The 58,514-nt window shown below is 35.2% G+C and overlaps 3 protein-coding genes across 4 annotated transcripts; 2 read left to right on the top strand and 1 right to left on the bottom strand.

Moving 5' to 3' along the window:
• Positions 1-24,303: 24,303 nt before the first annotated feature.
• On the top strand, positions 24,304-29,963 carry LOC141717625 (uncharacterized). Of its 2 annotated transcripts, none has more exons than XM_074519777.1 (11): positions 24,304-24,488; positions 24,888-25,110; positions 25,952-26,044; positions 26,125-26,226; positions 26,339-26,506; positions 26,601-26,689; positions 27,390-27,487; positions 27,742-27,923; positions 28,184-28,468; positions 29,093-29,240; positions 29,409-29,963. In XM_074519777.1, exons 1-11 carry the CDS (start codon positions 24,325-24,327, stop codon positions 29,750-29,752), a joined length of 1,896 nt encoding a protein of 631 aa, XP_074375878.1. In that variant the 5' UTR covers positions 24,304-24,324; the 3' UTR covers positions 29,753-29,963. The 2 variants fall into 2 exon arrangements, with proteins under 2 accessions (XP_074375878.1, XP_074375877.1); XM_074519776.1 differs by having other exon boundaries at positions 27,390-27,511.
• A 404-nt stretch (positions 29,964-30,367) lies between these two features.
• LOC141717624 (CBBY-like protein) lies at positions 30,368-33,773 on the bottom strand. Its single transcript, XM_074519775.1, has 8 exons — positions 33,297-33,773; positions 32,971-33,041; positions 32,695-32,853; positions 32,462-32,528; positions 31,984-32,079; positions 31,635-31,681; positions 31,268-31,348; positions 30,368-30,658 (listed from the first exon to the last, which is right to left on the bottom strand). The coding sequence occupies exons 1-8, from the start codon at positions 33,615-33,617 to the stop codon at positions 30,535-30,537; spliced, it is 966 nt and encodes a 321-aa protein (XP_074375876.1). The 5' UTR covers positions 33,618-33,773; the 3' UTR covers positions 30,368-30,534.
• Positions 33,774-35,754: 1,981 nt separating this feature from the next.
• Positions 35,755-43,312, top strand: LOC141717623 (lysine-specific demethylase REF6). The gene is made up of 7 exons (XM_074519774.1): positions 35,755-37,015; positions 37,522-37,600; positions 37,910-37,977; positions 38,051-38,201; positions 38,715-39,397; positions 40,017-40,703; positions 41,234-43,312. The coding sequence occupies exons 1-7, from the start codon at positions 36,139-36,141 to the stop codon at positions 43,027-43,029; spliced, it is 4,341 nt and encodes a 1,446-aa protein (XP_074375875.1). The 5' UTR covers positions 35,755-36,138; the 3' UTR covers positions 43,030-43,312.
• The last annotated feature ends 15,202 nt before the right edge of the window (positions 43,313-58,514 follow it).

Genomic DNA, 58,514 nt, shown 5'->3' with positions numbered 1-58,514 from the left:
CCAATATATTGATACTAGCATGGATGCCCGTTTTGCGTGGCGTTGGTTTTTTAATAAATTAAGAGGACAATCAAGTGATTACACAGAACTGCTTTTTTCAGAATTAGGAGTTTGGATGCGTAATGTTATTTTTTTTATGACGATGGCCAGGAAATGGAAGAAGGTTAAATGAATGAGATTACATTATTGTGAAAACCGTTTAAAAAGGATTGAGTGCGACGAATTTGTATTTATTGTTTTTTTTGCCGGAGTACTCCCTCTTCTTTGTTATTTTGGGTCCGTAATGGAACTTGAGAATGAAATAAGGTGAAGATTTTAACATAACGTTGACGGTTACTTAGCAATAGGAACCTTACGTTTAAGAGTGATAAAGTAGTAGTGCTAAACATAAAGTGGTATGTGTAGTATATGGTTAATGTCGTAACACAACTTTCATGGGAATCAATTACCAACGTAAAACTGTATTTCGTTATACTTGAAAATCATAAAATTCATTACATAATAGTTTAACCTCCTCACTTTGGAGGTTGGAGGGAAAAGTAGAAGCACGGGGACATATAGTTTCACATTGTACGGGATGCAAAATTCAAGCAAAATAGATTATGGAAATCATTAGAATATGATTCTTTGTCCTCTACTGGTTTCATGGATTGGGTTTCTGTTTTGTCGGTGGAGACCGAAAGGTAAGATTTGATATCATGTCCAGGTGGTAGCTGCTGGTTGATCCCTGTAAAAGGCAGTCAAGTGAAGAACGATATTCAGAATAAGCTTCTGTTTAATATTGACAGAGGAAGGTTGGGGTGCAATGCCATACCGTTGGTGTCTGTTGCTGCATAGAGGCTGTGTTTTAGATGTTGGTTTGGATCGATGAAGGTTGTGCAAATGTTTGTTGCGAAGTATGTTTGGCCTTGTGCAGTACATTGAATTCCTTGATGATAAGTTTGATGGTGTATTTCCTGTTAACCAATGCTTTCAACTCTGAAGGGAACGACTTATCTTCTCCCATCTGAAAGTAGACTAAGAAGTTAACGGTCTTTGGAATGAGGCATGAAATCATAGGTAAAAGTATTAGTTGTTACCTGTTTCAGGAGGTGGACATCTCTTATTCCAAGGACAGCTCTTATCTGCCGGTCGTTGAGTATGATGTCAATGCAACCCGTGTTATCTGATGCCTTTATAGTTACCTTGAATCTATGTATATTGAAGAGGCCGAAGAACGTATTAATTTGCTGTCAAATGTAGACATAAAATTCTGCGGGGGAGAAGTTTTTAATCTGTCACTTACATCTTATCGGGGCAAGGCAGGATACGATTGCAATGCATACAGTACCATCTATCTTCCTCAAATTCTATTTCACCAAAGCATTGTGTGCAAATCGTCTTGTACCATGGACCGGTCTCTTCCACCGCAGTGATAATCAGGTGTGCACAAATTTGTCTCTGCAAGTACATAAACTGTAATATTGAACGAAGAAAGAACTGGTACTTGTTTAGGTTTGCACTACCACGATGTATTCCTTCCTCAGGCTTATAATCCTCGCAACATTAAGTATTTCCACCGCTGCATGTTTGTCCATTGCATACAATTCTTGTTGGAAAGCAGGTTGTGTCAATCTAATGATATTTGGAGAATGTTCAAATTGTTAGATGCATGACATTATTGTAAGGATTGTGTCAATCTAAGTTCTTTACTTACTTCTGTCTTAGTTGCATCACACTGTAATGATTGTAGTTGATATAACATTGAGAGTCCCCCCTACACTTGAAATATCAACTTGATCTTGGAAGGGAAACATTTGTTTACACATGCACGGTGTATATAGAGAAGCGTCAAAAAATGTAAACAGGTTATGGATTCATCAATAAACGGAATAACTTACTACTTTTATACCATTCCACAATCCTAATCGGCTACTTGCAATAATCAGTATAATAGGTTTTTCATGAACTTCTTTCATCTGTTCATCAAACATTTCAGCAAATGTATCCCAGAAAGTGACATTGATTGAGGACCTACGCATTATTTCCGGGATATTTGACGATTAAGGATGAAAATAACCTAAAAATATGGAAATGAAACATAGAAGTAAAATGTAACCTTCCATCGGTGAGTATAAGCTTAACTTGCTTCTGAGCATCATTGAATTTGTTAACCAAATGTGTGAGTGGCTGATAAAATTTCACAATTCCAATTACATCTGTGGATACAATTATTTGAAATTGTTAGTTTCAGTTCAATGTTTACATGTTAAAAACATTTATTTATTGATTTTACCTGCCAAGTGAGTTGTTTGTTTTGTAAGCTCCATCAGCTCGCTATGATCATAGAAATCAAAAGCATTACTTTCAATAGTACATGTACTTTCCTCTCAATCTCTTTAATTTGAGTATCTTTTGAGAAAACCAACTGCACATCATTTGCGAGGCATAAGAACTTGTCATCGGGTTTGTATGCCTGAACGACAAACTTCCTAATGATATAGCACTTGCCCACAATGAACTTATCTCTTAGCGCGTCATTTGCGTTTCCAGGGATGAAAGCATGCATCCTGCTATTCTGGGGGATTTGCAGAAAGTGGACATTATATTCTGCAGCTGAATGTATAATAGTAAAAGTTCATAACATACTTTACCTTGTCATATAAGAGAATGATTGTAATAACCCCAAAAATTTTGGACTTTTTGTAACCCTTATGAATAATGAATTTGATGATTAAGGAAATTTTTCATGTCACACTATGTAGGAATTCTTTTATTGATATTCTGAGATCTTATTAGTACTCCATAAAGTATATGAGTGTATGTAAAGATCGTCAGAATCCAAATTCGAACACTTTGATTTTTCCCGAAAATCCACCAGATACCGAAAGAATTGAGTATAAGGTAACATGATTAAAAGGATTTAAATTCAAGGATTATAAGTAAGGATCATTAAAGGACTATAAAATATTAAGAGAGGGTTAGGGAAGCCCAAGTAATAAGATCCCGTATATGATCCCTCAAACGATTAACGAGAACGAGAGTCAAGCGAACCGTAAAACAAATAAACGTCCAAGGGGTAAGCACATGCAAGTAGCATGAGAAGGAAGCTTATAAGATAATCTAAAACATGTGGTTAGAAGCAAGGTGACATCATCACACCACAAGTTTGTTACAAGGCGATCCGGCTCCGTGATGTATTTTTATATTCACAACAAGGTTGTTGTTTTGACAAAAGAGTTTTTGATTACTTACCCAACACCCGGGAAGTAAAATTCTTGGAATAAGTTAATCCATTAACAAGCATCGCCTGGGAAATATCGGTGAGTTTTCCTTTCCAACTAGATACGACTTCTTGGTGGAGCCGTATCAACAAGTTTCTACTTGGGGAAAGGGGGGACGAGCTTTACGTTTCAGAGTCATGGATTTCATCTGAACTAGGAGTGGAGTAAGTGGTTGAGTGGCGCCGGCCCAGCCTTATTATATTGGCCCAATTGGCCCGAAAGTTCCGCTAAAACGGTCCATTCCTTAGGAGTCCAGCGTTCGGTCGACAAGTAAATCCGACTGTTCTCCTCTACATGTAGAAAATGGTGGGGTTGCACTACTGCGACTGATCATCGTGAGTGGTCTTCCTGGCGCGACAAACTCCCGTAATGAGTTCATCATCCAGTTTGGATATTTCTGCAACACTACCCAGAGTACTTCGATAGAAAGGCTACAACTGGGCGACTGTTGAGTGTTGGCAGGGTCGAGTTTTCAATATGATGTCTCCATCAATTGAAGTATCTCGTAACTTCATATTTTATTAATGATCAAAGATTTGAGTTTCCTTGAGCGGATAAAAGCCCTCAAGAGTATTTGCGAAAATGAGTTATATACAAGTCGTACCTTGTAACTTCATCGATATATGATGAACTTTTGAAACTGATTATACCTTGAACGGTGGTAGTTCAAGCAGTATTCGGAAAAGATATAAGTATATTGGAATATCTTGTAACTTCATCTTTTCAACTTATATCTAGTAAATGATTATCTTATGTATGACAAAGATTTTCATAAAAACGTTGAGACAAGGTTAGATATATGAGATCACCTTGCAACGATATTTTTATACAGTTATAAACTGGAACTCCATGTATATTATGCATGGAAGAGGACTTCCAAGATTTTGAAAAGTATATATACATATATACTGAATATTTTGTGACTTGGTCGCGTTAAGTTATCAAACTTGGTTCATTCCTTCTTGACCAAGACTTTCATGAGTATTATGAGAATGCTCATATATTGTTAATTATTATACATATTATTTCGGAAGCTCACCCTTACTTTCTTCTTTCAACACACAACTACAGATAGAAAAGATGAACAGGACCAAGCTCCCAATTCGCAAGCAGTTAGGAAATGTTTCGCGGTTTTCTGGAGGCGTTGATGCCGCTATAGCTGAGGTAGGAATTACCAAAAGGCTAGGCTTTCAACTTTTGATGCACCAGACTTATGTATATTATGAATTGTACTAATGGCAAATAATATGTAAATTTATTCGGAAACCCTTTTGAGGTGTAATGACTTATAATTGTGGAATACAATGACTTGTGTTATTTTGGTATTCATCTCTGAGACTATAACTTGTGGTGTGTGTGTTTATTGTGGGTCACAGTACGCAATAGTTGGTTGTTTATTAAGATTGGGTGTTATTAAGGGAAATGGAACTCGTGACAACCCGAATCCCCGGCCCCGGATTTGGGGGTGTTACAGAAATGGTATCAGAGCCAAGCGTTATAAATCTCAGAGAAGATGCGTCGTTAAATGATAAGTTCACTAAGATAATAAGAACTCTTGCCAAGTTCATAGTCGGACTACCTAACGTAGTACTGACAATTAAAACCCTTACGGGAACCCTTATAAATATCATGATAGGAATATAGATCGTTATCGTATATGGTAGCGGGACTCTGAACCCTGAAGTTCAAAAACAATAGCACGATGATGTTTTACTACATATTGGGGATCAGATTGTGGTTCCAATGGAGCACCCTAACAAGGGACCAGATGATGTTCATATTAAGGATGTAGCGGTTCAGGATGTTATCCCAGAAGGGATTGTTGCTGAAGAGGATTCTGTAGAGGATCCTGACAAGAATGAAGAAAGTACCACTAAGGAATTGATGACCATAGTCAGGGCGACTAACAGAGGTAGGATTGGCTGGTTACTACCATAGGTTCGTTGAAGTTTGCAAAGATCACAACCCCTGTGACACGGCTTACTCGTAAGACCGAGAAGTTCGAATAGACAGAGAAATGCGAGAACAGCTTCCAAGAACCGAAGCAAAGATTGGTGACGGCCCCTATTTTGCGTTGCCGGATGGAAAAGGAGATTTTGTGATTTGAAGTGACGATTCACACAAGGAATTAGGGTGCGTTCTTAGACAGCATGACAAGGTATTCGCGTACGTGTCAATACAATTAAGTGAATATGAAATTTGATATCCCACCCATGATCTTGGGCTCGCGGCAATAGTTTTGCCCTAAAGATTGAAAGCACTACTTGTATGGAGAGAAGTGCGAGATTTACACAAACCATAAGTGCTCTAGTACATTTTCACGCAGAAAGAGCTCAACATGCGCCATAGAAGGTGGTTAGAGCTAATCAAGGATTATGATTGTGAGATTCTTTATCATCCAGGGAAAGCCAATATGGTGGCTGACGCCCTTAGTAGAAAGGAGAGACTCAAGATGATAATGTCTTCAAAAGAGTTGAAAGAGATTTCGAGAAAATGGAAATAGAAGTGAAGGTAACCGGAGCCGGTATTGAAAAAGCTGTTTGAAATTGCAAGGCAGCTCGAATTATTGGAAAAGATCATATTGTTCCACGAAAAAGTGATGAATAGAGGCAGAGAACCAATGACCGGAGAAGAGATTAATACCTAGAAAGATGATGAGGGAATAATGAGGTATCCCTACAGAATTTGGGTTCCAAACGTTCAAGAGCTTAAGGACGGGATCTTAGATGAAAGCCACAGTTCGAGGAAAAAGATTTAGGGCAAACCCTGAATGTGATAGTCAGGGAGGTCGCCATCAAGAAAGAAGGAACCCATAACATAATGAAGTGAAAAATAAGGATTTTAACGTATAAGATAACCCCAATTATGGGAGAAGGATGAAACATTTCATACTAAGAAAATAGAAGTCGAGCAAGGAAGGGAGCACCAAGACGGTACACCTATGAGGCAATTTATGGACATGCCTAAACAGAACTTAGAATGTTATCCCTAGCCCTCACCCTGAGGAAAAAGGCAGTGGGAAATTCTTTTAGGACCTTTAATTCGCTTATAGCTCTCAGAGTTCAAATGATCCAATCGAGGCGATAGCCTGGCTAAAGGAAATGGGGGAATAATTTGAGATTATTAATGATTGGTGAGGTGCAAAAAGACTATTTTTGTTAGTTACCTTCCAATAGGAGAGGCCAACCACTGGTGAAAGGCCAAGAAAGATACGGAGCCAGAGATTAAAATAAACTGATTAAAGTTCAGTCAATTGTTTTCGGGAAAGTAATTCCCAAGGTTATGGAGGTAGTGTAAAAGCTTTAGAGCCAGAACAAAGGCGGATGAGTATGATGAATTATGAATCTAAGTTGTAAAAGCTGTCAAGATTCGTTCTGAGGACAAGAATCCCAGAACGACGTGATGTTTGAAGTCAATGATTAGTGGGTTCATGAAATGATTGTAAGAGAAAGGAAAATAAAAAGAAACTGAAGTGGAAAGGAATATAAAGGCAATAGAGTTTGAGGAATAATAAGGGAGTTGGGTATGAGGAAATCCTAAAGACTCGTAGCAATAGAAATAGAATAGTATGTAATCGTCAGGATGATGGTGATTCACCATGAGTTAAAGTTGATGGTTGAAGGCATAAGAGATACATATATTATATCCCCTTTAAGTTGGGAGGATTCGAGGAAACCTTGAGATAGTTCGAAGGATAAATAATGAGACGCGGATAGACTGAAGAGACAAGAAAGTAAGAAATTAGGAAATTGGATGAAGGAAGTGACCTTCAAGAATGTGAAGTGTAAGTAACGCATGTGAATTGATACCCAAAAAGGGGGACGCCAGGTATAAAAGATATCCCAATATTGAGATGACTGTTGAGATAAATAAAAGAGGTAAATGAGTAGTTAGAACTAAAAAGTTCACGTTGAACACGACCAATATCTTCTAGAACATCCCTGTTATCATTACTAAATCAGGCAAGAAAAGCGGATAACCGTTGTTATCTTTTGGAGGCCATATTGATTGACCTCATTTTGAATACAAATGTTATTGTGAAATTAGGCATATACTATCGAGGTGAGAATGATTGAATAAGATACCCTTATCAGAAAAAATATGACTTGATTTATCCATGTAAGGATGCAAGTACATTTTTAAAGGTGGAATTAAGGATATAACCTCAATAACTTGAGATGAACCATGGGGGATGTATAAAAGTTGGCATTTCACCCTTAATAGGGACATTATGAGTTTGGGTAGTACGAAATGAAGGACTAAGGCAACAACAACCTTTAAAGATCAGTGGAGAAAGTTTTCAGAACTATATAGACAATGATTTTGGTATTAGTAAATGGTATCTTGATATGCCCTGTACCTAGGATGTACCTGATGAAGGATTTAAGGATAACCTTAGAGGTTTTACAAGGAGAAAGGTAGTATTCAAAGTTCTCAAGAATAGAAATTTTGATAAAGGAAATATATATGACGTAATTATAATAATGCCAGGTGGGGCACGTGTTGAACCATAAGAAAGTATAGATCGACCCAATGAGGGTCGAGATTGGTGAAAACAAGAAGGACCCAAGATAAGAGACGTCCTAAGTATGATCGAGAGTCAGTCTCGACAATGTTCACATCTAAAGACTAAGGCAATGACTTATGGAAAAATGGTGATTTTTTTTCTTTCTCACCAGGACTTAAGAAAAGCATTTTTACATAAGCAGTGATTGAAATGAGGTAGAAAATTTAGTTGGAGATCGTTCAAAAGACATTAATTATAAGGAACTATTACTATCAGGAGAGGCCAATGAGGTGGTCGACACTCTAAGTGTAAGAGAGCAATTATAGGCGCTCGTGCCAGAGGATTACAGTGATGATGGTTAAATCCGTGAAGGTTGTATTATGGTGTGGAAGATTGACATTCCTTCTGATGATTATGCGATACTCAACCATAATAGTATTTTGGTAAAGATTTAATTCATGTAATCGCCGTGAGCGGGCTATCTATCTTAGAAGGTCCTATCTTGAGATTACCCAGGACCATGTTACGAAATGACTAAATAAACCTTTGAGCTTCATGTCTCCCAATAAAGACATATGGTTAATAATGGTATTAACCTGCTATTGTTGCTTTTATTGAAACTCTTCTGCAATTTTATCTGCTTCATGTCATATGTACGTCAAGTTCAGGAGTGTTCTTCATGTATCATGAATGGTGATTATGTTACCTCCTTAGAGGAATTCGATACGGTAGGTATGGACTCTGTATGGTTAGATATTAAGATTTCATGGAAAACGAATGACTACAGTAGGTCAGCGGTGGACCATAGTAATGTAGCAATGATTCCGCGAGAAATGAGCCAACGACAACCGTGAGAGTAGTATTGGAATGGATGTTGAGATTGAGTACCACTAATTGGGTCATGGTGATGTATAAGTTATTATTGATAGACCAACTAAGCCGAACATTTACCTATGATATATCTATTCCTTCTTATCGATAAAGAGTAGTATTACTATACGAAGAAGGTTGTGGTATAACAATGGATTCTAGTAACGATGATGTCTAGAATGAAATCCCAGATTCGATTTTCGCTGTCGAGGGAGTTTCAAAGGTGATTATTTATAAGCTCGCGCAAGAGCATGGGTCTATAGAACGATGGACGAAATAGGTAATATTTAGGCATGTGAAATACGATGCGATAATACTTGATGTTGATATATATATACATCTATATGTATTTTGTTCTCCGATGATAAACCTCTATAGTTCAGAGGTAGATTCCAAGCCACATATTTTGTGACCATATATTTTTATATATAATTCTCTTAAATTCGTCCATTTCTCTTCTTTTCATTTTCGTGTAAACTGAGAAGAACAACCCTTCCAGAAGGGGAGGTATTGCCGAATGACTATCTATTTGTGTGATAGAAGCCTAGTAGGATACCACATGTTGTTTAATTTCTTGTCAAGTACTAAAGGCTGGCCACCTTCTGTACTAACTATGCAATAGAACAAGTGTTCATGATCATAGTGATCTCTCAATAAATTCCTTTACTTCTACATGATTGATCAAGCTTCCAAAGATAGAAGCAGCTAGAAAATGAGTACTGTAAGTGCGTTGTCTCCGAAATCGAAACGTGTTCCTGGTACTAAGGTCAACGAAATTAATAGAAGGTTATAGAGCGCTAGAAAGTATCAGTATAGCCAGAATGGTATTATGAAAGGACGATAGTAACGCTTACCGACCGGAAATGAGTGGGTATTGAGAAGCAAAAGCTATAGTGTTAGGAGCTATGATAAGAGTCTGTGTAATATGTAATATCCCATATTTTCAAATATTATTATTATTATTATTTGGAATTGTATATGTGATTTTTATGTGAATTTTGGTGAATTATCTGATAATTGGAATTGATGTTTTGGTGTTTATATGTGATATTATTTGAGTATTTGAATAATTATATGTCTAGAATATAATTTAGATAATTATGATATTTTTCTGGTAATTTTTGGACTGTTATATGATTTTATAATGATTTATAAATTTATTAATTATTTTCTGAGTATTTATAAAATTATTTTATAAAGCCGGGAATCGTCCAACTTCAACTATTTTTGCATTTTTACAACCAGAAACTCTTCCGAAAACTCCTTCCTAACCTAATCTTGTAATTCCGGACATTTTCCGTGTTTTAACTTTTTCGATCCGGATTACGGTTTGACCCGTGCGCGGCCCGGCGCAAGATTTTCAATACGATAACCATTTCAAAAAGTCAACAAAACCCGTATTCTCGAGAGACGATATATTTTTACATTATTTTCTCATTTGGTGTTTTATAAGAAGCTCGGTTTTGATAATTATCCAAATATGGTATTAAATTGTATCCTTTTTATAGTTACTTAGCGGCTAAGTAATCTATTTTCGGATCCGATATGATCCAATGGGATACTGGTTATGTGTTTTAAATGAATCGATCCGTAAATTGGACGTGTGTTTATTAGCATCTTTATCGAGGTATTCGTTTTATCTCGGTTATGCATCTGAATGTATTTTATACGTGTTCGGGTTTTTCTGTTAATTTAAGTATCGTTTTTATTTTTTTTGAAAAATAACGGACCGGGACCCCACCGGGACGTCAACCCCGACAAAATCCATGTTTTTATTTTTATAAAATCATTCATATTTCAAATACCCAGTATTTCTGTATCTTTACATTATTCACAAATTTCGGGAAATTTCGATACAAATTTTATATTTTATCGCTTTTAAAATTATTCCCCGTAATTAGTATTTTTGGGGCCTAATTATTTTAATTAGGGGATAAAAATACCCTTAATTTTTTTTGGGGTATTTATTTTTCAAAAAGTATAAATAGCCTCATTAATTAGTTTATTTCATTTTATTTTTATTAAAAACAAAAACCAAGAACAAAATTGGGGGTAAAATTTCATCAAGAACACAAATCCAATGATTTTGGGAGATTCAGGGATCCTCTGTTGATGCTCTACATACCAAAACAATCCTCTCAACGAGCCCGTTCATTTGATACCATTTTTAGCATCTGAGGTGAAATATCTTGAAAAATCGATTTTGATGTTCTTGAGCTTGAATTTCGTTTTGATCTTTGAATGATTTCTGGTTGTTTTTGTTGATTGATAAAGCTTCCTGATGTTGTTTAGAGTCGAATTATGTATATATACGTATTGTTTGATTACGGGATTGCTTAGCTCGAGTTCTAAGTTTTTAGGATTTTTCAAATCAATTTTTGAGTTTATTTTGATGTTCTTAGTGATTTTTGATGATTTAGATAGTTTTTAATTGAACTGAGCTTTGTTTTGGTACTGGAAGCTTAATTTTTGGGTTCGATTTGATGGAAATCGTGTTTGCCGGTTGTTCACCGGAGTTGGGTTCGAGTTTGTGGCTGGGATTTGTTCCTGTTATTGGTTTGAGATTGTTGTCGTGTTTTCTGGGTTGCAGGCAGTGTGGTGATGGTGTTGGAGGTGAAAACGGGACGAAACTCTGTTCTTTTGACTCTGTATAAGGCCTGCCGGAACTCGACCATAGGTTCGAGGTCACTAGCCGGTTTCTGGGTTTTTCAGATTTCGGCGGTGTTCTTCAGGAACTCCGGCCGTGTTCTTGGACGGCCGTTGTTTGATCTTCAAACCCGAAACAAAACCTACAAAACCTGTTTCTGCCTTTTTCTTTTAAATTTAATTAAAAATCAATTTCTATTTTTAAAAATCATTTTATTTTTATTCCTAAATTCAAAAAAAAATTATTATTTACTTAATTATTTTAAATTCCAAAAATTATTTTGTTTTATTATTTTCAAAAATCTGAAAATTTTATTCATTCAAATTGATTAATTATTTTGATAATTAATCAGTTTATTTAGATAATTTGTATTAATTGTATTTTATTTCCAAAAAAAATTATGGAAAAATCATTTTTTAATTCTATTTTTTCCTAAATAATGATTTAAAAATTAATTTGAGCTTTTAAAAATATAGTTAGATATTTAAAAATCAATTAATATCATTATTAATTGATTTATTCGTATTTTATTCGTAGAAAATAAACCGTTCGTCCGTTTAATACGAAACGAACACGTACAGACTCAGAAAAATATTATGCTTTCATTAAAAATACTTTCGAGACCGAAATCCTTTTATTTCGAAAGGTCGCTTGTTTTACAAGTCATTCTAAGTCAATTATTGATCGATAAATCATATTTTGACCCGATTTCCGTTCTAAGCGTATCGAGTCGACCCTTTTGACAAATCGAGGCATGCGTTATATAAATTATGTGATACGTGAGTTATGTGTTTACATGCTATGTGAATTATGTGCATATGTGAGTCAAGAGTCCTGTGTTTGTCTGTTATAGTTATATATGGGCTATCGTATGGGTAGACGATAAGGTATTGACGTACAGTTCGTCGAGTGATTATCGTTTAGACGATTAAATTTGTATCTTTTAATTATAGATGCGAGTCTTTCAAGACGACAGGACCGGATGAAGTGGATAAAGGCTAAAGTTGAATAATATGGAATATTCGGTTGTAGCACTGCATGAGCAACATACCAAATGATTAGTAGAATAAAGACAATGATGCTTCGAGACAGAATGTCAGAATAGATGCGTTATTGCGAGTGTGACTAACTGCTAAAACCCAAAGGCAAGTACCCCTGACTTCACTTATCGTTCAAGTGACGTTTATTTCGAATCATATTATACAAGTATCCCTATCATCACTTATTGTTCAAGTGATATTTATTTTAAATATTTTCATGCTAGTATTACTTTCCCTATTTTCAGTTTAGAATCGATAAATGTTTTACATATCGCTGAATTAAATAATTCTGTTTATTCAAATACTCATCTGCTATTCTATGTTCAGAATAGGCAAGTGTTTTTACTTATCCAATTATTGGATTTATAAATGTTTTGGATTTTGAGAAAAGTGATTTGGTTGCGAATATTCCTACCCAAGAATTGGGGGAATAAAATTATTTCGGGTGTCGATTATTATGACCCCATTTCAATAAAAGGTTTTAATATTGGATCATAATTGCGTAAGTGACCGGGACGAACGATCCAGCGGAGGGCTATTTTTAAGTGCCATATGGAATATTATGACACAATTTTTGCCACAGGCAGGTATATTGCCTTTTGTTTGAGTACTCATGTTTTTTGGGTCACGATTCTACGAATCCTGACCTTGTGCTATCACACGGGATGATAAGCATGTGATAGTACGTCCGTCGATGATCCTAATCTAAATTATCATATCATTTTTGATATTCATAGAATAAATGATTTATCAACTGTTTCTGTTTTGGAATAAAGGAAAATGTGGTTTTGATTCAGATTCTGATTTATGCTGATACTTACGTTGTTGTTAAATATCAAAGGTGGTATTAGTATAGATGATTGATGTTGACTTCAGTATGGGTGTTGTGAGCATTAAAGTTCGTATTGATATCTAATTTGATATGACAGTAAAATAAGTATTAATTTGAAGAGTTCGGTTTTGAGTAAAGTTTATGATTCAATCCATAATCATTGCTTCTTGTTGTTGTGGTTTACGATATTTCCGTAAACCCTGTTTTACGAATTTTATTCTCGTCAAGATTCAAAGTATTGTTGAAGCATTTCGCTCAAAAATATCAAAATGGTTTTGAATACAATTAAGGAATCAATTATGGGGTTCCTCAACTAAAATTTTATGATTCAGCAATTATGATTTTTAAATGTTCTGCTCTAATGCAGATGTCGGTTTTATATCAAAACGACCCTATATTCGCTATAATGATCTTGTTGAGCATTTCTTTCGCTCATACTTGCCTGTTTTCAAATTTAACCTCCAGTGAGGATTAGCTTGCGCTGTTTAGATGTGAAATTCAAGGAAGCAAAGGAGAAGCTCTTGGAAGGTGGTTGGTCCAGGGTTTGCGGGCTAGTGTAAGTTTTATTGTATAAAGTTGTTTATATTATATTATATTATAGTTGTATATTTTATTTGGGCCTAATATACTTCATTTCGAAGTTATACTAGTGGGTTTAATTTTGAGTTGGAATTTATTGAAAAGAGTTTTAAGAGAAAGTGAAAAAAAAATTATTGATGGAATTTGGAATTCTTGTTTCTAGAACTGTAACCTTAAAAGATCTTGGGTGTAGTTTGGGGTCATTTATGATAAATATCTTCCGCTGGCATTTATTTATTGATTAAACAGGTTAATTTGGATTGAAGTTTTATAGTGACGACCAAATCCTCTGACCCCGGATTTGGGGGCGTTACACAATAGACTTGAAAGAAATCAGAATGATCACTTAACGTGGATTGAGTTTTCTTACGACAATAGATCATATGTCAGTATCGAGATGTCGCCTTATGAGATCCTTGAGGGAAGACAATGTCGATCTCACTTATAAACTACCTATTTGTTTTTTTCAAATGGCAAAAATGAACAATTGTTCTGTCACACTTTTAGTTTTATAGCTTGCAGCCGTAGGTGGACAATTTTGCAAATATTGTATCCTTGTAAGGTGTTTGTAATGTATGGTAATTTCTTTGTAATTACTTGTTGTTTGGCGTCAACAATATGGGCAACTACTTCATTCATATCTTATCATAATTAAATGTATTCAATTACAGCTGATGTTGTTAACAAAATAGATTATGACATAGTCTGAATAGTTACAACTGCAAACATTGGCTTTACGTAGACAAAATTCCCCATGTTAATGAATCTCCTGATTCTCTTCACTTAGCCTTCTTTTTCAGGAGAAAGTTTATTCATAGTCAGACAACAAAATTAGGGATATAATAATATGTTGTCAAATGTCAAATTCAGGTTACATACTTTGTCTAATTTAGGCTCCTTCTTAATCTGACCTTCTTCATCAAATGGCACTGGTGCGTGAAGTTTCCTTGCTCGAACCTTCTTGCTTATAGATTTGGCTGTGTTCAGGGCTTGCATTAATGTATCTTCGTTCAGTGATACCTACATGCAAGAAGGTAGTCATACATTAGACGTTTTTAAAGCTATATTGTACTTTTCATGCTAATCTCTTACATTCATAGATGACATTTCATTTGTCTCAACAGTTTGGTTACAAGACGGAGTTAAGCTCCCACCAGATTCATTTTCGTTACCAATTCCAGTAGCTTCGTACACTTCTGAACCTTTCATGACATTTTCTTCTGTAATGATGACCGTCATATTATATTTTTACTTCTCAAACGTTCTCAAATACGGCAGGAATTGTTGTTCTCCCAGTTCCTACACGTGTAAATGACCTCTTTGTCTGGAGAATACAGATCTTCAACAGTTTTCTGTGAAATTTGAGCAACGGCTGCGTGAGGTAAAACTATTGTCAACGATCCAGTGTCATCCGAGCATTTTGTTTCCAACCGAAAACTGTATTACAAAGAAACTGATTATGCATGCAAAAACTGGTCAATGTTCATAGTACTGTAAATTAATTACTTGTCATATTACCTTCTTCTGGGATGTGGTATGATCCTCTTACAGTTTTGACATTTGAATTTGTCAACTATGAATGGAACTTCAAGGAGACATCTTGTGCATTTTGTTAGGTACCAATTAGCATCCTCATTAACCTTGTCAATCACAACTTCGCACACAACTTCCCTCTGAAGAGGAATATCATAAGTTAGTTCCTCTCCAATGACAATGACAATACCACCTAAATAATTACAGTACCTGAACATGTGTTTCAGTTAACATAGTAATATCTCTCACAGTTAGTGTCTGTTTGGTGTCTTCTTCATCAACATAAGACATTTCAGTCATTTCATCACATCTGAAGGCATTGCAAAGAAGCATAAATAGGATGGTAAATTATATTTTCTAAATTTGCTTAAGTAAAAATTTAACCTGTTTATGAGGTCATCAACACTGTAATGATCGAGATTGATAAAAATCCTTGTTGCAGGGTAGTTTGTAAGGTGTGCTCTGCCTATATCCGTAACGCATATTATTACTCAACATTTTCACTTAATTACGTAATACAAATCATTATGAGGGTGCCATTACCCATACCTTCATACAAACTCATTCTAGCACAGCTGATAATAATAATAGGTTCTTCCTCCTCAAGTTGTTGCAGAGCTTTGTCAATTATAATTCCAAATTCGTCAAACAAAGTGACAAACACGCAACACCTACATAACGAAAAGCTGCTTAAGTAGGTAGCCCAGTATGTAATTACAAAAAACACTAACAAATTGTCGAATTAGAAGACAAACCTCCCATCTACCAAATCAAATTTCAGCCTTTGTTTTTCCTGACTATTTTTAGTCGAAGTTATAATGAAGGGTCTTCGGTTCTTCAAGTAACCAACCATGTCTAAAATTGAAAACATTTTAGTAGTATTAGGCATTATTATCAATTAGAAAAAGAGTATAACATCCATACCTACTAAGAACCTATTGTCTGTTGCAAGTTTCTCAATTTCAGTCATGTGGAAAAGATCAAAAGCATATTTTTCAATTACTAATCCCGGCTCAGTTGCTCTGCTTAATTTTGTGTCCTTGGTGAAGAATATGTGTTTTTTGATCTAACAGGGCGATATGTTTCGTCACCTAAAAAGTCCTTCACTTTAAAGATGTCAACTATGTAAATGCCTCCTTCAACCAAAGGGCAAGTCAACTCCGCACAATATTTTGCATTTACAAAAGCGTGAATTGGATTGTTCTACATATTGTGAATCAACATCATATTAAAAGGTGTTGTGAAAGTGATACATGTAGTCCCCAGTTGTAATTATGATGTGCTACTTACCATATCATCGATGAGGAGCATATTAAAACCCCAAAATTCTTGTATTTCTCTGTTCATTCCTTTTCACAATGCCTGCACTCTTACTCTACATTTCCAGTCATAACTTGAGCTATCCACATCACTTAAATTGTCGTAGTAGTGTAGATCTAGTTGTAGCCAAATTATTGCTTCAGTAGTAGGTACCTGCAGATGCGTTCAATAAATATGTTCAGAGGTCACTGAAGTAAGACAAATGAATGCAGAGTGTAAGTGCCAGATTTAAAGATTCATACCTGATATGGTGCGAACTGTAAGCGGAGCTTCACTAAGTCTTCACCTAACTTCTTAATGGCATGTATATTTCTGGCTTCTTAATGGTAAGTAAAGAAGTATGTACCCGAAAGCTAATCATGCTCTAGTTAGTGGGTAAGTCCGTACAGTAACAAGACATGCTAGTTGGTTCATGACTGGTTGAAGATGTGGCACGTTATGGCATCGTACATGCTCCAACTTGAACTTAACTGATACAGGGAGAGGTTTATACTTAAATTGAATAATATGCTATGACATCATGAAAGTAAAATATGCTAAACACCTACCTTTCAAATTATTCTAATATATTTTCAAAATAACATATATCTCATATAAGTATAATATATTCAAAGTGTTGATAATATTCTAATTCAATTATAGTAATACGTCAATTTCTATGTTTCATAACTTCGGTTGTTGTTTTTATAGTAGTGAACATATATTATTTGATCGAAATTAGATTCTATAAATAATTCTTTCTCACATTATCAAGATAATTTCAAATTTAATTTACGCTATACAAATTTTATTCATTTATTTTAAACCAATGGTCAAATTAATTTATAATGTTTGTACGTTGTTTCATCCAGTTCATTACGTGATTGTGATTTTTTTGAAATCCAAACGCCATAAATTACATAACTAAACCGTGTGTTAATGATGTATATATTGCAAATTGTAATTATAATTTTTTTTTATTTTTAACTTTTTGAAGAACACAATACCAATCTTAAAATTCGAAGCTAAGAAACTATTGTACTATTTGTCATTACAATATTTTTTTAATTGTGTAATAAAATTATTTAGAAATAATATTTCTACTTAAATTTGTTTCATTAAACTTATTAATTACAGACTTGGGATATCTTAATTTAATGAAAGAATCTAAAAGTACAATTTTGCATTAATATTACTTGGACGGGCTCTTTGGAAGATTCAAGGAAGATGAAGATTATTATTACTAACCTATTTGATGCAGGTACTCTATTGAAGAACTCCTTCCTGTAGCACATCTACAGGAAAGGCGGTGTCCGTGGTCAGAGACCTCCAAGGGTATGTCTGGACTGAAGGCCTCCTCCTGTAGTCAATGGGTGTCCTCATTGGGGATGTGGGGTGAAATCTGGTGTGTGCTTTGGGAGCTCTGTCTCTGTAGTCAACGGGTGTCCTCATTGGGAGACTTTAAAGTATCCTGCACTTTGCACCCAAAAGCTTGGAATCACTTGTCCTATAATCTGGTAGGGGCTCCTTATTGGGGGGCAAGGATGCTCCAACATTTGGGGTGAACCACGGCTATACCTACGTCCGCAGACTAGAGAAACAGCTGGTAGCGGAGGGTTATCCTTGGCCAGGGAGATGCCTTATCCGTGAAGTCTCGAAGCCGCGGACGAGCCTTGGGCCTTTGTGGTTGGGCCTCATCGGTGGACATTCCTAAAGCTAGTAGAAGACGGTTTCCAGTGGGTTTCCTACTGGGCCTCGGGATAAGAAATCTAAGCCCATTAGGTTTCTTGTTCCCCAAGAACTACGTGGGCTTGATCCCCTATAAATAGGGGTACGTAGGCAAATTGCAAGGGGTGAGAAGCGAGAGCCTAAGGAGCCACCACTAACCCTAAGCAATCTCAGCCCCCAATAATCTCCACCACCAAACACTGTTCATACTTCCCGACGAACACTGTTCATCGGATCCACCGGGTACTGTTCACGTTTCCGACAAAGAACTACCGTCACAGATCTTGTTTTCGGCTACAAACCTCAAATTTTGTTGCTCCCAAATTCCTCCGTCAACAAAGATTAACATATGATGTAAGTGCTCAAGTTGAAGAGCTAGTCAAAATTCGGAAGGCCAAAGTTAAGACACCTGAAATTACACGCATAACAATTTCTATGGTTACATTTCCTTTTATTTATTATCTTGATGTATTTAAAATAAAAGGGTGGGTTACTAAAGTAAGTTGTAGGACCAATTGTCCAAAACCCAAATTTGATAAGTTAATAGATATATTTAATCATCATAAAATAATAACTTCTCAGTAAATATATTTTGTTTATAATTTTTATTGAATGTTATTATATATATGACATATTCTGTACCTAAATATGAAATAGTTTTTTAACAGATCTAATTTTTGAGTTCGAATGAATAATATGTTTGGCTGCACATTAACATATATCAGTGCTCCATATTAATGACATTACTCCATATGAAAAATTTATTTTAATATATTAAAAATTTAAATTATTGACAAACTTATTTTGCTCTTTAAGATGCATTAACCAACCTTCTTTGGGATAAAAATATTAATTCGAAGTAGTTCAAAATTTGTCAAATAATTGAATTTTTTTTATCGGGTTACAGTTCGAGATTTTTATAATATGATATATTGTCAGGTTTTTATTTAATATGAATAGGTAAGTGAATTAGTATCAACGAATTAAAATAACATTATATTATTTATCGAAAGAATACAAATTAATATATGATTTGGGACGTAAATTTAGACCAAATGGTGTTAATAGATAATTATGGTGGTCAGTCTTCACCGGCCTAAATCTTGTTTATAGTGCCTCCCTTAATTTTGGTCGTCAGTCTTCACCGGCCTAAATCTTGTTTATAAAGAAACTTCAAATATATATATATATATATATAATTTATATATATATTTATATATGAAGTACTTTAGAAAAATAATATTTAACGTTAAAGAGAAAAATATATTACAAACCGTGATTTGTTTTAATTATAATTAATAATATGGTTGGTTGAAGATGCATTTGATTTAAGTGCTACAATTCAAGAGACTATGGAAATTCATATATATTATATTAATAACAAAATTTATTTTTCCTTTTTTTACTATAATGGTGTGCAATATTATAATAATAGAATTTTAGAATCTAGTATTTTCGGTAAAAAAAATGTACACACCTTCAAATCGATATGATAAAGGATTGAAATAATGTCTGACCGAATATATGGGTTAGTTAAATTCAATAAGTGCATAACATAATTTATAGTTATAAAAGAGCTCTACATTTTAATTAAAAAAAAGTTGAACTGAATCACATACAACCCAATTGTAGTTGCAAGTTGCAGTTATGGAACACGCATGGGGAGAGCCGAGGGAAAGGGGTTGTCCAGTAAGTTCCACAAACTGAGAAAGGGGTTTCTTAGGTTCTGAGTGGTTCATTGCACATTGTTAAAGGTAAGAAGTTCTTTTCTTCAATCTTCAGTATTTGTTCATGTGTGCAATATATATCATCAATTAAACTATTAGACATATATGTACTGATGGCGGCTAACTATGACGCATGAGGAGTGTGTTATTCAAAATGAAAGGAATGCAATTGCTATGTCTTGTTTTTGTAGAAGCATATAACAAAGGAGAGCTGGTATGTTGTTTCCTACTTTGTGACCACAAATCTTTATATTATGGCATGTACTTGTACTTCAGTTCTATTCGAATTTGCTTAGTCAGTACAATTAATCTATTTATATTTTCCCGAATCAGCCTTTGCTTGAGGAGTTTGTAAAAATTATGGGTAATCAATTGATCGGAACAGTGTATCTCCGGGTTAGAAATGGTGATGCATGGCAATGTTCATTGGATAGTTCCAATGCATGCATAGGAAATATTAGGAAAATTATGGATTTCTATGCAATCAAACCATACTTTGTCTTCCTTCTTGATTACAAAGACCATGGACGTTTTCATGTTCAAATATTTGATGGTAATACGGTGGAGATTGATTACCCACTAAGGCCTATTCAGTATCATAAAGTGTGCGGTACAAGACATGATCGGGAAATTTTTAGTCCGGCCGAAATTGAGAAACTGGCAGCAAGGTTCTTCTACAATGCAATGGGTGACAGCTGCTTAAGTGACAGAGTTTACATTGACAAAGAATACCTTCAACAAAATGCTTACACTCAGGTTATAGTTTTCTCAATCGAATGTCAGTTCCCCTTGCTACTTTTACTATTAAGTTCAATTGTAATTCTATATTAGTTAGGTGTTGCCCAATGATGTAATCGCTCGATTAAATGTACATGAACAAATGACCTGGGTTCAGTTATGCCTGAACAAAAGTACTTGGATTATAAACTTGAAATGGGAGAATGTGAATTTGCTCTTTAACAAAGAGTGGACAAAATTCTTTGAATATGTGGACTTGAAAGAAGGGGATGTTTGTGTGATTTCGCATACAGAGCATTCGCCGAGGTTGAATATAAGTATCATTGACAATGATAATGACAATGAATCAAAAACTGAAGGTATATTTGCAGATCTTTATCAGACCTCACAAACATTAACTGTATATGACAAAATTGTTAACCATGTTGTATTCTTCCTGGGCAGTTCATGGAAGTGGAATTTCAGCCAAAAAATGTTTCAAAATGGTTATTCATGACATGTTGCAAGACGAGAATCTGGTAACGTAATTGCATAACTTACATTTGTTATAACAATTTTAGTGTGTGGCTAATACATTTATGTTCTTCACATCTATATTTGTGCTATATAGGAATTACCATCAAAGTTTATAGACACTTATGGTTCAATGCTGGGTAAGTAAGTTAGGCTCTCCTTTGGTGACGGGTGGCAGTACATTGCTAAGTTCTCTGAGCTGAATAAAAGTTTGTTCGATTTGGATGAAGTTTTCAACAATTATTCTGTGAGGGAGAGTTTTTGGATTTTCTTCGATTGTGTTGGTCCATCAAGTCTATACTTAACAATATTTAGCACAAATTGTATGGATATTCTTAATTCTGCACCCACTAAAGTGTCTTTCAAAGAGCTGGGGAAAAGACTGTGTTTTGAGGTTACTGATATGTCTACGTCAGATTCAGATTCTTCAGGTACTTTTCATTTCAGTATGTAGTATATTACCAAAGAACCATACAGAATAACCAATTTTGTTTGCTTTATAACAAATGCTCATTTGGAGAAATCGCCAGGCCAAATAACATGTACAACAATACTCTGTCCATTTAGGTAGGGATGTTTGTTGGCCTGTATGCATAATTCATACTAATTATTTCTATTCCAGGATTGGTTAATGACATTTCATCAAGAGGAAGTCAATTACCTGGGATTTTGCATGATGCGGCTGAGGCAAATGTCGAGGAAGGTACCTTTGAATTGATGCGTTAATGACTTGTTATAGTTTCATACGTATGTGTATATTTTATGCGGGTGATCGTTGGGCTGTATGCAATATTATAACTAATTATTTGTATTCCATAATAAGTTAATGAGATATCATCGGGAGGAAGTCAAATACCTGGGATTTTGCATGATGCGACTCAGGAAAATATGGACGAAGGTACATTTCAATTGATGGGTTAATGACTTGTTATAGTTTCATAAGTAACTGTAAAATTTCATGCCGCTTTAGGAGCCACCCAAGCAAATCCAGAAGTCTATTTTGGTGATGAAGAAAATACCCTTTCCTTCACAGTAACTCTGTTGCCGTCACATGTTGATCAAAGAGGACACGGAGTGGTAAGATTACCTGTACCCAGTCCTTGTAAGATTACCTGTATCCGTACTTATGCTCTTAACTTTTTTTTTAATCTTCCATATATTATTTCCTAAGACACATGCTCCAAGTATTTCGACCATGGACCAAATCTACTCTCATCAGACTTCTATTTGGAAATGGTACTTGGTATGTCACTGTTCAGCGAAAGAGGAAAACATGCCGATTTGGATTATGCTGGAACGATTTCACCTACGACAATAACTTTGTTGCAGGCAACAAACTACGATTCATGTACCAAAACAACTACACATTCAGAGTTGTTGTCCTTACTTAATTGCACTTCCAATCTGGCATGAAGGTTATTTGTACTTTAATTCGGTACTTATTTGTACTTTTGAAGTTTGTTACGTTCGATCAACTATTCGTATTTTAATTATACCCTTTCTTCATCTATTTCTACGGTCATTAGCGTAATTCTTCTTTTATTATGTTACATGTAAGATGAAACAATTCAGAATACATTTGTAGAAGAATAAACTACTATTAATCCGTAACATAAGTTACAATATATAATGGTAAAGAGCAAAGTATTTAATACAGTAAAACATTTTCCCACAATCATTTTACATAATTACTTAATCACAATACTGTATTCCTACACATTTATAAAATCAAACAAACTAAGCTTCTGGAAGGCCGTAAAAACTTTTTTGTACACAATGTTCTGGGTTATATTTGTAGCTGCACCAGACTCATCATCAACAAATATAGTGAGGCCAGTGGGTGAGGTTACTCGACTAATAGCAACATAGTACTGTCCATGAGTGAAAATTGACTTAGGTAAGTATAGCCCAACAGTCTTCAGAGATTGACCTTGAGATTTGTTGATTGTCATGGCATAGCATATCTGTAGAGGCATTTGTTTCCGTACCAATTTGAATGGCATTTTTAAAATTTTGTAAGAATTAGAATCTGTACTTGTAGGTGTTTTGTTTTGCCTCCCACTACTAACTATTGCTGGGGTGAACAGAGGTGATCGGTTCGTTTTGGGGGACGGAGTATGAACGTTGGCCATTGATCCCGTTAACACGGGTGCTGAACAAACACAAACATAAGTCTTACTCATATTCACATATACGAAGAGACGGTATTCAATAACAACTAACTTACATGTGGTCGTGCTACTTACCTGTGGAAGAAGATAAAGCACAACGATCAGCAACAGCAGAGTCGACAACAACATTCTCTTTGTTATGATTCAATAGTTTCGTTCTTCTGTACTTCCGACCATAATCTGCATTCAAATCTTCCAGGTTAAAGAACTTGTCACCTTATTCACCATCCATACCTTACACAATGAATCAACTCGTAGTCAAATTAACAACAGGAATATGTGTATACACAATCTTAAAGGGGTGAAGATACTATTCAAAAGAGGGGGAGAAGTCACTAATCAACCTAAAGAAACTAATTAGAATTTGAATTTCAAAAGTGTATAGAATACATTTTTATATTCCAAGAGAAGCTTAAGAAACTTTCAACATAAGTTTTCTTCTCATCCAATATAAACTTTATTCTCATCAAATATATATGTAATTATCAATTTAAAAAAACTAATTAGTGGCAACTTAGTAATTTTTTACAACTTGGTGGGTACAATGCTAAAAAAAGATTGAAGTTAATATTCAAAAGGGGTCGTAGGAACTATTATATACATAGATTATTTCCCGAGGCAAAATAAAAAACATATTGGTATCATTTAACTTAAAACCATAATTATTATTGTAAATTACATATGTTGATTTCATTTGAAAAACGAAAAGAATTTTTTTTTATTTAAAAGAAAAAGAATTGTTCCAAGAAGAAAAACCGTAGAAAACATACGACCAAGTGCCATGCTGGCAACACACACAGTGTGTGTGTAAAATGTGTATATATAGGTGAATTAAGTTGAGCGCAGTCGACTTTGTTTTACACCAAGTCAAAAATATATGAGCAAGATGTCACTCGTCGGCGCCGTGAAATCTGAATCAACTATTTCCGGCATGTCTTCCGGCGAGACTTCAAAAACAAGGCCGTCAAAAGTAGTCGTGATTGCTGATCTCAACGTTGACCCCTCCGAAACTGACGACGCCTTGCCTGATTCTCTCTCCAGGTCTCTTTGTATTTTAATTACCTTAATCTCTCTTCATTTCCCTCAATTTTTAACTTTAAAATCTCTCTCTCTCTCTCTCTCTCTCTCTCTCTCTCTCTCTCTCTCTCCCTCCCTCCCTCCCTCTCTCCCCTTCCCTCCCTCTCTCTCTCCCCTTCCCTCTCTGACTCTCTCCCCCCTCTCTCTCCGTCTCTCTCTCTCTCTCTCGCTCTCTCTATCTCTCCCTCTCCCTCTCTCTCTCTCCCCCCTTCCCTCTCTGACTCTCTCCCCCTCTCTCCGACTCTCTCTATCTCTTTCCGTCTCTCTCTCTCTCTCCCCTGTGTGTGATGTGGCATTGTAATTTTGTATAATTGTGGAATTAGTTTTAGTTTGATTAATTTTGGATTTTATGTTTTTGTTTAGGTTCGGTAATGATGAGATTAGTGAAAATAGAAGTATTGGATTGAGTAGAGATATGATGGATATACCCGAGGCTGAAGGGAAACAATTCAAGAAGTTGGGGAAATGTCGGTCAAGACTAAACAAGGTTGATTTTTCGCTTGATTGTGGTATGGAAGTAGATGCTGATCAGAACGGGCAGGGCACACCTTCCTCTCGTGAGGAGAAAGTTAGTAGCCTTAGAACTGTAAGTTTATTTCGGCTGGTTCAGTAGTTTTTGAAATTAAATTATTAATGTGCTCTGACGTATATGCGACATTATTTAGTTATTATGTATGATTTCTTGACTATTTTTAGGTTTTTGTTTTGGGGTTGTGTAGTGAGTACCTTGTTGTCGTTTGTGATTTCTTGATGTTCTTGAATGTTAGTGACAGGTATTCTTTACATTTTTAGTATCGACAAACTGTATTTACTTGGTGCCAACTCTATTAACTCGGTGCCCTAGTATACATTTAGAAATATTAATGTTATCTTGTTTAAATTTTAAGAGAATTTGAATTTGCTTATCAGAGTGAAGTGTTACTAGTAACTTGATATTTAATTTAGAACTACTAGTCAAGAATATTGGCTTAGCTCCTATATCCTTGGTTTTTTTAACTTTGCAAAAAAAAAAAACTCCTGACATGTAGTAGAAACATGTAGTAGTTCAGTATTATTATAGATTCTTGGTTTTATATTTTAAAAGTAAAGTGACTTTTTAAACTGAAAGATTTGACCATAAAATACAATCTTGTAATATTTTCTTAATGAAATACAATGTTGCCAAAATAAAGATAGATGGTTTGGGGAAATGTTTAGCGATCAACTTGTAAGTTCGATGACTCTTTGACGAATTTCCGTCCACTGGTACAAAACTAGCTGTATAACATTTTCTATTGGAGAAATTCTTTTAATATATAAAGCTGCGATAATAAACCTGCAATTCCACATGTTTAAATAATTTTTGTAGGAAAATATTTACGTTGTAGGTGAATAAGAAGATCTCCATGTTTTGATATTTGGTATGACTAATATCTTGAACGCTTTAGGGCTTGGTGCTTGTTGCACGGAAGATGCCCAAAAATGCTCATGCACATTTCATCATGGGCTTAATGTATCAAAGAATGGGTCAACCAGAAAAGGTATCTTTGCTATCATGCCTTTATCAGTTTTATGTCATAAAATATTTGTATTCTTCTGCTCATTCGAAAGACATATCTAGTCAGTCTTGGCTTACGAGAAGGCAGAGGAGATCTTACTTCGATCAGAAGAAGAAATCGACAGGCCTGAACTGCTTTCTCTGGTTCAGGTTCATCACGCCCAGGTATCGTAAGTGCTTTTAGTAATAAAATATCCCTTATATAGTTATAAGTTATATATATCGTTTTAGCTATGCTGTAACTGGATGGGTTCCTTACTTGTTACCAATATTGCAGTGTCTTCTGCTTAAAAGTTCGGAGGACTATAGTTCAGGCAAAGAACTGGGAGCCAAAGAGCTGGATGAAGTGATCAAAAATTTAAAAGAATCGATGAAATCGGATATTAAACAAGCATCTGTTTGGAATACTCTAGGCATGATTCTTCTTAAATCTGGACGGTTAAAGGTGAATCGGAAATTATAATCTTATTATGCAGATATTTTTTCCTCGTGATTTACTTAACTTTTGGTGTACTTATACAACTTATGATTTTGTATAGAATGCTATATCAGTTTTTTCATCATTGCTGGATGTTGCACCTGATAATTTGGATTGCCTAGGAAACCTTGGAATTGCTCATCTTCAAAGGTAAGCCTATTTTTGTTGTGCCTGCTGCTACTTCTGTTATTATAACAAGGTGCCCTTATAGCAGATATGAAACGCTTGCTAAGAAAACTGTTTTTCTAAGTTATCAATGACTGTAAAGGTGGCATACCCCTTAACTACTTTCTTACATCTTCTCTTGAAGGAATTATGGTCAATATGTTTTAATACTCTTTCATAAGCTTTCTAATTAACAGTAGTCTGGCCGTCGCTGGGTTATCTAGTTTGAGAGGAGTGATGCAATTAGCTCTCATTTTCCTCCCTTTGTTTCACTTTTCTTAGTTATTGCATGCAGTTGGATGCGTCTCTCTTTCATTTGTGACATTATTGGCTACTTTTGTTCCACTGGATATGGTTTGAAGTCCAAACTTTGAACAAAAAGAATAAACCTTTGTTGTAAAACAAATATCTATTGTTGAATTTTAATTTTAGCCTTTAGCAAATGTAATGCATACCCAACAAATCTTGGTGTAGCGGTATCTCCCTCGCTCCCTTTACAGTATGTCGAGGGTTTGAAGGTTCGAATCTTCTCAAACACAAGGCGAGATGTGTGAGTGTGTTTAACTAGCAAAAAAATAAAAAAAATGATAATTGCATCTTATCCTCTCATCCAGTAAGTTAGATTGCATTGCACTGCTCATTGGGTTTTCAACATTGATATATATTGTTTCAACCTATTTTCCAGTGGGGATCTGGAGCTGGCTGGAAAATGTTTCCAGGAGGTGATTTTAAAAGACCAAAACCATCCGGCCTCTTTAATCAACTATGCTGCCTTCATTTTATGTAAGTACGGCGCAGTTATTGCAGGTATGATTTCATCACTTTGGTAGTGTCCTATGCCGGTTACTGTTCATAACACACTTTAGCTTTTGACAAAAAAATGTGGTAAAAATATTTTAATTTTTCTTCTGTGTGTGCGCGCACTGTTGTGATGTACGACAAGTCGACAACAGGGTTATGTTTGTTGGAGATTCGCTTGTTCTAGCAATTAATAAATCACATTATGCGTTAGTAAGCCCAATTCCTCCAATCATCAGGCGCAGGTGCAAGTGCTGATAATGGGGCTTCTAGAGATCAGGTCACAGCAGTTAATGTTGCAAAGGAATGTCTGCTAGCAGCCGTTAAAGCAGATCCTAAGGCAGCTCATATATGGACAAATCTTGCTAATGCATACTATATAACTGGTGATTATAGAAGTTCCAGCAAGTGCTTGGAGAAGGTGGGTATACCTTATACATGAATCATTGTTGAACTTTTCAAGAATTTATTATAGTTTGCCTTCTCCCCAATTCATGCAAATAACATATTGGAAAACAACAGACGGGAAAAAAAATTAAAAAACCTGCAGTTGTGTTATTTATTAACTCCGTGTTCCATTTTCTTAGCTGCATGTGCCCATTTTGCATGAACATGGTTTGATCTTCCTTTTCCACATCAGCTTATTATAAATCTTAAGCAGCTCTATATTTTACTTTCTAGGCCGGAAAACTGGAGTCCAATTGTTTGGCTACACGTTATGCTGTGGCAGTTCACCGTATCAGGGACGCAGAAAGGTCCCAAAATCCTAATGAACAGCTGTCCTGGGCGGGGAATGAAATGGCTTCAATACTTAGAGAAGGGGATTCACTTTCAATTGAGGCTCCTCTGGCATGGGCAGGGCTTGCCATGGTTCACAAGGCCCAACATGAGATTGCAGCAGGATTTGATATTGAACAACATGAACTGGTTGAGGTTGAAGAGCGTGCTCTATACAGTCTGAAACAGGTATTTATAATTTTTTTTTATCCTTTCTGCATTGTAATTGAAGGCAAGGCATTACAATGCTTTGTGCATCTTAAATACTATATATTTTAAGCCTATGTCTTGGATATATCTCAGTCTCACATATTGGAAGATAGTCTATGGGGATATTGCTTCTGCAGTAAAACTGACTGAGTGACTGTAGTTTAGATCATAGTCACAAACTTAAGGTAGACATTCGCCAACTCACTTGAGCAGCATAATAGCACTTATAAGGTACAACACTTAAAAAAAAATACTCTGTGCCTTGTTAACAGGTGAATCGGCGTAGACTTGACCAAAGTGTTAGCTGTTTGACGTTCATCAGTTGCTCTCGTAATTTTTATGCAAGGGACTTTGCGATCTAGTGGGTTAATTTGGTGGGGCTTAAATAGAGTGTCAACTACTTGGGTGTTTGTTGATATACTCATACGTATAGATGGACAACTTAATTTTCTTTCCAGATTCTTTCAGCAATCGTTTCACATAAATACTTGCAAAATATGTTTATTTAATAGTACATTCATATACATGTAGCAGTATCCTTCACTTTTTTATGTCAATATCTCAGTCAATATGCCCTTTTTTATTTTATTCTATTTGCTTCAGGCAATAGCAGAGGGACCAGACGATGCTGTACAATGGCACCAACTAGGTCTTCATAATCTCTGTACCCAACAATTTCAAGCTTCACAAAAATACCTGAAGGCTGCAGTTGCCCGTTTCAGAGAATGCAGCTATGCATGGTCAAATCTTGGTATTTGGAAACTTCTTTACAAACTAGTCATATTACTGGAAACTACATATTCAGAATCTTAATATGTTATGCACTATGCTTAATCATAATGGGACTGAAAATACTACTTTCTCTTGTTTCCGAGCTACAATTTTCTGAGTTTGTTTCCTTTCTTTTTTTGTGAGCCAGGTATAGCTCTGCAGCTGTCTGAGGAGACGGCTTCACAAGCTGAAGAAGTATACAAGAGAGCCTTGTCATTGACGAGTCAACAAGCACATGTCATATTTTCTAACCTTGGGAATTTGTACAGGCAGCAAAAACAATTTGAATCTGCAAAGGCAATGTTCACAAAGTCACTTAAACTGCAACCTGGTTATGCTCCTGCATATAACAATCTAGGTCTTGTTTTTGTTGCTGAGGGTCGGTGGGAAGAGGCAAAGTACTGCTTCGACAAGGCTCTGCAGGGGGATCCACTGTTGGATGCTGCCAGGTCTAACATTATTAAAGTAACAGCGATGACCAGAGGCTCTTGATACATCTGCCTGGACTTGACCTTTACATTAGTTAGGTAATCCGGTATAGGTTTTAGAAATTGTACATAGTACACAACAGAAATTAGGGACAAGGATTTCACTTTGTGTAATTTTTATTTATTACTGATCTTTTGTACATAGTACCACAAATGAAAAACATGCATTGCGCTTTATGCAATCTTAATTTATCAGTGCTTGTTTAAAACCTAAATCTTGTGTATCATTGTTCCTTTTTTGTTTCCATTGTTATACAAGGTCCATGAGGAAATCAAATGGTCTCATATGAATAGTGTAATTTCCAACATTGTTGTTGTAGAGTGAATGTGATACCAAGTACTTCCTCCGTTTTCTATATGACGTTTGACTTTTATGCACACACTTCTAAGTTCTTTGACCACATACTTAGAATAATAATTAATTTTTTTTTTGTGAATAGAAATATATAACTAAAACTTTAATTTATAAAAAGAAAATTTCAAAAATCATTATTTTATATATGCGGTCAAAGTACTTAAAATTATGTGCAAAAAAGTCAAACGACATTTAAAAAAAACAGAGGGATTAATTCCGAACCATGCACAGAACAGGAATTATCAACTATACAGGAATTCAGACTAGGCATACCAATTAATTCTTAAAAGATGGTATAAAATTGTTCAACCCATGTCTCTTTCTTTGATACATGTTGGATGGTAGAGTCAAAAACAACTAAATTATAAAACTGAGTATTGTATATGATACAAGTGAAACTGACTTGGGTAAATGATACAATAATTTACAAGCTAATTAACATACTGCTTCTCAAGGAGGCTCTCACAGAATGCCAGGTCGAACCTTTCTTCTGGAGGATCCCCAATGCAATCGAAAACTGCATCCGCATTTAAAAAGTCCTCGTCTGCTGTGTAACTGCAACCAAAGAATAACACTTATACAGTAATCACAAAGTTTACGTACAAGTTTACAAGCCAAAAATTCATACACCAGTGCCAACATGGTGCGAGTATTAATAATTTCACTGCAGAAGGGATACATTGGTGAAAAGTTTCAAAAAACATTTTAATGCACCAATATACTAACTCACAGAGCTTTTGAACAAATTATGCATTGTTCCAAACAGAAGGATATCCGGTGATAATTTTCAAAAACTCATCGATGTGCTTTATGCATTGCTTTTGAAAATGAATTGACCCAGTATTTAGGCTAAACAATAACAATTATGTACACTTCCAGGCATGCAGACATTTTATAAGAGAAAATCGCTGGATTAGTAATTGTACAATTAAGCAGCAGGCTGCAATTCTTTTCATTTAAAGATGTAAGACATTGATTTATGGTACTCCTTTTATGAGAAAATGTATATCCAAGATCCCTGGAATATAAGTCAAGTCTCTGCAAAGTAGATATTTGAATAAAGCCTAGCAAGTTAAACTTGGCTTTACATAGATACTCAGGTTAAACTCACCCACTCTTTGTTACAAAATTATTCCAGAAAATTTATATAAAAAGAGCACTCACCCGCTCTTTGTTACAATACACTTCATTCCAGCGGCTTTGGCAGCTGCAAGACCAATGGCACTATCTTCAACAACAACACAGCTGAAAATTTGTGAAAAACAATATTAGTAGATATATCTTTGACATATACACACACTCAAGAACAGGATTCAAGAACTGTGTGTATCGGAACGAATATAGAAATATTTTTTACGCAAGCAACCAGTGGCTTATAAAATTATATTTAAACCACGTTTGAAACCACTTTTGGCTTTTAAGTTTAACATCGAGAGTTGGCGGTTCAAGCCACAGCATCCAAACTTCATATGTACATCATCAATCACTAAACCTAAGTCTAATGTACAATATTTGGTGCATTAATGAGTACCTTGATGGTTCAACCTCAAGAGTGCTGGCTGCTAAGATGTAAATAGCCTGACAGAAAAAATAGAACAGGTTTAAACATTCCACAATATGTTTATGTTTACAGTTTAAGATGAGTTGGAGATGACATATTTAGTTTAAATAATTACTAATGACGAGTCTAGTTGCCATTTTTAGGACAATTTTAGCCTAACAAAAGAAAGGGAATTATTTTGATTATTATGTTCCAAAACATTTATATTGAGGATGAATACACATTGTATGTTATTGCAAATAACGAGATGATGCAAGTAACTGTGAAAATCAGTGCCTATTCTATTCATATAAACGATCTACAAAGGTAAGGAGTATACTGGATCAGGCTTTTTACGAGGAACCACATCCCCAGCGAATATCTGGATTTTTTCCGCTCTCTCAGGCCCCAAGAGAAATGAAACTATAGCAGACACCTGTAAAAACCATATGATAATATAAGTCACACTCCACCTGAATGCAGATATATTATATTATTTTGATTAATAATAACTTTGGCAATTCAAGCAGATGACAATATGCACATTGTGTTCATATCATCATTATAGGTGATGGATATGGAGTACAAAGAACTTTTTAAATATTTTGTTGTGCCAGTGTAGTCAATAATAATATCAGTAAGGTACTGAAAAACAACAATTAAATATTACTTAGGTACAGTTTCGAGGATGGGTTCCAATAATGAAATCATGCCAATTCTTATATTCTGTTCAAGTATATTATCAGTGTATATGTACTTCCTTTAGAGAACTTCAAAACCTATTATACATCAAAAGTTAAGAACCTGATGAAGCATACCGCCTTCTCATTAGAAGTACTGCAAACAGCAACTTTTACTCCTTTCGCAAATGCCTGATCGATTAATCTGCACAATATACATTACGGCCAAATAAAGCTCTTCCCCAAGTTCATGTTTATGTTTAATTTAACATCCACTAAAAAACTGAATACTTAATGTTATCAGATGTAACCATCACTATGCTCGAATGCAGCTAACGTAACATCAAATTGCAGATAATCCAGTAGCTTACTTTGCAACACCAGGCCGAAGAGGGAGCAACTTCTTCTCAATGAGGACCATAAACAGCTCTGTCTTTCGCTTGTGAAGTGAAGCAATGAAATCCTTCCGTTCTTCTTCACTTTTTGGGGCCTTTTCTGGCCATGTTGTCTTATTAAAATATGCCGTCATCCTAAATTGTAAAACAGCCACTAACAAATCTAATTCAACAATCTCTCAGTAAACTCAAAACCAACAAAACCAAACAAATTACCAAAAATCATGCACACTAGAACAAGAGACTTTGTACCTTTCTTTACCACCGCCAATTTTGAGCAACTCTCCATACAAATCAACATCCCATGTAACGCCCAATTCCATCTGTTTAATCAAAAAAAATTCTAACATTACCCCTCCTAATGCACCTCATTTTTACAAACTAAAGAATAGCAGTCACAAACATCCAAGACAAATTTACAATTAAAAACTAAAATTATATTTACAACCACCAAAATCATGCTAAAACTCGATAAAAAACACAACAATCAAACTAAAACCTCAATCCTAATCAAATTATAACCCACAACAAGAAATTGAACAAACAAAAATATACACAGCTAGAAAACGAATGATCACCTCAGCAAAAGTATCATTAAAAGAAATGCGATGCCCGTCTTTTTCGGTATCGACAAGAACACCATCACAATCAAATAAAAGAGCTGCAGGAAGCACAGAAGCATCTGCAGCTGCAGCTAAGCACATTACTCCATTTCTCACACTACTCTTGTAAAAAATACATCTTTCACTACTTTTTAAACTTATTTTTCGAGTACCCTTTACAAAACAAGCACTTAAAATCTTGGTTTGAGCTTTGAATTTGCATAAAACATCACTACTTTTTGCGCGGGAAATCACAGTGAGTGATGAAGAACAAGGAGATATGATAAGTGAAGTCATTATGTGTGTGTGTGTTTTTTTTAAGGTTTAGAAGTTAATTTTGAGGTGCCATTTTGAAGTAAGATTGTGTGTTTGTGTGAGATTGATTATGTGTGTGTATAAAAATGTAAGAAAAATTAATGGCCTTTTGTATGATGAGATAGATAGAGAGACTTATCATTACACAAAGACAGCCACAACAGAACTTGTAAGGATTTATGATGTTTTCCGGGTCGGGTTGTCTGAATTTAGAAGGACTTTAAAAGAGGCCCGTTAAAAAGATCCAAATAAGTTGTAGTTATGGGCTTGTTTAGAACAGTTTTGAATTGGGCCAGAAAGCCCATTAAATAGTGGTTTTTTTTTACAAATATGTCTTATAGCTTGTTTTCTGGAAACGAACTAGAATCGAATTAAGTACCTGTGATGATAGAGATGTTAATCATTTCAACATTCAATTCTCAGAAATGGTGGATTTATATAAAGTGAGGAAATAGTTATATTGCTCAGAAATGGTGGATTTATATAAAGTGAGGAAATAGTTATATTGGCATGTAAATTTTCAATTTTGATTTTGTTTGGAGAGACCAAAGAGCTATATATGAGGAAAATTCTACGGAGTTGACCTTTTAATTGAAGTTTTTGTAGTTCATCTATATTCTGCAAATAAAGTATATTCTAAAATATGTTATCTTGCAAAACATGTTTCACAAATATCATTACTTTAATAAAATCATGCAAATCTCATATATTTACAAGTATAATATGTATGTTCTGCAACATGAAATGTTCTCCAAATTAAGCATGTTTTGTAGAATAATATATTTTGCAACGTTCTACTTGTAAAATATATGCAATTTGCAAGATTTTCAATAAAATTGTGATATTTGTAGAATATCATTCGAAAAATAATACGTTTTACAACAATTTAAGCTATATTTTACTTGCAGAACATATATGAACTCTAAGGACTCCAATGAAATCGGAGACTTCATAAAACCTAACCCATATATATATATATATTTTAAATATCAAGCAAATTTACATCTTTATTCATAAATCAAAAGTAACAAATAAAGTATTTATATTTGGAAATAAAAAGTTATACTGAAAATGCTATTTTTTTTAAAACTTTTCCCGAAACTAGCAGTGAATGCTTAGTTGTCATAATTTGATATGATATATTTTATCAAAATGACAAGAGTCTGTATGTATAAATATACGTCTCACAAATTAAAATATGACAGTTGTCATTCGAGAATAATTTAAAGGTCTTAAATATTATTCTTAAAATAATGCATTTCAAATGATATAATCGAAATGGTATATTAACTTCTCAAACTTAAGATTTGAACTTTTTTAGTTAACAATAGTCAAATAGAAAATACAATAAAATACAATAAGATAAATCTGCAAAACCGTTAACAATAGTCAATAGTGCCCGTTTGGGAAATCTTAAAATAAGTAACTTATGACTTAAAATGATTAAGTGCGAAATAAGTGATAAGTTGATAAATACTTATAAGTTCTATAAGTGTTTGGATAAATTTACTTATAAGTCAGAATTTTTTTTACTTAAATGAATTAAAACAAATAATTATTAAATATAATTATCTTAGTTCATGAATCTTAAATTAGAAAATATTTAAAAATTTATATTTTAAAATCAAAACTTTAGAAAAAAGTGAAAAAATGAAAATAAGTTGGAAAAAAGTATGTCACTGCCAACTTTCAACTTATCAGCTTATAAGTTGTAAATTCAGCTTATAAGTTGGGTCGACAAACACTCGTCGATAAGCTGTTAAGGGCTTATAAGCCATAAGTGGTTTATAAGTAGCGTGCCAAACGGGCCCTCTTGAATAAACAGTGCAAAATTTCTAAAGAACAGATGCTATATCCGTTAAAACACACACAACTTTCCAACTGTCAGTGCACACTATTCATTACTATCCTCATCCTCAGACATACAAAACTTACCAAAAACTCCTTGCTCTATAAATCGATTGTCTCCGTCGAGTCGAAAATCAGAGATCAACCGAAGATTTAAGCGAATATTTGACCGAATATCCAGATAACAAAAATATATACTTGAAGAATTGATCGATTACGAAGATTATAATCTGAAATAACTAAATATAACCCGATTTCCGAATTTTACGACTGTCGAAAACTTTAGGGCAAAACCGGAACCAAAAACTGCAAACCCACGAAACGCATGCCTCACAAAATTTTCTCCAAGCCCACTGAAACAAACTCACTCCTCTGCCCCCAAGAACACCTCAATTCCTCTGTCTAAAATTAACAAAAACAGGGCCATCTCAAAATTATAATACTCTCTCGCCCCCTGTTTATAAACAACTACATTTTATATCCCATCTCTCTCTCTCTCTCTCTCTCTCTCATCTCTGTCTCAAAACTCTCTCTCCCATCTCTCTCTCTCTCTCTCCCATCTCTCTCTCCCATCTCTCTCTCTCTCAAAACCCCCAAACAATGTCACTCTAATTAACCCTCAAACAGATCTCACACATATGTGATCTTTTTAGCAATGGCATCATCAGCAAGAGTGAGAAAAGCAGAGACAAAGACACACAAGAATTCAATAGAGGTATTTTCTTGGTTAAAAACCCTACCTTTAGCTCCTGAATATCATCCAACCCTAATTGAGTTTCAAGATCCAATTGCTTATATTCATAAGATTGAGAAACAAGCTTCTAAATATGGTATATGCAAAATTATTCCCCCTGTTTCACAGCCCTCTAAGAAAGATACAATTTTTAATCTAAATAATAGTCTTTTAGCTAGGTCGAATAATTCGAATGCTACATTTACTACTAGACAACAACAGGTTGGGTTTTGTCCTAGGAAACATAGGCCTGTTAAGAAGCCTGTGTGGCAGAGTGGTGAGAGTTATACTGTTGAGGAATTCGAGGCGAAAGCTAAGAATTTTGAGAAAGGGTATTTGAAGAAAGTGTCTAAAAAGGCGTTATCGTCTTTGGAAATTGAGACATTGTATTGGAAGGCTACTTTGGATAAGCCCTTTTCGGTTGAGTATGCGAATGATATGCCTGGATCGGCTTTTGTGCCGTTGAGTGGGAAGAAGGGTGGGAGGGGGTCGGGTTCAGGGTCGGGTGAGGGTTTGACTGTGGGGGAAACTGCGTGGAATATGAGGGGAGTGTCGAGGTCGGATGGTTCGTTGTTGAAGTTTATGAAGGAGGAGATACCTGGTGTTACGTCGCCTATGATTTATTTGGCTATGTTGTTTAGTTGGTTTGCTTGGCATGTGGAAGATCATGATTTGCATAGCTTGAATTATATGCATATGGGAGCCGGGAAGACGTGGTACGGGGTGCCAAGGGAAGCTGCTGTTGCTTTTGAGGATGTGATTAAGGTGCATGGGTACGGAGGAGAGATTAATCCCATTGGTAAGTGTATAGACTTTTAAGTAAAGTTAAACTGCTGTTAAATTCTTCTGATTTGAGCTATTATTTTCTTATTCGTTGTAATGCGTGAATTGCCATAGTTTATTGTCTATGCTCTGCTGTCATTATATTCACCGCATTTCAGACTTGTTGAAATTAAAAGGCACTTGTTTATACAGTAAACACTCTATGATTAAGGCCACAGGGGTTCATATGATAAGCATCGGGAAAAGTGTTAATGGTAATATATTGGACTCTAGGCATGTAGTACTGACATATATCAGTTATCTTAGAATTGTACGGAGTCTTTGCTTGTAACTAAAATTTGATTTAAAATGTAGGCCTGGGCATTAGACGCAAGAGCTAATCTTTTAGGACGCTTGATTAGTCCTTGAAGCTTCACAGTCCGAGTCTTCTTGTTAACTTAGATAAATGTTGTACATTATCGCTAGATTGATTCCTGGTGCAACACATGTTAATTACTTGTGATATGATATACATCATTTCAGTTACTTTTGCTACTCTTGGTGAGAAGACCACCGTCATGTCTCCAGAAGTACTTGTAAATGCCGGGGTTCCATGTTGCAGGTAATATATCCATTCCCTTGACGTACTGCTTTTGTTTGTTCTTCACTAGCTTTCTGTTAAACTTGTTTTTTTCCTCAGAACAGAGCAGGTAAAATTTGCTTCTAAAAAATGTGAAGGATAAAGGAAAAACGAGACAATGAATTCCAAGACAGTTTCTTACCCAACATTTCATTTTGGAATGCATCTTGTGATATATATAGATATGTATATATATATAATATGTTCTTTGCAGGAGTGTAGTTCATTTTTATAGTGAATTCTTCTGACTTATGCACATCTTTATTTTACCTGTGAACTTTTTTTAATTAGATTGGTACAGAATGCTGGAGAATTTGTAGTAACTTTTCCAAGAGCTTATCACTCGGGATTTAGTCATGGTAAGACTTCTTTACACTTGAATCTACCTTATTATGTTATAAATATCTAGTGACAGTTGATTATGCTTCACAGGGTTCAATTGTGGAGAGGCTGCTAATATTGCTACTCCCGAATGGGTTATACTTGCTAGAGACGCTGCAATTCGTCGGGCTTCAATAAATTCTCCACCCATGGTCTCCCACTTCCAATTGCTATATGAACTTGCACTGTCATTATCTTCAAGGTGGTAATTATATTACTGTCTTGGGATTTAAATGTAGTACACTTTGTACATTATTATGCTTTGTCAAATTAGTCTAGTTTCAACTTCAATTTGTAGATTATATATCGGATATGAATTTATCTCCTTTAATAGGTGTTATTTATTTATTTTTACTTTTACATTGCCCATTATTCGTATTTCAGCCAATTGGGGTTTAAGTTTGAACATGAGTTATAATAATGGAGGTACAAAGTAACAAATAACAAAATGAGATTTTTGTACTTGAGCCATCTTTTTCTTCCAAAGGTTTTGTGTAATAACATGGATATAATTTAATTCGAAGAATTTTATTACTATGGACCCTTATATTAGTTGAGCAAGGAAAGGTTTAGCCATCTAACATAGTAATATGTCAGCTAATGTCAACTATTGTCAAGTCTGCATATGCATCTTTTCATGTCTTTCCAGCATTTCTTTTTTGCTAAAAATGTCATACCAGCTGCCAAGTTTTACCTTGATATTTCTTCTTCCCAGAGTACCCATGACCACAGTTCCTGAGCCACGGAGTTCTAGATTAAAGGACAAGAAGAAGGGTGAAGGGGAAACCTTGGTGAAGGAGTTATTTCTGCAGGATGTAATACAGAACATTGAGCTGCTAAATACTCTTGGGAAAGGATCTCCAATTGTACTTCTTCCTCGAGATTCCATAAACAATTCCATTCAAACTAAATCACGTACTGGATATCTATTCAAAGCCAATTCGGATATGTCCTTGGGGTTATGTAGTGGTAGTACAAATGGTAAGTTGAAGATTCTTAATGACGTAAAGCTAGACAGAAAGATGCGGTCCAAGGGGCCTTATTCAATGAAAGGCAAGTTCCCTAAATCGAGTGGTGGCAGTAGGCTTCCTTTGTTTGGTGGAAGCAACGGTGAATCATGTGCATCACCATATGAGAATGAGAAAACAGACACTGAAGGTGAAAGACGTGCTCAATGTGACCAACTGCCAAACAAAGGACTCTTCTCTTGTGTCACTTGTGGAATTTTATGCTTTGCCTGTGTTGCAATTGTAAAACCTACAGAAGTGGCTGCTCGTTACCTCATGTCAGCTAATTGTAGCAATTTTACTGAGTGGGACAATGGCTCTAAAGTAAATAGTGAGTGCCTAACGCTTTCCGGTGGTAATGCAGAAACTGCTGAACTGAGTACTGGTTTAGGTAATAACTTCTTACAATTTATTCCGACTCATATACAAATAACTTGATCTTACACTAGTATTATGCCTTTTTTATGTATTTTTATTATCAAACACTTGTACAAGTTTATGGCCTGTAATATTCCGTTTGCATCCAGTACAATTCCAATAAATCATTGATACTTTTGTGGTTTTTATTTCAGAACACCTTGACACTGTGTTTGGGAACATGTTATTCATTTCAAATGACATGGATTATCATTTCAAATTCTCATATTTATACTAATATCTATTTTAATGTGTTGGATTTCAAATGAAATCCATATTATTTTGATTATCCAAACATGTCATTGACCAAATTCATTATCTCAAATGAATTCCAAGTTCCCAAACAGGTCATGATGGTTTTCCACATGCAATCTAACTTGTGTATATTTTTATGTCCACCTCTATGTGGACTGGCGTGGAATTTTTAACATATAGTATTCAATCAGGATATTTTCTATAAATAAAAGAAGACTGATACTCTTGATCTAGCAATATGGATACATGAAACAGATTCCTTTTGTCTATATTTTAGGCAATCTTTAGTTTATCCAGTTATGATTAATGGATTTGACCTTCAATCATTTTGTACACAGGATGGATGACAAAGAAAACTCGTAATAGTTTGGTTGAAGTACCTAGAGAATCTGTTGAACAAGGTTATACAGAATCAACTGATGCAAGAAGACTAATGAATTCCTATGCTCAAACACACATTGACAATTCTTCCTTGGGTCTTTTAGCTTTAACATATGGCGATTCTTCTGATTCTGAAGAAGATCAAAGTGAAGCTTCTCCGAATGCCAAGAAAACTGATACCAGTAACTTTTCTGCTGTAACTAGATTTGATAGTGATGATAGTGAATCACCATCTCGTAATCATTGTAGTGAATCAAGTGGTCAGATTATTTCTTACCCATTGCGTTCTTGTGAGGAAGGAGATCCCATTCAAATTATTGATCCTTACGAGGAGCATGGGCTTGCAAGAGCTGATCTTGAAGATGGATACGACCAAACTACTGATTGCTCTTTTGAGTTTCAAACCAAGAGTACTTCATTAATGGCAGACAGTTTGAAAGGCAGGTCCTTCCACTCTGCACATACTCCTGAACGATCTGTTGGTAGTGCTTCACGACCAATTGACAACAGAACTATGTCATTTGCTTCAAGAGCTGATGAGGACTCTTCTAGATTGCATATCTTCTGTCTTCAGCATGCTGTGGAAGTCGAGCAACAGCTGCGTTCAGTTGGCGGAGCGCATTTGTTGCTCCTTTGTCATCCAGGTGCGTGACTAAGAAGCCTGTCAGCAGCAACTATCATACTGTAAACATGTATAACTTGTCCAATGGTTTTCCCATTCTTCCTCCACTCTATTACATTATAATAAAATGAAACTTTCCTTATGCTTAGTCCCCTAGCATTTATAAATAAGTAATTTTTATTTAGGGAAGCAAATCAGATAAGCATTACTGTTCAGGATAGGGCATAATCATTTGCAGGAAGCAAAATTTCAGTCTTATTGTGTCTTGTAGTAATTTGCTCTTGGCAGCAATAAATTTATTTTAAAATTATTGAATAGGGCACTCATATTAATCTTTTGACTGGAGTTCAAACCACTGATCATCACCCCATGGTATACATTTAAGCCCTTATGCAAGCACAAAAGCTAGTTAATAGGAAATCATTAACTAATTCACTTTTGAGAGGTATATTAATTTAGTTAGCTTACTTTGCAAAATAGATTACAGTGGTGTTACTACTGCTATTTTTTTTCTTAATTTATTTATTAATGCACTGGGTAAAACATGTGCAGATTATCCCAAGTTCCAGGCTGAAGCAAAACTGATGGCAGATGAACTGGGATCAGATCATATTTGTAGTGACATCACATTCAGAGCGGCCACTGAAGATGACAAGGAAAAGGTAAAGTCAGCTCTACATAGCGAGGAGTCTATTCATGGGAATGGAGACTGGGCTGTGAAATTGGAGATGAATCTCTATTACAGTGCCAACCTGAGCCGTTCTCCTCTTTACAGTCAGCAGATGCCATACAATTCAGTTATATATAGTGCATTTGGGTGCAGTTCATCAGATAAGGATCCAGAAGAAACGAAGGTATACGGGAAAGGGTCAGGCAGACAAAAAAAGATTGTTGTTGCTGGGAAGTGGTGTGGGAAAGTATGGATGTCAAATCAAGTTCATTCTTTGCTAGCTGGAAGAAATGATGAACAAGAAAAGGAGAGAAGCTTTTTGGATTTACCAGCACCTGAGAATCCAAAGTCTAGTGTGAAGCTTGAGAAACCATCAAAAAACAACAAAATGGACGTAGCCTCTGTAAGTAGCAGGGTTGAGAGAAAGAGAAAGAGTAACACTGAAATTAGGTCAGCCTCAAGAGCCAAGTCTATTAAAATAGAAGAAGCAGCCAAAGTTCTAGATGATGCATCTGACAAGAAAGTCATTCAACAATATAAGAGAAATTTCAGAAATAAAAGAAAGAAGGAAATGAAAGAGACTCCTCATCCCATGGATAGCCATGACCAGGGTGACCAGGAAACTAAACAATCCACCTCGCATATCGAAGATGTGCTGGAAGGGGGACCTAGCACAAGATTAAGGAAAAGGACCTCACAGCCACCTACGGAGAGTAGAGAAAAAATAGTTGGAGTTAAATCTGTCACGAAGAAGCGAATGAGCAATACCAAAGGAACCTCAAAGCCGCCTACAGAGAACAGAATCAAAGTAGTTGTAGGAAAATCTGTCAAAAAGAAGCGAACGAGCAATACAGAAGGAATCTCCAAGCCACCTACAGACAACAGAGCCAAACTAGTTGAACCAAAATCTGTCACGAAGAAGCACACCAGCATTGCGGAAGGAACCTCAAAGCCACCTACAGAGAACAGAGCCAAAGTAGTTGAAGCAAAATCTATCACAAAGAAGCACAGCAATGCTGAAGGTACCTCAAAGCCACCTACAGAGAATAGAGCTAAAGTAGTTGAATCAAAATCTATCACAAAGAAGCACACCAGCAATGCGGAAGGAACCTCAAAGCCACCTACAGAGAATAGAGCCAAAGTAGTTGAAGCCAAATCTGTCACAAAAAAGCAAACGAGCAATACAGAAGGAAAGAAAGTACAAAAAATTAAAACTTCAGCTGCCAATAGCAACAAGAACAGAGGCAATAGCAACAAGAGCACAGGCAGTAGCAACAAGAACACAAGCAGTAGCAACAAGAACACAAGTGACGAGGAAGCAGAGTATGCATGTGAGATTGATGGGTGCACCATGAGTTTTAGCTCCAAGCAAGAATTAATGCAGCATAAACGAAACATCTGCCCCGTAAAAGGATGCGGGAAGAAGTTCTTTTCACACAAGTATCTGGTGCAGCATAGGCGAGTCCACATAGATGACCGCCCTCTTAAATGTCCCTGGAAAGGCTGCAAAATGACATTCAAATGGGCTTGGGCGCGAACAGAACACATCAGAGTTCATACCGGTGTTCGGCCATATATCTGCAGCGAGGATGGGTGCGGTCAAACGTTCAGGTTTGTGTCAGATTTCAGTCGTCACAAGCGAAAGACTGGACACTCAACAAAGAAGGCAAACAAGTAAATTTAAAGGAGATGTTTAGTTGACATAGCTGCTAATTTTAAGATCCCCTTTGTTATTTATTTTCGGAGTAGAGTTGATTATGTTTTCCTCTAGGCCTTCATTGGGCACATTTTATCATCAAACAAAGAAATGTTAAGACAGAGTTATCAGCACAAGGGATTTTTTAAGAATTTCGTGTTGTATTGAATCAGGGTAGTGTTCTTTTAGCACAATTTGAGTGAAAATAACACACCTATGAAAAGTTGGATTATTTGGTGTTAGCTATTCATTTGAGATGTGTTTAGTCGCAGGGTTCTTTTTTTTTCCCTACAATTTTTTTATATTCCCGTTGATATATAATTATAATCGGTTTTTTTAGGAAGATGATATGTGCCCACACTCAATCTATTGCTCCATACCCATACTTAATTAAGGGACAAAAATACCCCTATTTCTAATTAATATTTAGGTTTTGAATATTCTTACTTTTCAAGTTTTAATTAGCAAAAAAGTACTTTCAAATTTTCTTTTATAACTTTTTATTATATATCTAGAATATAATATAATGAAATTTATTCATTAGTTCTTATGCATGGATTTTAGAATATTATTTTTATTTCTGTTAAATAAATAAAGACTTACGACGATATTTACTGAATATTTTTTCAAAAAATGAGCTTTAATTTTTTTTTTGAATAAAGGAAAACTTTCATTAAATCAAATATCCAACATAAGAGTCTTCGACACAAAACCCAGAGGAGAAGATAAATCAATGAAACTATTTCGCGCACAAGGGAGCCTAGCTAACAAATGAGCAACCCTATTTGCATGTTTCTTAACAAAACCCAACGATATCGAAACTTGTCTATCAAGGAGAAAACGCCATTGTTCTATCAAAGCCGATACTTCCGGCCGATTCAGCACCACACCTTTGATTTCCTGCACACTCAGAAGGGAGTCACTATTCTACAAAAGTGACCTGCAACCTTAAATATATATATATATATATATTATGCGATGTAAAAGAAAGAAACAGAAGCTCTGGAACTGGTTGGTTTTTATTCAGAAGAGCATAAGCAATATATAAGTACATGAAACAAAGGGAAGTGATTTGCAATCATACAGCTACACAGTGCAGACTAAGTCTTCCCTCCAGCTGTCTTATTTTCAAACAAATAAACATGATAAATTAAGAAACTTGTTTAGATTAAATCCAACAAAATCCCCCTTAATCTAAACCAGTTTGCTCAGGTCTTTAACTCCTAGCAGTCGCCTCATTCTTTCAAATTTGGCAATAGGTAACGCCTTCGTAAGTGAGTCTGCACGCTGCTCGTCAGTTCTTATGTGCTTTATAATGATTTCAGCAAGCTGCACACACTCCCTGATAAAGTGATAACGTATGTCGATATGTTAAGACCTTCCATGAAATACTGGGTTTTTTGCTAAGTCAATTGCTGACTTGTTATCAATGTATAGAAAACAGGTCCAACATAACAATTAGTTATTTCTCCAAGTAGTTTCCGTAGCCATATTCCTTGACATGCTGCTGCCGTTACCGCCATAAACTCAGCCTCGCACGGGGACAAAGCAACACATTTTTACTTTTGGGAGACCTATGTTATCACACTTTCATTTAAATAAAATACCACCCCCTAGTGCTTTTTCTGTCATCCACATGTCCGACCAGATCACTATCGGAATACCCAGTTAACAAATTATTTCTTCTTTCTTGTGAGTAAATCAGTCCAAAGCTTAACATACCTTTAATGTATCACAAGATCCTTTTGACAGCTGTTAAATGCATTACAATAGGTCTGTCCATAAATCGACTCACTATGCCAACCAGAAAAGCTATATCCGGTCGAGTATGGACTAAATAGCGGATTCCTCCAACCAGACTTTTATACTCGGTAGAATTCACTACAATTCCTCCTTCATCCTTCGTAATCATCAGTTTGGGTTCCATCGGAAATTATACTGGGTTGCACTCTTGCATACCAACCCTTTCTAGTAGTTTTTCCGCATATGCAGTCTGTCAAAGTTCGATGCAATCACCCCCTTGCTTCACTTCTATTCCCAGGTAGTAGGCCAGTAAACCAAGATCACTCAAATCGAAGTGCTGCTTCATTTGATTTTTGAATCCGTTTACGAGTGTTGTGCTGGTTCCGGTAATTAACAGATCGTCTACGTAGACTGCAACTATCAGAGTGTCATTTCCCTCACGCTTGGTGTACACTGCGTGTTCGTATGGGCAACGAGACAAACCCATGCCCTCAAGACACTTGTTTAACTTCGAATACCAGGCCCGTGGAGCCTAAGTTCCCCGTTGACGAAAGCTGATTTCACATCTAGATGATGAATTTGCCACCCATTATTAGCAGCCAAAGCTAAGAGCAGGCGCACTGTTTCAAGTCGAGTTACTGGGGCGAAAATCTCATCAAAGTCAACTCCTTGTTCTTGGACGTAACCCTTTGCCACAATTCGTGCCTTATATTTGATTATTTCTCCTTTTGTATCCCGTTTCAGCTTGAAGATCCACTTTAGATCAATAGATTTCTGACCCAGAGGTAATTCTGTTAGAACCCATGTTTCATTTTTTTCAATTACTTCCATTTCTTTCTCCATTGCAATTCTCCATTCTCTTTTCTTTGAGGCCTGATTGTAACTGCTCGGTTCGTCCACTCCCATTAACATCAGATCGTCTATCAATTCCATCTCCTCCGTATCCTCATAGATGTCACTAAGAGGTCTGACTTTCCGTGGTTCAGTGCTGCCTTCAGAAGAGTTCTCATAGCCAATGGCGCTATCATCTGTACTTGCGTGCTCGGCTCCTGACTGTGCATATCCCATTTCAGAAGATTCTGAATTGTATCCACCTGTATGATTGTTAACTGGGGTGTCAAACCCAATATCAGTTCCGTCTTCGAATTCATTGTCGTGAGCCGACACTGGTTCTTTCGGGAATACAGTAAAATAATTTTGCTGCATCGACTCCTCCTTTTCATGCTGAGTCCAGGGCCATTTCTGATTTTCGGCGAACACCACATCACGACTAACATGGACCCTTTTTGTTACAGGGTCGTATAACCTATACCCCTTCACACCTGGTTCCTTGCCAAGGTTTATAACTGCCCTGCTGCGATCATCCAACTTACTGACTTGAACACTGGGAATATTCATATACGACACGCATCCAAAGACTCGTATGTGGCTGAGGTCTGGTTTTTCACCTGTCAAGGCTTCGTACGGTGTTTGATCAGAGAGAGCACGAGCGGGCAGGCGATTAAGGACATAAACAGAGTGCCTGATTGCCTCCCCCCACAAGAACGATGGCAATTCCATTCTTTTCAAAAAGCTTCTTGCCATGGCGACCACTGTACGATTTCGCCGTTCCACCACACCATTTTGTTGGGGCGACCACTGTTCCAACTTACTCAACCCAAAATAATATGGGCTCAGTTCACCCGATTTTTCAGGCTAGGATTAATGTTTGATTATCCAAAACTTTTTGTTTATATAATTATAATCCGTTTTTCCAAAGTGTGCTGTGCCTCATGTGCACACACATCAACCGTTGACATATTTTGATTAATTTTATTCCTATTTATAATAACTAGCGTGGAAGCGCACTGTCCTGTATATATACGGAAATAATTTCACGAATAAATATATATATATATACTAAATTAATTTTATAATTAAAAAATAGGAAAATGTTTTTTTGTTTTATCTTATATTATATATTAATTTTGTAATATCACATATGTTTTTCATGAATCAAATTTTATTTTGGTTAGATTTTTTTTAAAAATTTAAATAAATATTAATACCACAAAAAAATACAATAAAATTCAAATTTGGTAAAAATTTATTTTAAATTCAAATGACTTTAAATCAGCTCTATTAAATTAAACAATTGAGTACGTATAAATTATTATTAAAATATAATAGTCATGTTTGACATGGGCGCACGTAAACTCTTGTGATTTTAATATAATTATAGTACATTTGTAAAACTAGGGACTTTTGCCCGCGCTACGCAAACTTGTTATCCGATAATTTTTTACACGTAAACTGTTATATAAATGAAATCAATTGGTATATCGTATTCTGAGATGGTGAACTCTTAATTATATTTACGAACATAAAAAATATATTAAACATGGAACAAAAAACATAATCATCAATTTCAAAGAAACTAAGGAACCTATTCCTTGATTAAAAAATCTCAAATAAATGTGAGGATTATTCGGAATTTTAATAGAAAACTACAAGAACCTATTGTTTCATTTAATTCTAAAATCAATGCGAGGATTATCTTTGGCACTAAGATTTCTGCAAATGATGATTATAAGAACTCCAATATTGCATAATGTCAATGCCTAAATTGTACCATTATGACAGACAAAATGTTGATGATCAAGTTGAGGCTTAATAAAGTGATACTATAATAAGGAGTTGACTAATGAAAAGATACAACATGAAGGTTAAACTATCATGAATTAGTGCTTAAAGGAATGGTCAGTATAATCAAAGAGAGGCCGCTTCATCAGCAAAAAATCAAGAAAGCTAGATCGGTACCAATATCAGTCCAATACTCAGACTTCCATGATTTTGATAAGGATATATCAGAAGAGTTCATCCAACCAAAGCAGATGTATGGGCATTGTATGATGAAGAAGATGGGATGCCTCGATTGTACTGTTTAGTCAGAGAAGTCATATCGATGGAACCATCCAAGGTCCAATTCAGCTACTTGAGCTCCAAAACTAATACTGAATTTGGATTAGTGATTTGGCTGGATTCAGGGATATGTTAGGAGAAGCTTCCTGATCAAGTTAATATTTTTTCTCATCATTTGACTCCGGAGAAGGCTGGCAGCGGGGCATATGTTAGGATTTATCGAAAAAGGGGACATATGGCCGGTATATTGGAACTGGTCAACAAATTTGGACAATACAACTCCAGATGAGGTAAGACATAAGTATGAGATGGTGGAAGTTCTTTATGATTACTCTGAGGAGTTTGGAATAAAAAATATGTGGAACATGAGGCCTAAGATTACTAACTATATACTAAAGGAATGGTTGCTATAAAATCTATCATGCAAAGATATATAAGGACAATTGAACATTGACATGATTACGATTTTACAAACTATACATTGTAGTTAGTCTTCAAAATATTCTATATTTGCAAATTTAAGGAAGAGTGAGACGATATTAAATTATTTACGTCATGAATTCTCCTCATATGGTGCTACTAAGAAAGAATAAGGTGCTTCTAATATTGGAATACTTGTTTGTTAACTACTTCTCTTATCGTATATGATTAATTATAAAACTAACAACACATGTAAATTGAAATTCAATAAAGTCAGTTGTACATTGCTCCTACTATACACTACAAGAAAAAGATCAATATACATCATTTTCTGGCCGATGTCTATGTTAATTCGTAACCGATGTTGATGTCGGTGATGTCTATTCTAGACATCGTCCAAACACCGATATCTTTTACCCCATTAGACATCGATTTTGATAGACTGACTGATGTCCATGCATTCATTTTTTTACAAAAAAATTTTGAAATATAAAAGTTTCTAAACAAATTACAAGCATTATATGTCATTAAACATATCATACACTAGGTATTTATCCACATACACATCATATTTTTAGTTTAAAGTGATGTATAATATGCTGTTAGACATCGGTTTCTTGCGAGATATATGATGTCTATTTAGTTGTTAGACATCAGTTTTTAAACAATAAAAGTGATGCATATTTGTTTCTTAGACATCAGTTTTTAAACAATAAAAGTGATGCATATTTGTTTCTTAGACATCAATATTTAGAAAATAAAAGTGATGTATACTAAAGTTTTAGACATCAATTTTTCTATTGTAAAGGTGATGCATATTTATTTCTTAAAACATCAATGTTTAGAAAACAAAATCTGATATATTTGTTACTATTGGGTACAAATCAAATTAGAAATTGGAATATTAAGCACCACACCATTAACAAAATATATTCAACTATCATCAAATAAAATCATTTATCATTGTCAATATGCAATATACTTAAAAAGCAGAATGTCAAAAACATTTTAAATATATGCATCAATTGATATACTTTGTGCAAATTGGTGTGCTGTTTTATCTTCACTCGAAAATTACTTGTAGTTGGCAACCATTTGGCATGGACGGTAAAATGTAACCCTTTGGCTTCCATTTGTACTGTTGAAATTCTTGATCAGGCCTATAATTATGAAAATGATTAAATTTTCCATCAATAAATGAACAAGAACCAGGCTAAATATACAGTGTACAAATCATCTTTCACCAACTCTACATAAAAAAATCACAATTTATCAGCCATTACTAACCATCCTTTTTTTATGCATTTCTCAATATTCAATTTCTTATCTGCACCTGAAAAAGGCTCCTTCCTCTGTTCCTTTGTTTCTTTGACATAGAAGAAGTAAAATTTCTAACCATCGCTTTTTCTGCAATTCTTTTATCTCCATTACTACCAGCAAGTCCATCTGAATTGGCAGTTTGATTGACTTTTTTGGACTTGGCCTCAAATATTTGCACTGAGTGTGATTTAATGTACATAAATTAGTGTACATATTATTTATTGAGGTTATTCATAATGTCAATAATTGCATCCGAAAATTAAAAAAAAACTATGAAAAGAACACCTGACAAATAGTGAGAAAAGCTGTGCAAGAAGGCACAAGATAACAGAGAATAAAACATTATGCCAAGTTCTACTGAGTAGCAAATGACCAGATAAGCTCAAACCAGCACAAACGTCTGTACAAATGTCAAAAATTTCTGTTGAACACCATCTACATTAAAACACAGATAAGAATAGTAAAACACCATCTACATTAAAAAAATATACATTGGAAGTCAATGACATACCATAAATTCATCTAGACACAACAAATATATACAAGTGAACAGCTACCTAATAACTTATCATCTATAGACCCCGATAAAACTAAATATATCAAACAATCACGGTAGACTTGCTTCATGCAATGCATAGGCATAGACTCATATGTTTATATAAATACAAAGAACATGTGCAAAACTTAGTGAGCAGACCATAAATATGCCTGAATCCCGCATATGTAACTAAAAGAGCATATATATGTATTGAATAAAGTAAACCTTTTACAGAAAGAGAACTGTACTGGTGATCACAGGTATCCTGGTTGAGGGAGATTTGTCGAAGTGCAACATTCCCTCTGTTTATAACTAACACGGGTAGGACGCAGATATATCACGTCAAAATCAGCAGAGAACTTTGCATCTTCACTAGGCCCGTCCCTGTACCCAGCTACATTTGACTTCCGTGCAGCAATAGTAGTTACGCCTGCATCCAGATTTATGCTTTAACATTAACATTTCCCTTCAAAGGTAACTGGAAGGAGGAGTGATGCTTTATTTTTGTTCAAACACTATATTCACACAAAGTTACAACAATCAGGTCCATTTATAACCACCAATGTTTAAGAGATCCAATGACAGATGGTGTTCCTCTAGCACCTCAATTAAGTTCAGCTTACATCTACTTTCTAGAAACCATACGGTGTTCCTCTACACTTAGTTACCCAGACTCTTCATTTTGCATCGAGTACCCGTGTCGGACACTCGATACTCGGACATGGGTATGGACACTCAGACACTTATTTTAGGCCAAAAACATGTAAATTTTTCCGAATAGTGCCGAGTCCGACACTTGGATACGAACCCGTGTCCGACACCCATACCCGAGTCCGGGTAACATAGCCTCTACAACCTCTATAGTATCGGACATATTTTCTTATCTTAGGTTCTATCATAATTATTCACCACACAGCTTTACTTCTACGATTAATAGCCTATCACTAGATACCACCAAGATTCATAAAGAACATATACGTTAATGGATGTCAAAGCAAGATAAAAAAGATTATGATAATACAGTAGATCTGCAATAAAAGGAATGTCACCAGGAAAAGAAAAAAAGAGTGTAATAATCATTTATCTTCATTAGAAAGCAACAATGACAAACCTGCATATCCTATCTTTCTAATGGCAAGGTTGGCTGTATCACCTACATATACATTGCCTTTGTCATCCATGGTCACCCATATTTTTGTAATATATTATTTAAAATTATTGTCGTAGCCAGAGACTTTAGGGTGGTGTTTCTTGTGGTATTCAAGCCATTACTATAGCTCATCTCCAAGATGTATATATTTTAGCTTTTCTTAGTTCTGGAATAAATGCACAGGAAATATTCTGTACATGAGACCTTACTTGAGATTGAATGAGTGACCAAGTCCAGACCTAATACAATACTATAAAAATGTTCTTACCTGCAAGTAGTTGTGGAAAATCAACATAAATTCGTGAAAATGGATCCTCTTTTTCCTCCAATTTGAGGATCTGGTAGCCGCTTTAGAATTTCTAAAATATCATTCTCATACACGTAAGTGAAAGGTTTACTATTTCATATCAATTTCAAAGTATTTAAAAGGGGAATCATTAATAACAAATTTATTATCGCTGCTCAGAAAACAAATCCATCAACTATATATGATTGAGACCTTTCCCCGATGAGTATGATTATTGTGGCAGGAAACGTGATTATAACCACCACGTCCTGAAATTGGACTATATGTAAACTGATCTGTATATATAGTGGCAGGAATGATTGTAAACATACAAAATATGATTTACAACATCCCAGGGTAGTTTTAATGCCTCAGAATCAAAACTTATGAAAAATTTTACCTTCCTGATTTTTCAGAAGCTGTATACCTATCTAGATGACAAGCATCGGATGATTTGACAAGTTCATCATAAAGTCTTTGAAATGCATTCAAGGGTCCTATGAGACAAAGGTAACAAAAGGTACTTTATTAAAGAAAAATAATTAAAATATAATTTTCGGGAATGAGTTTAATTCATACATACCACCAATCTCCTTCCTGCAACAACTTCCACTTCTTGCAAATTAAACAAATCCCCAACCGAAAGTAAGAAAAAGTAAATAAAAAATTAGGGTTTTGAGTTTAAAAAATACCCAATTTAAAACTTAATCCAACTAGTAATTTAAATTAAAGATCAATTTTGTAGCTTACCTACGTAGAAATCCAAGCTTTGTGTCTTCGAAGAAATTGAATTGTGCTTCTAGTCGAACGAATCTGGTGAGTGAGAACGAACAAATCGAATATAGTTGACCTCCTTAAAGTAAATTAGTGGAAGTAGAGAGAGTGTAGGGGTGAGATTTAGGGGTTTTGGATAAGGGTGAAAAGGTGTCGAGAGATGAGTGAGTCATGAAGAGTGGAGGTGAGAGTTGATAGATTAGGGTTTTTGGTGAGAGAGTCCAGAGAAACAATTTAGTCAGACAGAAAGTTGAGAGAAAGTGAGATTTGAAAAAGATATGTCCTAAGTCCAATCATGTATGAGGATTTAGGAATAACTTTTATGTAATATGTTTTGATTTTATTGATATTAATAAAATACTTGTTTTGTTTTTATTGCGGGCTCTATCTATTTAAATGTTTAAATAAGATATACCATAGTTTAGAGTAAAGCTTTTTATGGATTGTGATGAGATCATAAAAATGAGACCTAAAAGATGATACCTCTAAACTTAAATAGTTCCTGGTCGTAGGATTACTAACTGGTAATTAATAATCCGCAAAGATCGGTACATACTATGCTTGCTTCATTATGAAGGATGTCTGTTCTCATAGACATTTGTGTGGTGACACTATAGCTAGTATGTAGGTGCTTATTATAGAATAAGTTCACTGAACATGACTCACACAGCTGAACAACTGATGGAGTTCACTCACGTGTCAGCAGTTGTTTACATAGTGATAGTTGTACAAGTATCCTTAGACTTGAGGTCATCATAGTCATCTTGTGTACACTGAACTATGCTTTAGTTTAGTTCTTAGTCTCAAGGGACAATTATAAGGGCTCTACCGGGTATAGGAATTTGTACACGAAGATAGTGTATGATTAATAAAGGATCTACCCCTTCCAGTGTAGGAAGAGAATGTTCAATGCCGATATATTTATGTTAGTTCAGGAATCTCTGGCCAGAGTGAATGAAATTAGAAAGGAGATTCTAAATTACATTAAATAGAACTAAGCATAGTGAATGGGAAAACAAGTGATTAAATAAGATAGGCTTGACACAAGTTTCATGTCTTGTATTTAATCGTGACATTGCAGGGTAGAAGGAATTAATTGTACGGTAACTACTCATTGAATATGTTCTTGGTATTCTAAGCAGTGAATTAGTATTATCCGGATAGTCGCGATATACTGAGAAGTATCCCTCACGATGTAGAATAAATATGATTAATTAATTAATCATATTTAATGAATTAGAGAATTTATATAAATAATGATAAAATAGTTTTATTATTATTTATTTCTACTACCGGCTTAATATTGAACCTACAGGGTCACACCATAAAAGAGAATGATTTAATGGCGGAGGAATTAATTAATAATGGCTGATAATTATTTATTTATGAAATAAATAATTAATTGGCAAATTTAATAATTGATTAAATGAGATTTAATTGATTATAAATTAATTAAGAAAAAATTCTTAATATTATTAATTAAGAATTTAATATTTGGAAATTAAATCAAGTGAGAGAATTATTTCTAAAGTGTTTAGAAAAATGATTAATAATTAAAAGGTGTTTTGATTATTAGTGAGAATAATAAAGGGTTAATAATAATAATATTTTATGGGAAAATTTTCAGCTGAAAATTTTGCCTATAAATATACTATTATAGACCCTATTTTTGTCTCAACCAAAAAGATTTATAAAACCCTAATTCTCTCCATCTCCTCCTCCTTCATTACATCGTTTTCTTGGTGGATACCGGTGGAGTGCTTCACACTTGAGGAGCATCTGCTAAGGATCTCCGTTCATCATTTTTGGATCGCCATTAAAGACCTCCATCTTTCCATTAACGTAAAGTTTCTTAAGGTAAACATACTGAACTACGAATTAAATATTATTTTTCGCATGGATCCTGCGGAGGGTTTCATTTTTTTTAAGATTTAAATTTACGTTTTCATTGCGTTTATGTGCTAAAAACTTTTCAAAGGCATCAGAGCTACTTGCGAAAAGTTTTTAATTCGTTTATGTGTTTAACTATTTTCGATATATGAGCATGTACGTGATTCGCTATGATTTGATGTTGATATATATGCTTATATATGTATGGTTTTGAATATATGATATTTATGTGAGTTGTATAATCATAAGATGATTATGTAATCTGTATATATACTGATATATACATGATTTATGTTTGTTCTAATTATGAGAATCATATTAGATACGAATTCTGAATTGGCTGCTGCAGATTTGCTGAAATCTGGGTCTGGTGTCCGATTTACGCAAACGAATACCCTATTCCATAGGTAAATGAGCGTCTGAACAAAACTGATAGATAAAGCTATCAACGACTCGTCTTTAAGGCGTTTGACGTCGTTTACTGCCCGTAAACAGTGATTCTTGTTTTTCTGATTTGATTTTGATTTTTCTGATTTTTGTCATATTTTCTTTTTATGATTAGATCATGGATAATATGATATGTTAAGATCAGATTATGTGTTTTAACATGCTTTTATGTGTTGTATGAGCATGGTGGATGGTTATGGCCTTTCGACCTTAGTGTAATGGTTTTGGTTTTGGTTTTAAATACGACTTGCATGTCGTCAATCTTTGTAATCATAAATCTCGAATGTAACTCGAGTTATTCTTGTAAGTTCATTAGATTAGTTTTACTTTCAATCATGTAATGTAATTGAAGACTCAAGAAGGCTATCCAATGGAGGTGATACAAAGAAGAAGACGAGGCATACAAGAAGTCTAAACAAAGAAGAAGACTTATGTAATAAGTAGTTATATTTATTTCCATCACCATATTAGATTGACCTTGATCTTTATCATGAGCTTGATAAAGATCACATAGGACGGGGCCATAACCAAACACATTTACTTTATTGCACTTTACATTTACTTGTTTATTTAATTTTATATATGAGATATATGCCTAAGTTTACCATGCGATGATAGATTTAGGTGAACTTAAATCAATATAAGGCGTGCTCTAGAAAATCTATAATAGGAATCGTTTCTTGCCTTAACAATAAATATTATGAATACGATCATGAGATTCTTGTATTTATGAAACACGTAATTGAATATGAATTTTCAATATTGAGAGAAAGGATGATTCTGTCAACAACATATTTCTATCTATAAGAAAGGGTTATTAAGTGACGCCTCTTGACAATGCTCCACCCGATCTGGGAATCATCTGATTATCGATTATTGATTTGAAATATTTAATTTAAAAGGAAGAATCTCTTTATAATATGATTATGATTGTAACGTAATATAATCCCTCTAAAATTAAATAATATCAAGTAGTAATTGGCCAATGACACAACGGGCTTGTGTTGGTCATAGCCTTCCAACATGGTAGAAAGTGGTTCTTATTTTTAAATATTTGTCGTTTCGTGCTACAAACGAGGGCTTTGATTTCGAAATAAGAAATACTTCTCTATTACATAGAGATGTGTACATTGAATTAGAATCTAAAGGTCGGTACGTGCTACAGCCATGGGCCGTTGGAGACTGATTCAATTGTACAAAATATTGGGTTAGACTTGACTTAGAATATTGAGTTTGTCGTGCCAGAGCCGTGACTCAATTATTCAAGAGGCTAAACTTATATTAGGGAATAACATAAGATGTAATTGATAAGAGTTGTCTGCCTATTGAACATCACATGACGTTTCGTGCCACAGCCGAGGTTGTGTGATGGAATGTAGGATCCCTATTGTCACTAGCATTATGAATGCTTAATTTTCACTTAGGGGTTGAAAAAATTAGATAAACTAGTGGGAGACACTTATGAATAAAGACCTGATTCATATAGTGTTTTGAAATGAAATTGAATATTTGCTAAGTGTTGTTATGTGTTTATCATTTACAGATTCGTCATATCTTCTGCACTATCACTCCGGAGCATACTAGATGCTCACAAGTTGACTGGTCCTAATTTAGCTGTTTGTTTTCACTGTAACAAGTTGGGGCACTGGAAGAGGAACTGCAAGGTTTACCTTGAAGAATTGAAGAAGAAGGGTAGTGAGACTACCGCTTCTGATTCAGGCATGTTCATGATCGAAGTTAATATGTCACTAGTTCAAATTTCTACTTGGGTATTAGATACCGCCTGTGGTTCTCATATTTGCAATTCGTTGCAAGGACTAAAGGGAAGTAGGACTCTTGAAAAAGATGAGGTGATTCTACGTATGGGCAATGGAGCAAGGGTTGTGGCCATATCTGTAGGATCATTTAGTTTACATATGCCTACGGGCAAGACTATTATTTTGAATAATTGTTATTACGTTCCCTCTATTGTGAGGATTATTTTTTCTATTCCTATATTGGATGTGGATGATTTTTCATTTATTATTAAGAATAATGAATGTTCTATCCTTAGAGATAATGTTCTTTTTGGACGTGGCATTTTAAATAATGGTCTGTATGTATGTGACGTAGAGCATGATTTACTTCAGATTGAACAAACTAATAAAAGAAAATAAGATGATGAAAATCTGACCTATTTATGGCACTATAGGCTAGGTCATATTAGTGAAAATAGACTGCGGACATTGCATAAGGAAGGGTTACTTGACCCCTTTGATTTTGAATCATATCCTACATGCGAGTATTGTCTATTGGGTAAAATGACCAAATCTCTATTTAGTGGACATGGAGAGGGGGCTGCAGATTTGCTAGGATTGGTACACACAGATGTATGTGGACCAATGTCTACGCAAGCCATGGGTGGATTTTCGTACTTCATTATTTTTATAGATGATAGATCTAGATTCTGATATGTGTATTTGATGAAACACAAGTCTGAAGCCTTTGAAAAGTTTAAAGAATATAAACATGAAGTGGAGAAACAAACCAAAAATAGTATTATAACTCTTCGATCAGATCGAGGTGGTGAATACTTGAATGGAGAGTTTCTAGATTATCTCAAAGAAAATGTTATAGTCTCCCAGTGGACTCCTCCATATACTCCACAGTTAAATGGGGTATCTGAAGGGAGAAATCGAACTTTGTTAGACATGGTTCGGTCCATGATGAGCTATGCGAATCTTCCAGTATTCCTATGGGGTTATGCATTGGAAATCTCAGCATATTTACTGAATAAGGTGCCTTCCAAATTTGTTCCTCAAACACCATATGAGATATGGAAAGAAAGGAAACCGAGTCTTAAACACGTTAAGATTTGGGGATGTCCAGCTTATGTCAAGAAAGTTGACCCAAATAAGCTGGAATCTCGATCCGTAAAATGTAATTTTGTGGGATATTCTAAAGAGACTTTGGGATATTACTTTTACACCGATCATCGGGTGTTTGTCTCCAGACATGCTACCTTCTTGGAAAAGGAGTTTATCCTTGAAGGAAATAGTGGGAGCAAAATTGAACTTGATGAAGTTCAGGATGCACAAACTACTACGGATAAAGTGGAAACACATGTTCAGACTGAACAACCTTCTGTGGAATAGCCCATTCGTAGGACAGGGAGAGTGTCTCGCCAACCTGAGAGGTATTATGGTCTTGTCATTGAGAATGACAATGAGTTGTCAATCATTGATGATGACGACCCTGTGACCTATAATGAGGCTATGAGTAGTGTTGACTCAGAGAAATGACATAGTGCCATGAAATCCGAAATGGAATCTATGTATACCAACCAAGTATGGACTCTGGTTGAGGCGCCTGAAGGTGTTAAGCCTATTGGGTGCAAGTGGGTATACAAAAGAAAGATTGGAGCAGATGGCCAGGTGGAGACCTATAAGGAAATGCTTGTGGCAAAAGGATTCAAACAAAGGTAAGGGATTGACTTTGATGAAACTTTTTCGCCTGTAGCCCTGTTAAAATCAATTCGGATTTTGCTTGCGATTGCTGCTTACTATGACTATGAGATATGGAAAATGGACGTGAAAACGGCCTTCCTCAATGGGGAACTTGAGGAGGAAGTGTATATGACACAGCCAGAGGGTTTTCTTTCCAAGGAAAATGAACACCTAGTGTGTAAGCTGCTGCGAACCATATATGGTTTAAGGCAAGCTTCTCGTAGATGGAACATCCGTTTTGATGAGACAATCAAAGAGTTTGGTTTTATCAAAAATATAGATGAACCATTTATCTACAAGAAGGTTAGTGGGAGCGCGGTAACATTTCTTGTATTGTATGTGGATGACATAATTCTTATAGGAAATGATATACCGATGCTACAATCAGTCAAAGTATGGCTATCAAAGAACTTCACCATGAAGGACTTGGGAGAAGCATCCTACCTTCTCGGTATGAAGATCTATAGAGATAGATCTAGAAGAATGATAGGTCTTACCCAGGGTACATACATC

Source organism: Apium graveolens, chromosome 4 (genome assembly GCF_009905375.1).
Source record: "Apium graveolens cultivar Ventura chromosome 4, ASM990537v1, whole genome shotgun sequence".
Classification (NCBI taxonomy): Eukaryota; Viridiplantae; Streptophyta; class Magnoliopsida; order Apiales; family Apiaceae; genus Apium; species Apium graveolens.
This window is presented reverse-complemented; position numbering and strand designations above follow the sequence as displayed.

Excerpts from the sequence above, each read along its gene's own strand:
- LOC141717625 (XM_074519776.1), top strand. The coding sequence starts at position 24,325 with ATGAGCAAGATGTCACTCGTCGGCGCCGTGAAATCTGAATCAACTATT. Across the intron at positions 26,045-26,124 it reads GAATGGGTCAACCAGAAAAG|TCAGTCTTGGCTTACGAGAA; the intron begins GTATCTTTGCTA and ends AGACATATCTAG. Across the intron at positions 26,507-26,600 it reads TTAAATCTGGACGGTTAAAG|AATGCTATATCAGTTTTTTC; the intron begins GTGAATCGGAAA and ends GATTTTGTATAG.
- LOC141717624 (XM_074519775.1), bottom strand. The coding sequence starts at position 33,617 with ATGACTTCACTTATCATATCTCCTTGTTCTTCATCACTCACTGTGATT. Across the intron at positions 33,042-33,296 it reads TTAATGATACTTTTGCTGAG|ATGGAATTGGGCGTTACATG; the intron begins GTGATCATTCGT and ends TTGATTAAACAG. Across the intron at positions 30,659-31,267 it reads TGTATTGTAACAAAGAGCGG|TTACACAGCAGACGAGGACT; the intron begins GTGAGTGCTCTT and ends CTTTGGTTGCAG.
- LOC141717623 (XM_074519774.1), top strand. The coding sequence starts at position 36,139 with ATGGCATCATCAGCAAGAGTGAGAAAAGCAGAGACAAAGACACACAAG. Across the intron at positions 37,978-38,050 it reads TCACTCGGGATTTAGTCATG|GGTTCAATTGTGGAGAGGCT; the intron begins GTAAGACTTCTT and ends TATGCTTCACAG. Across the intron at positions 39,398-40,016 it reads TGAACTGAGTACTGGTTTAG|GATGGATGACAAAGAAAACT; the intron begins GTAATAACTTCT and ends TTTTGTACACAG.